General features: G+C 38.4%; 1 protein-coding gene across 1 annotated transcript; it reads right to left on the reverse strand.

Annotated features, from left to right (window-relative positions):
* Nucleotides 1-10,154: 10,154 nt before the first annotated feature.
* Nucleotides 10,155-41,031, reverse strand: CDC7 (cell division cycle 7). The gene is made up of 12 exons (XM_044672527.1): nt 40,982-41,031; nt 40,005-40,185; nt 29,013-29,096; nt 27,710-27,845; nt 23,211-23,304; nt 22,975-23,117; nt 21,833-22,079; nt 21,074-21,169; nt 20,127-20,305; nt 15,767-15,849; nt 13,369-13,518; nt 10,155-11,788 (listed from the first exon to the last, which is right to left on the reverse strand). Exons 2-12 carry the CDS (start codon nt 40,120-40,122, stop codon nt 11,415-11,417), a joined length of 1,704 nt encoding a protein of 567 aa, XP_044528462.1. The 5' UTR covers nt 40,123-40,185; nt 40,982-41,031; the 3' UTR covers nt 10,155-11,414.
* Nucleotides 41,032-72,089: the final 31,058 nt, after the last annotated feature.

Raw genomic sequence — 72,089 nt, forward strand, 5'->3', positions numbered from 1 at the left:
TTTCTCAGCCTATCAGTCAGCTCATTTTCTATTTCTGTTTTAGCTCTTTTCATGTCATATCCCATACTTTAGAAGATATGAGCTCTAGAGTTCCCTGTTGAAAACCGTTCTGTAATTTGACACAGTCATAACCATTTGGGATGATTTAGCCGATAAATACGTGGGTGAAAATGTCCACTTTCCAGAAAAGGATGACAGTTCCAATATGCCATCTATCATCATTAAAAAGAAGCAATATGCCATATGAGGAGTGCAGGGGAGGGAAGTGAGAGTTGGCATTTTTGCCTGGTGTCTGATAGTATTCTTTTAAGACCTCAGACAGCAAGGAAAGGAACAGAGGAGGAAAAGCTGCCTCTGCAGACATCGGGGGACAGTCCTGCCTGCCAAGCTGGGAGAGTTGTTTTTGTTTTTTGTTTTTAAGATAACCTTTCAGTGACATTTGGGGCCAAAATGACATAAACAGCAGAAATGACTAAAACAGAGACCCCAGAATTTTGTGGGTCTCAAGACTTTATGCAATCGATATTCTGACATCTGCAGACTTTTATTTTTCCCTTAAATGGCTGATGCCAAAAACTGTATCGTGTTGTCACTGGTGACTTTTGCTCTGATTTTGAAATAAATTTGAATCTTTGGAAAGACTGTTTTCAAGATGTGTTTCCATTTGGGTCTTTAACATGACTGGAATCAATACCTTATAAGGAAAAGTGTCATTAAAATGGCTCTGTCCAAAACAGATCACTTGTAGATGTTTCTATCAACAACTCTAAATGTCGAAGCTTAATAAATCTCAACAGAAACTCTCTCAAACTAAGCAATTTAATCTCCAGATAAATAACAAGCATAAAAATCTTGACAATGAAAAGCCATTGAAGTGGCATAATAAATGATGTCAGGACTAATCTTGCTGTTCACCTCTTCCTATAAATGGGTTTTGTGCTTCCCAGTTGTGAATAATTTTAAGGCATTATTTGCCATGATAGAGAAACAACAAGAAACATTAACTGCTTTGGGGAGTCCAAGCTCAGCCCACTTTCCACCCTGGCTACACAGCTTCCTTCTCCCCCAATTCTTTTGCTTTGTACATACCCATTGGTTGACAATAAATTATTATTTTTATGGGGAAAAACATTAAGTTGGATGATGGATAAAAGAACAGATACCATTTTAAGCAGGTGTTTGGGATGGAGAAGAGAGGTGACGTTGCTGGTAGGGAAAAGGGGTTCAGTCTTTGGAAGAGTCGTATCTAGAAGCTCGTTTCATGATCCACGTTGAAGGCTGTATAATTTCTGATGTCCTTGGTCAGATGATGAGATAGTCTAAAAGCAATGATTGTGGAGTCATAGGTGTTGGGTGTGAAACCTGGCTTTGGCCTTGCTCCCTAGGATCTCCTTTCATCTTCCCTAGGGTTCAATTTCCTCATTTATAAAATGAAGGGACCATATTAGATGTTTTCTAAGAAAGAGATAAGAAAGGAGTGGAGAAGGGGAAAGGTCCCAATGTTCAACCAAAAGGGGTAGAACTGAGTCTCTGAACTCAAGATCAGGAAGTTTGAGTCCTGTGAAAATTCTAAAAGACATGATTAAAAGTAATTTAGTTAATATCTAGTCAAAAAAGTAGTGATTACTGGGAATCTGCATGACTTTGTCAAGAACAGGTCCTTTTGGAGTTGGAATGCAGATCAAAGCATGCAAGTTTTCACTTTAGTTTATTTGGGTCTTCATTTGGGGGGTTTCGTTTTATAGGATTATTCTCTTAAAAATGATCAATATGGAAATATGTTTTGCATGATAATACATGTGTAACCCAGATCGAATTGCTTGCCAGCTCCAGGAGAAGGGAAGAAAGGGAAGGAGGGCGATACTTTGGATCATATATTTGGAAAACTTATGTGGAAAATGTATTATTACATGAAATTGGAAAAATAAAATATTTTTATCATAAAATAAATTTTAAAAGAGAACAGGTCCTGCTAAACTAATTTTATTCCCCCTTTTTTTTTAAAGGGTTACTAAACTGGTAGAATCATTATGATATAATGAATAGAAAGCTGACCTGGAAGACCTGTGTTCAAATCTTATCTCTGACACATGCTAGCTGTATGACCTATTCTTCCTTTCTTATGGAGCAAAAGTATTCCATTCCATAAAACATTCCATATGTCACAACTTTTTGGCCATTTCCCAAGTGATGGACATCCCCTCAAATTCCAGTTCTTTGCCACCACAAAAAGTTTCCATAAACATTTTTGTAGAAGTAGGTCTTTTCCCCCTATCTTTGATTTCTTTGGGATTCAAACTTAATAGTGGTATTTTTGGCTCAAAGGGCATGCAAAGTTTTATGGCTTTTGGGGCATGGTTCCAAATGACCTTCCAGATGGCTGTATCATTTCACAGTTCTATCAACATTGTATTAGTGTCCCAATTTTCCCACATCCCCTCCAACATTCGTCATTATCCTGTTTTGTCATATTAATCTGATAGGTGTGAGGTGGTGCTTCAGAGTTGTCTTAATTTGCATTTCTCTAGTTTTTCCATATGACTAAAAAATAGTTTTAATTTCTTCATCTGAGAATCGCCTGTTCATATCCTTTGACTATTTACCAATTAGGGGATGTTTCGTATTCTTAGAAATTTGAATCAGTTCTTTAGAGTTGACTTTTGTCAGAGATATTTACTATAAAATATAAAAGTATGTTTCCTTTCTAATCTCGGTTGCATTGGTTTTTTTTGTGCAATCCCTTTTTAATTTAATGTAGCCAGTTATCCATTTTACATCTCATCATGTTCACTTTGTCTTGCTAGAACATAAATTCTTCCCTTATCCATAGATCTGTAAGGACCTGGATTTCAAAGCTGGCCTCAGACACTTAGTAGCTGTATGATCCTGGGAAAGTCACTTAACTCCTGTTTTTCTTAATCCATTGGAGAAGGAAATAGCAAACTTCTCCAGTATCTTTGCCAAGAAAGTCTCATGGCCAGTACTGGTATGTCATGGTCCATGGAGTCATGAAGAGTGAGAGATGACTGAACAACTGAGCAACCACCACAATTATTAGTAAAACCTTTCAATCAATCAATTAGTATTTATTAAGCACCTAATATTTGCTAAGCACTTATGTTACAAAGAATGAAATAATCCAAACTCACAAAGACCTTCTGGGAGAGTCAAAAAGCAGAAATATAAAATTACAAACATATACAAAGTAGTTAATTTTATGAACCACCTTACACCGTTCTTGAGGAAAATATGGAGATGTAGGCTACATGATAACGCAGTTATTTTAGATTCAGAACTGGTAAACTGGCCAGAGTCAAAGAGGAGTCATTAATGGCTCCGTATGAACTTAACAGCTCCCCAGTGGGATGCCCTGTAGTTCTGAGTTTGACCTTCTGCTCTTTAGCGTTCTAATCAATGACTTGGACAAAGCCATAGATGCATATTTGTGGAAACTACAGAGGACACAAAGCTGGGAGGAAGGAAAGAAACAAGCATCTTTTAAAAAAAAACTCTTTTCTCCCTATTATATGTAAAACCAAGATTTTTTAACATTAATTTTAAAAAAAGTTTTGAGTTCCAAATTTTCTCCCTTTTCCTGATCTTTCCTCCATCCCTTGTTATTCTCTAGCCTACCCCCTTCCCTGAGATGGTAAACAATCTGATATAGATTTTACATGTGTAAAACATTTCTCTATATTAGTCATTTTGTGGAAGAAATCTCAAATGGAAAAAAAAAAGAAGAAAGAAAATGAAATATAGTATTGTCAGTCTGCATTCAGACTCTATCAGTTCTTTCTCTGGAAGTAAATGGCATTTTTCATCATGAATTTCTGGGCTTGTCTTGAATAACTGAATCGCTGAGAATAACTAGGTCTTTCACAATTGTTCATCAAGAAATATTGCTGTCACTGTATACAATTTGTTCTTCTGGTTCTGCTCATATCATTTTGTGTCAGTTCAAGTTAAATCCAGATTTTTCTGAAATCATCCTGCTTGTCATTTTTCGTAGCACAATGGTATTCCACCACCATCATATACCACAACTTGTTCATCCATTTCCCAAGTGATGGACAACCCCTCAATTTCCCAGTCTTTGCTACCACATAAAGAGTTGCAATAAGTATTTTTGTACAAACAGATCCTTCCCTCCCCCACTTATTTATCTCTTTGGGATACAGAATAGTAATGGTATTGATGGACCAAAGTGTATGCACAGTTTTAGAATCCTTTGAGCATAGTTCCAAATTGCTCCTCAGATTGGTTGGATCAGATCACAACTCCATCAGCAATGTATTAATGTCCCAGTTTTCCCTTATTCCCTACAAATTTATCATTTTCCTTTTCTGTCATATTAGCAATCTGATAGTTGGATGGTGGTACCTCAGAGTTGCTTTAATTTGCATTTATCTAATCAAGAGTGATTTAGAATATTTTTATATGACTATAGATGACTTTGATTTCTTCATCTGAAAAATGCCTATTCATACACTTTGACTATTTATCAATAGGAAAATGACTTTTATTTTCATAAATTTGACTTACTTCTCTATGTATTTAAGAAATTAGTCCTTTATCAGAGATACTTGCTGCAAAATTTTATCCCCAGTTTTCTGCTTTCCTTCTAATCTTGGTTGCATTTGTTTTGTTAGTGCAAAACCTTTTTTATATAATCAAATTATCCATTTTGCATTTTATAATGCTCTCTATTTCTTGTTTGGTCCTAAATTCTTCCCTTATCCATAGATCTGACAGGTAGACTATTTTTATGCTCCTCTAATTTGTTATATTGTTACTCTTTATATTTAAATCATATACCCTTGTTGACTTTATTTTGGTATATGGTGTGAAATATTAAGTCCTTCCCAGTCTCTGCTATACCATTTTTCCAGTTTTCCTGATAGTTTTTGTCAAACAGTGAATTCTTGTCTTAAAAGGTTGGATCTTTTGATTTATCAAACACTAAATTACTATGTTCATTTATTACAAGGTTTTGTATACTTAATATATTCCACTCGTCCACTACTCTATTTCTCAGACAGTATCAGATTGTTTTGATGATTACTGCTTTGTAATATGATTGAGACCTGGTACTCCTAGGCAATCTTCTTTCACATTTTCTCCTCCACTGATTCCCTTCATATTCTGGACCTTTTGTTCTTCCAGATGAATTTTGTTATTATTTTTTCTAGCTCTATAAAATAATTTTTGGGCAGTTTGATTGGTATGGCGCTGAAGATGTAAATTAGTTGAGATAAAATTGTCATTTTTTACTATATTTTCTCTGCCAATCCATAAGTAATTAATATTTTCCCAATTATTCAGATCTGACTTTATTTGTAGGGAAAGTGTTTTATAATTAAGTTCCTACAGTTCCTGGGTTTGTTTTGGCAGGTAGACTTCCAAGCATTTCATATATCTGTTTTAATTTAAATGGAATTTCCTTTTTCTATCTCTTGTTGCTGGACTTTGTTGATAATACATAGAAATGCTGATTACTTATGTAGTTTTATTTTATATCGTAAAACTTTGCTAAAGTTGTTCACTAATTCAACTAATTTTTTAGTTGATTCTCTAGGATTCTCTAAGTATACCATCACGTCATCTGCAAAGGATAATTTTGTTTCTTCACTGTTCATTCAGTTTCTTTGTCTTATCACATTTCTAGTACAGTATTGAATAATAGTAGTGAAAATGCACATCATTGCTTCACTCCTGATCTTATTGGGAGGGTATCTAGCTTATCCCCACTACAGGTAATCCTTGCTAATGGTTTTAGATAGATACTACTTATCATTTTAAGGAAAGTTCCATGTATTCCTTTTCTCTCTAGTGTTTTTAATAGGGATGGGTATTGTATTTTGTCAACTGCCTTTTCTGCATCTATTGAGAAAATCATATGATTTCTGTTGGTTTTGTTAATGATATGGTTAATTATGCTGATAGCTTTCCTAATGTTGAACCATCCCTGCTATAAAATCCACCTGGTCATATAGTGAATGACCCTTTAGACATATTGTCATAATCTCCGTGCTGGTATTTTATTTAAAATGTTTGTAACAATATTCATTAGCGAGACAGATCTGTAATTTTCTTTCACTGTTTTTGCTCTTGCTGGTTTAAATATCAATGCCATATTTGTGTCATAAGGGGAATTGGGTAGGACTCCTTCTTTTACCTATTTTCCCAAATAATTTATATGGTATTGGGATTAATTGTTCTTTAAATGTTTGGTAGAATTCACTTGTGAATCCAGATAGCCCTAGAGATTTTTTCTTGGGAGTTCATTAATAGCTTATTCAATTTCCTTTCCTAAAATGGGATTGTTTAAATATCTTATTTCCTCTTCTGTTAATCTGGGCAGTTTACATTTTTTAAAATAGTCACCCATTTCACTTAGATTATCCAATTTATTGGCATGTAATTGGGCGAAATAATTTCTAATAATTACTTTAATTTCCTCTTCATTGATGAATTCCTTTTTTGTTTTTGGTTCTAGTAATTTCATTCTTTTCCTTTTTATCAAATTGACCAATGGCTTATCTATTTTATTGATTTTCCCCCTCCCCATAAAATCTGCTTCCAGCTTTATTAGTTCAATGGTTTTACTTTTAGTTTTCTTGATCTCACCTTTTTCAAGATTTCCAATTCTGTGTTTAAATTGGGGTTTTTAATTTGTTCTTTTTCTAACCTTTTTCATGCCCAATTCATTGATCTGTTTCTTCTCTAATTTTTTGATGTAAGCAATTAGAGATATAAATTTCCCCCTAAGTATTGTTTTGGCTGTATCCCATGAATTTTGGTATATTGTCTCATTTTTGTCATTCTCTTCAATGAAATTAATCATTGTTTCTATGATTTGTTCTTTGACCCACTTACTCTTTAGAATTAGTTCCCAACTAATTTTTAATTTGTCTTTCTATGGCCTTATGTTGAATGTATTTTTAATTGCATTATGATCTGAAGAGGATGCACTTAATATTTCTGCTTTTCTGTATTTGTTTGTGAAGTTCAAGCATTGTCCACCATCCACTCCCAGAACTTCTTTTTGGGCCTGACTCCAATTCACATTTTTTCCCCCTGAGGTTTCACTTGTAGCTTTTTTTATTTTGTCCTTTTCTAGGCTTATGCCATGATCCTCTCTGTCATTACAATAACTTTCTATAGTTAGGCTCTTTTTCAGTTTTTTGTTCAGTTTTTTCCAGTTCATTATATAACTTTTAAGTGTGTTACTAAATTTGGACATTGCTCCTGTTTGGAGAGGTCACTGTCCCAAGCTTCTTCTTGTGGGGCTCAGGGTTTTGCTTCTAGCATGTGGCAGTCTCAGAACCTAGCTTTTAGCTTGAGTTGGTGGGTGGCCTCGCCATAGGCTTGTAATGGTGGGGGGGCCTCACTCCTGGCTTACACAGTGGACAGTCTAGCGGTTTGCTTGCACAGTTGTGGGCCTCACTGTCGGCTTGTACCAGATGGAGGCCCTTGCTGCCTGGTGGGGAGCTCGGTTGCTGGTTTGCCCAAAGGGGACATCATTTGCTTGCACAGTTGCAGGGGGGTTCTTGTTCCTAGCTTGGCCTAGAAGTGGGGTCTCACTGGTAGATTGTTTAGGGTTGATATTCTGCTGCTGTGGGCATGGGGCCTCACTGCTAGCTTGCCCTAGGGGTGAGGCCCCACATAGTGGGGAGCCTCACCCCTCCCCAACTTGGGAGCTGCCTGCTCTGGCTGCCGGCTCAGGAGGGAGCTTCCCTCCCACCCCAGGGAAACAGAACTTCTGCTGATTCTGGGTGGAACTATTTCATTGCTGAAAACTTTAGGAAGAGGCTTTATCATAAAGGGGCTTGGAAGGGACTTTGGAAGAGATCAGGCTGGTTCTCTCCTCCCTCCACCATCTTGGCACCAGAAGTCAGAAATAAGCATTTATTAGGACCTACTATGTGCCAGACACTGTGCTAAAAGCACTTTACAAAAATCGCATTTGATCCTCACTAACACCTTGGGAAATGGGTGCTATTATCATCCTCATCTTACAGTGGGAGAAATAGAGGCAGACAGAAGTTATGTGGCTTGTCAAGGAGGTATCTAGGGCCATATTTGAACTCAGGCCACCCCAACTCCAGGATAATTCCAGATTTAGCACTCTATCCCCTGCCCAGCCTGGCAGCCTTTAAAAGGGAGGAGGGATAGTGAGCGCACTAGATGGATCAAGATACAAAGAGATGGCGGATGGCAGACAGAACCCTGGGCTGAATCTTGGAAGAAGAAACTTGGGAGGAATTGAGGGGACATCTTGGCCTTGGGCTTAAGAAGCTCATCTCCAAAGATGAAGAAGGCCGTTTGAGATAGTATCTGAAATCTGGGGATTCAGCAGGGTGATGAGGCACCCCCAAAGAGCGAGTGCATTCTCCATTGGCATCGAGAGGCAAGGCCTACTTCCAGGAATCAGGAGGGAAGAGGCCTGTGTTCTGCCCAGGTCAGGCCGCACCTGGAATCCTGGGCTCTGTCCAGAGGACTAAATTTTAAGTGGGTGGGGGAGGGAAACAGCCCGAGAGGAGCAGATATTGCAGGTCTTAGGGTATGGGCCTTGTTCTCCAAACCTACTCCCACTCCCCACTTTCTTATTTCCTCAGAGCCTTTCCACTATTCCCAGGTCACAATCTTCTTTATTCTTAACCCAACATTTAGCTAAAATTGCTCCCTTTGGAGCTGTCAACCTTCTAATGGCCAAATCGGATGACTTTTCCTCAAGCCTCACCCTTCTCAACCTCTCTGCTGCCTTTGATACTATTGACCTCCTTTCCTCTCATCCAGGATTCTTAACTCTCCTCTCCAGATTGCTGGAGAGGCAATCATGTGCCGTTTATTAAAAAGAACAAAAAACCAGAAATCTCACATCCACACACTTGCCCAGAAACAGGATTTTGTTTAAACACCTTCCAACTTAAGTTCTAAAATATTTCACCTTTATCTTACTTTTTTAAAATTTGTTTTCTATACATATATCAGCCACATTGAATTGCTTGTCAGCTCCAGAAGGGAAGGAGACCTCTGGACCATATAACTTCAGAAAACTTATGTAGAAATTTATCACATATTGATAAACAAACTTAAAAATTGTTTTAGAATATATATATAAGTATTAGCATGTAGTATGTGAATATTATATATGTATGGCAGGAAGGGAAAGCATTTAAGCACTTACTATGTGCCAGTCATGCTGAAATACTATCACAATTGATTCTCTCTGGAATGTAAGTGCTATTATGAGTCCCATTTTACAACTGAGCAAACTGAGGCAGACAGTTAAATGAATGTATCCCATAGCTATTAAATAGCTCAGGCTGGATTTGGATTTGGGTCTTTCTGACCAGGCCCAGCGTCATCTAGCCAGGGTTCGGGCTCAAACATTTTTTGAGGGTGTGATCAAAAATATTTGGGGACCATTCGCTTAGGGTTGTCATTTTCTTTATTGTTCCTTACTTTCTTCTGCAGTCAACGTCCCTAAGTTCTGACACATCTTTCCTACTCTGTGCTTTGGAAAACCATGATTTCCTTTGTATTTCACAAACACGCTCAAAAGTTTATTTTGGCCAGTTTTACTTTCTATTCTCTGCCCCGCTGTTCCCATCAAATCAGTCCCAGGTATTTTTAAAGTACTCAAAATAACAAAAAGCTTCATTTAACCAATGTGTACATTTTGCATTCGTTCAACAACTACTTACTGAGCCTATGGGCTATATTTTAGCAGCAGGCCACACTCCCAAGTCCAAACCTTTCATACCCTTGAAAGATATCAACTTCCTCCTTCTCAAAAGCGTTTTGTAGAAAATTGAATTAAAAAAGGACAAAATACTCATTACTACAATCTGTAGCTGATGAAAGAGGCATTCATAAGAAAAAATACTAGCACTGACAAATAACTTTAAAAAAACCTTATCTTCTGTCTTGGAGCAGTAAGCGCTGGGCAATGGGGGTTACATGACCTGTCCAGGTCACATAGCTAGGAAGTGTCTGAGGTCATATTTGAACCCAGGACCTCCTATCTCTTAGGTCTGGCTCTCAGTCTCACTGTGCTTCCTCTAGATGCTCTACTGTCATATACCTTCTACCTTTACTTCAAATAAATAGTCAAGCAACATTATGAAAATACCAAAAGTAACTTTTTATTAAATAGACATACAAATATATAATTTCACATTCAAAAGGCTTTTTTTTTTTTTTAAGAATTACTGCATGAGAAGAAACTAAGACTGATGAGGTGGTGATTCACGTAAACAATCCCTGGAGCTCAGTCGTTTCCTTGGGACCACGACACATCACATGGCTTGTTAGTTAGACACTAATTGCCTTGCTCCCTTCTTCCTTGTAGAGGTCTCATAATTAAACAAATACAATTCACCTCCCAGGCTGGTACATTCTGCCCAGCTTCACAGCCTCTATCTAGCAGCACACTTGCCAATCTAGCCAATGAGTGAATATGAAATATTCACTCGAAAGAGGCCTGGAATGTAAATCCAACCACGCACACGTGTCTTGGTGTGGCTCATCTCTCCCTCTTGTCCTTTCTCCCTGGGGCACAGTTTTTCTTCATAGTCATCCCATGGGTTAGTCCAGTGTTTTCCAAAGCAGGACAATAAAGATGTAGATGGCCTGATGGCTTTGGCTTTCATTAGAAGAAAAAATGAATTATGAAACCCAAAAGGTTTTCATTACGGTCCTCCAACCTGCCATTTGCATTCACTCACATAATTTCTTCATCTATTACCATCAGTTTTGGACATCTACTTCCATCTGTTATTGGACCAAACACCCTGAAATCCTGGGGATAAGTACCATAGAAACACCAAAAAGAATGTGGAATTGTGGGCACAGAGGAAGAAAAAACATCTTTAAGAAAAAAATGGCATGGACACGAAATACTTGCAAAAACTAGGTGTTTCCAAAACAGAATAAAAATTAAGACAATTTAAAATTCATATTGTATCAAGTTCAGATTTTCTTTTGTTAACAATTTTAATTTTCAGGAAAGGCATCCCAGAATAAAGAGGCTTCAGGCCAATTTCACCTTGGTCTTTTGACTGGAAGGGAACTCACAAACCACCTCAATGCTTAAACCCTCGTGTCCTGTGTGTTAGGCAGGAATCCCTTCCACGTTCCACTCTGCCCTCAGTGGGTCTGACTAGATGAGGCCCGTTACCCGTCCATGGAACGACCCATCCACCATCTCTTCAGGGATATCTAAGTTCCAGCAGTTTTCTGATAAACTACATAAACACAATACAGAAAACATCATACTTGTCATGAAACCAAATACTTTTTCTTTCATGACCTCTCAGGGTCTGGTGTCTAATCAAAACTTAGGAAATTACAATGAACTTATTTCCCATTAGACAATAACCAAATAAATGCCAAACGGAATGTTGTCATCACAAACTCATGTCTCTGAAGAAGGGGTGCGTCAGAGCTTGCTGGGCGGTTATTCTGGTGGCTGGGTTGAGATCTAAGAGTTTATCGAGGAGGTCATAAGCTTCATCAGGGACTTGATCCCAGCCTCTCGGGCTGGCTCGACGGTCACTCGTGTGTGTTTCGGAGCCGCCCCGGCCATCTTCCTGAAATGACCTCCCTGTGGGCTCCATCTGCAGAGGGAGCTTCAGTTTCTGATCAGTTCTCAGCGACAAAATTGATTCATGAACATAATCCTCTTGCTTTTCCACAGCCAGATCAGGAGGGCCCCGAAGCCTCTCACAGAGGGTTCTGAGGTTTTGTGCCGGGACTTCTTTGCTGCACAATACCGATTTACCTAAAAGAGAAGATTGTCTCTAATTATCTGGATGGGCCAGGACCATTTCCCCCAAGGAAAAACAACGCACGTGGCATACTTAGGATGCCTTGGAAAGTAAATGAATATTTAAGTAAGCTGAAAGAAGTCCATGGTAACAGGATTGGGGTGTCTTTTTCAGAGCATTAGGAGGTTGTTAGATGTGGCCTTCCATCATGCCTGAGACTTACTCACTGGGTAACCACGGACAAGTCTTTATTGTCAGGGACTTTGCTGCTTCATCTACAAAAGTGACCCTTGTAGTAAATACTTCACAGGGCTGTTGTGTTGTGGGAATCAAATGAGATAATGTACATAAACCTTAAAGAACTATAGAAATGTCTATTAGTATCATTTGGAACTGGAAGACAAGATCCCAGAATTAAGAGATTTAGAGCTGGACAGGAACTCAGAGGACATCTCATAGGACCCCCCTCATTTTACAGAGGAAGAGACCGAGGCCCAGAAAAGCAGCCATTTATCTATATGACCCAGGGCCTCTGACTGAAGCGCCAGGACTCCTTGGCCATGTTAGTGAGAAGGCTGGGCTCACGGGAATTGTTTTTGAGTCTCTTTGCTTTAAATCCAGCAGGGCAGACTAAAAGGGCTACATGCCCCCCGACTAAGGTGGCACCAGAAGGTTGTCTTAACTACAGGAACTTTGGTTTTGGAATAATTTCATTCTACTCTCGTTAGCCAGGACAAAGAATGAGGCTTCTGCTCTTATCCCCAAGTAAATATGAAGTCTGATGGATATAGTAATTTCACCACACTATGCCAATAGTAGGTCAAGCACTGTCATTCTTACATTACAAAGGGCAATATTGCCATTTTATAGATCGAGTAAAAAGAATGCTACTAATGAATACTCCCTGCTTTATACATGCCATCTCACACCCTAGTCATTCTGTGACTGGTGGGCTTCCATTTGTTGGAATGCAATGGAATTTCAAATACGGACATGGGAGAACCAAGGGCTAGTTGATCCTTGACTAAAGAGAATAGGCGGAGGCTTATTTGGTGAAATTTCTGACCGTGCTTCTACAAAAATTTACTGAACCCAAACGAAATAACAAGATAGACTTTATCATAAATAGTTATTGAAAGGCTTGTTAAGTTCCATTTGCACCAGAATACCAAGAATTTTAAGTTTTCAATTTTGATTACCACAATTCAAATAAGCCATGCTTAAATATAGACTACTATTTATAAGTTACCTTATACTGTATGGGTTATTTCATAAAAAATATTTCTGTTGCATTAAAAATTAAGTTCATAACTATAGTCTTAAGATTCCATACTTTAGGTCTGTTGAACAAAAAAAAATATATCCTACATTTAGTTCATAAATGATTGGCCTTAGAAAAACAGTAAAAGTGTCCATTTTAAAAGATAATTATAATATTGGTGGTTGCATTTTATAACTCTTCATTTTATTTTCAACTACTAGAAATTAAGATTTTACCAAAATTTGGGCAACACAAAACATTTTAAAGAACATGGCATATGCTAGATTTTTAAGAATTATGTACTAATTTATTAGATAACTTAAATCTGCTCACCAAAAGTTTTAGCAGCCTGGATAGTTTCCCTGGATCCACGAATTGTCATAATCTGAGCCAAAGCAGTCAAATCATCACTTGCTTTATAAAATGGATATCGTCCACTAAGCAAAGAGAGGAATATAACACCTGCAGACCACATGTCAATTGCTGCAAACCCAAAGGAAACTGTTAAAATCATACCCATAATTATGTCATCTGTATCTTAGACTTAACGTACAAAGGTTTCTTTTAACACTAATAATCTGATATAAACAATTAGATCAAATGCATATTTCATTCAAAAATGATTAGTAAGTATGTAGATCTAGGAGGGCTTAAAGATCAAAGTTTATATCTAAGGCCAAGAGAACACCTAAATCACATAAAATGAATGGCCACACGAGCAGAGAATCACTCCAGAGAAATGCCATCACTATTCTGCTTTCACAATGGCACCCACGATTTAGATGCTCAGCAGACTGGTAATCCACAATTCATAACCAGAGTTATCACAAGGGCACACTATTGTTAACAAGGTGGGGTTTTGTGTCTTTTTTAATAGCAGAAGAAATGTTGTTTGTTATAAGAAATCTAGTGTATTTTCAATATGGACAAAGCAAGCCATAAAAAGAGTAACAGTGTTCAATCTTAATCCTTCTAGTTTCTGTTTTATAAACTTCTTACCCATTTCTAGTGTATCCTGTGCTACATTAAACTATCATGACCCAAACGACCCTGAGGTTTATCGGCAATAGCTTCTGCCCTCCTAATTCACAGACCCAGGTCAGAAAGAGCTTTAGAAGCCATCGAGGCCAACCCGAGAGACTGACCCTCTTGAATAACCCAAAACCATGCAGAAAAGAATGAGGCAAAACTGGAATTTGGATCCTCGGACGTGCACGTCAGAGACCTTTTCCCGGGAAGGCTCTGCCCCTCCAAGTCAATGCAATGAGACACAGATCTGCTGTCTGTTCTACGAGTGACCTTCTTGGGTCCTGTGCTACAAAGGAACACAAATCGGCTCACATATGTCCGAGTATTTGGCTTTCTGTAGGACTCACAATTAGCAATTCCTTCAAGAATGCTTTCCGAGCTTATCCAGTCAGGTCATTTTGTCTTTAAAATAGTGTATCTTTGGAACAGTTAAGTGGCTCAGTAGGTAGAACAGTGGGCCTAGAGCAAGGAAGACCCAAGTTCAAATCCAGCCTCAGACATTTACTAAATGTCACTTAACCCTGTTTGCTTCAGTTTCTTCAACTCTAAAACAGTACCTAACTCTCAGGATTGCTGTGAGAATCAAATGATGAAATATTTGTAAAGAGCTTGGCACAGTGCCTGGCACATAGTAAGCACCTTATAAACGTTTAAAAAAACAAAACCAAGCCTGAAATATGGGAAACACCACTGGCCATCACAGCAGTCTTCAAAATGGACCTGACACATTTCTTTTGAGTAAGTAGGGTGGGTCGTGAGTCAGCAAGATCAAAGATCAAAAGTAACACAGTACTTGGCAAACCGTAACCTTCTAGATTAGTTGTTCAGAGGCTTTGGAGTCAGAAAGACTCAGGTTCAAATCCTGCCTCAGATACTTCCCAGCCGTTGTGGCATCGGGGCAAGTTTCCAACCTCTGTGTCTGTCTGGGCTGGGCTCCAGGCGCCCTCCAAAGTCCCTTGTAGCTGAGTCTCATCTGATGCCGCCAGTGCAAGGAAGCCTCTTGGGGTGGCAGAAGATGGCAGAAGGGGCACCGAATCACTAGTCCCAGGGAAGCCCCTTATTCCTCAGGGGCTTGGGCTCTCTCATCAATAAAATGGGGCTTATACTTGAACAACCTGACTTACAAAATCAATGTTCAGAAAGTGTTTGGTAAACCCTAAGGCGATTTGTGAACGCAAACCCTTCATTATTTAGAACCATTTTTCAAAAAGGTGGAGAAAACACCCCTATTTCTTCTAAATCCCAAATGGAACCCTCTATAACAAGCTTCTTTTTTATACTTATAACAAAGTTTACAACAAAACAAAACCATGAAACAGGGTCAGACTTGTTATACGTTTTCCCAAACTACTAATCGGAGGAAAATCTGAATGTTAAATCAGTCCCGAACCAACATTTCACTGGATTTGAATTCTGGCTACAAATGTGGCCAAATCACTTTGCAATGAGAAGGCCAACGTCCCTCTAAGTGCAATCAGTTTGTCAACAATATATTGGTGAATTCTAATAGGATGATAAAGAAAATTGTTATATTAAAGTGTGCGATATTTTTTCTTCAAAAGGAATTTATGTTAACAGAACTACTTATATAACTAACTGAAAAGCAAAAGGGCTCAAATCTTAGACCCCAAAGTGGTTCTGTATCAATGGAAAAAGAGCCTAAGTAGACAGTAATGAATGTTTGATTTACAATGTTACCCACCCGTAGTTTGATTGGGACATTTGGTCAAGACCTCTGGTGCTCTGAATCCTGGGGTCCCAGCGCGGGGGGCAACTTGCTGTCGTCTGGTAATAGAGAAAAACACACCTTTTCAAATTCAGATTTCTGCAGTCTCAAATCCCACCCTTCAAGATGTATCTTTGCTTTTTAAGGCACAATTTGTTTCCAAAGATTTGGTTCTCTTTTTGGAAGTATCTCAAATCCTCAAGTGGGCAGAAAACACTTAATCTTTAGTTTGGAAGAAAAAACTAACTGGTTATGAAATGCTGAAAAAGTTCAATAATGAATGTGGGAACACCAGAAATTTATAATTTTTGATGATTTGTCCTAATTTAAATCAATCTGATTAGTGCAATACGGTAAGATAGCTGGAGGAAGACTTGAGTCTACTTGAGAAAACAACTTGTAGGAATTCCAGCCCAAGCCCCAAGTAATCCATAAAGAATTAGCCGACCAAAGTAACCCCCAGTGATTTGCTCTAAAATTTTGCAGTGTTTCTAATCTATAATATAGAATATGATTGGTCTTAGATTATACCTTAATCACCAAAGGATCTATTCCTTGTGCCTAGGACAGAGTGGGAAATTAATAAATATTTGCCAAATATCTAATAGTGTTTACTAAAAACTGTAAAATTAAATACTTGCTGATTTTTGTGGTATAGTTTGTACTGATTTTTACCTAAGTCAAAGCGGTCAACTCCTTGTCATCCAATCTATAGACTATTCAAGCTCACTACTTCCCTTTCTCTGCTGCTAACTCCTACTTTCTGGACTATTTATTATTTTTTTTCCTAGAAAACAGATAGGAAAAAAAGAAACGAAGCTCAAATCAATTCATTTTGTTTTCTATAAAATTCAAATGAGATTATTTGTAGATTTAAATTATCCATTCTTGCTCTAGTCTTCATTTCAAGAAAAGTAGAGAGCTTTGCTATTTGCTGTGAAAACAAAACAGTGAAAATATATAAAACAAATCAAAATATGTTTCCAATAAAAAGTTGAGGAAAAATGGAAATAGATTGCTTTCATATTACCCAAAAAAAGTAAAAGATCTCATCTCAGTTCACTTTAATAAATATTTATATTTACTCTAAGCACTTTCCTTGATGCTAGGGGCCCAAAGCCAACAATAAAAGTAAGGATGAGGAGACAAGACATCCCAAGTATGGTGGTCAGAAAGTTCAGAGGAGAGCTAGCAATGTAAATTTTATAAAAGAGGGTAGCCAAGCTAGAACATTAGGATAACTAATGACTAGTCCACATGTTTCCCTTACCACATAAGAAAGAATAAAGGCCTACACTAGGGTCATGGCAGGAAAAGAGACAAAGGAAAGAACTGAGAGGCCTCCAAGTGTGAGAAGAGAGGAGAAAAACACAAATAAGATAACAGCTTCATCAATATATTCGGTTCCAATCTACCAGGGCACTGTGGATAGAGTAGGGGACGTAGAGCCAGGAAGATCCGAATTCAAATCTGACCTTGGACACTAGATATGTGACCGTGGGCAAGTCACTTCACCCTGTTTGCCTCTGTTTCCTTATCTGTAAAATGAGCTGGAGAAGGAAATGGCAAACTACTCCAGGATCTTTGCTAAGAAAACTCCAATTGGGGTCATGAAGGGTTAGACCCAACAATCTAGCCCTACATTTTGAGTTCCTTGCTGTCCATCCCTACCCAGATATTCCTTTACTATTCTGATCATCACATATCCCACCACAGCCTCACCACCCTGCTTGCCAATGCCATTCCAAAGCAGCTGCAAACTGTGGGGCCCATTCCCAGGCCTCCTTCCCCATAGCCTCTACAGGCTGTACCATGCTGACCAGTCCCTTCTGGGAAACTTTCTACTGGCCTATGATAGCACTTTCTTGCAGCTCTCCTCTCGGCCATCTGAATGTGCATTTTTAGCTATCCCTCTCTCCTTCCCCGCTCCATGAGGCCCACTTTCAGCCACTTCTTCATTAATCTCTACCCCGAAGTGTGGGTTCAAAGCACTGTCCTAATTCCTGCTCTCTGAATGCTTGGGACATGTGTAAATGGAATTAGCTCAATCCCATTCATAGTCAAAAATCTACCCATCCTAGGTGTAGAAATGATGTAATTCCTCACCTTCCTTAGTGGGGAGGGGAGACGAGTTACCCACACGTGACAATAAGTAACAAATCAAGAACAGGGGACTGCCCTTTGGGCAGTCCAAAACCGCGTAGAGGCTGTCATTTGTCCATTTGAATTAGAGGTGGACCCACGGGAAGTGACAAAGGACACTATCCCTTAAGTATGTTACAGACTTCCTGTTGAGGCAGTTGCCATCTCGAACTCCATGCTGAAGGATCTCCCGAGACCACAGAACGCTTACACTCTGTATTGTCACGTGGGTAAGTTAGGCTGACTTCCTTGGCCTAACTGGGCCACTTCCAAACTCTGCCTATCTGGCTGTTGGGCCTTGTGGCTTACAGCTTCATTTATTTAGTCTTTAACCCTCTCTTTCCGTTCAGGCCTTTGGCCTGGACTAGCCTCTCCCTTTCTCTTTATTCCTATACTTTACCTTCCTGATTGTAAATAAACTCCTCAATCCGATGCTGACTTGGGTCTGATTTAATTACGGAATCAACCTGAATTGTTGATTCCTGGTGGCCACACTTTAAATATATATCTATAAATACCTAAATTTTCCCTCTTACAGACAACAGAATTGTTCCTTACATGAAGACTGAAGGAAATCAAGTCCCCATGCCCAACACTTTCTTTCACCATCTCTGGCTGCTCTAATTCTTTTCCTTTTCCCCCAAACTCAGCCCATGAAACTTTCCTTGGTTCTCCCTGCTGTTACACAGGTGGCATGGTGCTGGAGTAAGATGGGCCTGATGAAGCTGGCCCAAGATCCTTAGATGGTAATTGGATCCAAGCTGAGTGAGGAGAGGGATGCCACCAGGGCTTATAAATGCTCAGCTCAGCTAAGCACTTGGCCCACGAACAGTGCCCAAGCCAAAGTGGATAAGTGAGAAGCTGTATATTGATCCACACAGCTCCTCTGGTTACTTGGCTTGGGGTTGGGTTGATGGATAAGGTTTATGTTAAGGATAATAAATGATACGGTTGGATTAACACGGTTGACTGCAATTTACTCAACTATTTCCTTCCCCTTAGAGGTATCTGCTAGGTTGTCCTTCAGAATGACACCAGTCTTCGCTTAACTTTGTTTAACGCTTTAATACCACTAACTCAAAGGGGTAGGACTCAGGATAAGAAAAGTGGTGTTGGCGATGGCTATGCTAATCTAATGGCAGCTGGAGTAAGCTAAGCAATCACTAGCAGGTGAACAGCTGGCTGGAGAGGTTCTTCTCCCTCACAGACCCTGGTCAGGCCCGCCATGGCCTAGACCAGATGAAAGGAGGGCTTATGATTTTCTTCTTTTTGGTGGATGTCTGGTGTGTATCTCTCAGCTCTAATCAGCAATAGGTGAATTGATTGCTTGAGGCAATGTACAGATGCCGGAGGGCAGGTCTATAGGCCTACCCACACCACCTGGGACCCTTCTCAAAAATGAGACCCTGAAGTCTTCTGCCCCTGGGCTTTTATAGTGGTGGTGGCAACTGTCTTTTGCCCTTGGCTCATGCCATCAGGGTAAATTCTAAATTCTATAACTGATGACCTGTCACTCAAGTTGGTCTCCATCTTCTTCCCAGAAGTTGCTTATTACACTAACTAAAGGGCTCTCGTTCTCCTTCAATTTTCTTAAGGATCTAGCTATCATTTTGGTCTTTAATCATACGATGTTCCTTGGAAATCTTACCCCTCCTGCTTTTTCTCCCAGGAATTTTAGTTTTTAAAAGATTCAATGAGAATTTAAAGGAGCTTATTTCCAAATCATTCAGACAATTATCCTGAAAATGACTTTTTCCTCCTTCCAGGTTCACAGAAGACTCAGCTTTTCAGAGCTGCACCACCTGGTTCTAGTTATTCTATATGAAGGCAAGGGACAGAAATGAAAGAGGAAGACAGAAAATCATTATGTCAGCAAGTCAACTGTGAATTTCTCTGGTTCCAAAAAAGTCATATTCTCCCTCCAAACTATTTGCATATAACAGCAAAAAAATGTTTTTCTAATAGCATACGCATGTGAAATGAACACCATATGAAACCAGTCGTCATGCGTTTGTCTTGCAAGGGAGAGCTAAGTTCCTGGGGAGTCCTGGGGCACCCCGAGACCTCAGAGCTGCTTTGTGCCCCTCGCTTGGCTGACCCCCACCTGGCTGACCCCTGCCCCAGCTGTTTCAGATTATTTCTAACCTGTTTGACGGCCAACCAAGGATTTTACAACCCTCTCCAAGCAAGTTACCTTGAAAGGCAAACACTGCAAACTTGATCTGTTGCGTAACAGTCACAGGTCAGGTTGGCTGGGCAAGTGCTGGCAGTTTTCCTCACTATATTGCTGGTCACAGTTTTTGTAGAAATAACCTTCTTTTTCGCTGCTAACTTTCTAGATGTGATATCCATCGGTTTGGGTTGCTTTATGAGCTGTAAAGAAAAGTTAAATTATTTTCTGGTTTGGAGTTTTTTAAGTGTTGTCAAAAGCACTAGAGTTCCTGAAGTTACAGTGTTATTACCAGGTTACAAAAAAAAAGGCTATGATGCCCACTCTAGCCTGATAAAAGATTTCAGGGCTTTCAAAAATCCATTTCTGTTAACATATTACTTAACTCAGACCTTAAACTACCACATTAGGTTCCATGAGCAAAGTGCCACACGTAGTTTCTTAGAGGCCTCTATAACACTGGTAGAAGAGAATAGGAAAGCAAATATTCTCGTGTCTAACTCCATTTCAGAACCACAGACTGCACAAAGAGAATAGTTTACTAACTTACAAATGTTACTGATGTTATTATGTCAAAATAGGAATTTGGGCCAACTTTCAAAAATGTAACACTTACAACTTAGAATCTTTTATAGTTTTAAAATGCTACTTTTCCTGCTGTTACCAACTTTCAAGTAGGCCCCTTAAAAATATAACCAGAAAAAAATGTACTGTCAATCAATCAACAAGTATTTATTTAGTGCCGAATGTAAATATAGCCTATTAAGAAAACACTTTTAAATGTAGCAACAGTTAATCACCAAACCATTTGAAACACCTCTGGAGTGAAATGCAAGAGAATTTAGGGAAACAGCAAAGCAGCCATCTCTGGGGCACAAAAGAATTCTAACTTTTTTCACAATTACTGATACCAAGTTCTAAGTCTCTAAACTGTTTTGTGTGAGAGAGACTCATCATTCAGCATTACTTACTTTCGCGGCAGGGCTCTCATGTGAAATGGAGCTTTGAATATTGAAATTTCTTTCTCCCAAAACAGAGCGCTGGACAGAAAGGCCTACAGATCCCTCCTACAATACCAACAAAAAAAGGACAATAAGGATTATATCTGTAATACTTTCTGCCAGCTTTCCTCTGCTATAGTTTTGAAAGAGTTAAGGGACAAACAAAAACAGCTGCAAGCAAGTCATTTTTAGGCACCAAAATACTTCCGTGAAAGAAGAGAATAATCTGGACAGCGCCATTAACCCCTTAAAAAGAACACCCCAGCCCCAACATGGATCCAAAGGAGGCCTAAAATCTCCTACATGGGTGTGAGTGACACTTTGCTGGGCTACTAAAATGGAGATAGACAGAGGAGAAACGTTCTTTTCTGTGTTAGCTACATGTACTGTTTCCTCTTTAAAAGAATCCTTACTTGATGTTTTTTATAGCAAGTAAGAAAAATCAAGCATGTTCTGTTATACAAAAAACACGTGACTTTGCATTATAACACATATGACCAGTATGTGGCTTATAAACCTGGGAGCTAAATTTCAAATGTCATAAAATAACAAAAATAATTCACTACAAAACTTATCAAAATGCTGTCAGTTGAAGACACATACCAAATGTAAAATAAAGAATCAGCAAGTATTGTTTCAGTGTTATATCCCCCCCTGTTGGATGAAAAAAAAATACACTTTAAGAACAGTACAGTATCATCAAAAACAAACAAAAAAAAGTGGTAAAACCTTTCCATCTTTTCCTTGTTTAGTCTGAAATTGTGCATGTGAGTAGGGCCTTTTAACAGCTGTTTTAGTGGATGACTGAGAAAGCTCTTTTGGTGCTGGGGCATTCAATGAAACCTTGTTTGCCATGACTATGTGAGTTTTATTTTGTGAGCAACTTTCCTGCTGGACTTCAGACTGGACCAATTTGAGAAGCTCTACTTTTGTGTCACGGGTTCCTTGTGCCAAGCCAAAGTCTACCAAGGCATACCTGAGAAACAGAATTGGGCAAACAGGTTAATTTTGCTAAAGCTAAACAATGGAAGCGTCAGTCACAATATAACCTCACCTATGTTCAAACCATATTCATAAAGAATCAGTCTGCTAACAAGCAATCGATACCCATTCGTATTTCTTTTCCTGAAAAAAAGGGGGAAAGTTTTCCATAACGATATCATTAAAGAATTCTACTGTAAACCAGGATGGAAATCTGGGCTAAAATGGGCTCCAGTAGAGCACTCTTTATCTGCCCTTCTCAACTGCAAAGCCCAGTGAATTCTAGCCACGTGAGCCTCTGTTTTCTGATGCTAGTAGCGGGCCCATAAGGTTCCTAAACGTATTAGCAAACCAGAGGCTTTCCATATTAATAAGTTTAAAAAATATGCAGTCTAAAATTACACAAAAAGCTAAATCTGATTTTGATTAAAGAAATGGCAAAAAATAAGTCAGATGTGTGCAAAAAGCACAAATAAGAAATGTTCCAGCCTTGCTGTCATAAACAATGTGTTATGATAATCACATCATTTATCAGCACACAAAACATGTGCAGATTGTAACATACCCATATACTTGGCCAAAGTCAGTATCAATAAAATAAACAAAAAATAAGCCTCAAGTTGAAACTCCCTCCAATCTAATAATGCATTATTTACCATTAAATCCAGTTTTGAATTCTGTTGTTTCTTCTTAAATTGTTTTTTATTGCTTTGAAGATGACTGATATGACACAAACTGTTTCTCTGTGACTACTTTGCTTTCTCATTAAGTTTTCAACAAGCATTTTCAAAAGCAATGTGACTTTAAGACCTAATTCTTTACCGAGGTTCAGAGCACCCGTGGGACGTTTGGACAAACACTTGCATTATCTATTCACTTTACACACTCACTTTTTAAGGCGCCTATTGTATAAGAAGTTGCTGGGCTTGACATCTCGATGGACAATCCCAAACTGATGAATGCGTCTCAAAGCTTTAAAAAGATTAAACATATATTCTCGAACTTCTTGGAAGGAAAGAGAATTCAAAATGTCCTGAAACACATGTTTTAAGGAATATAATTAAGCAAGCAATTACACTTCATTTAAAAACCAAGTTGTTTAAATATAAGGAACCTTAAGACTCACCAAAAAGGATTCATGCTCCAGATATGGCATTGCAATAACCACATGATCATTTTTTCTAAAGCAATACTTAACCCCCATGACATTATCTTGCCCCCTAGAGGAAAAAATACATGAAGAAGAATCAGATTGCTTTATAACCTTGTTCACTGTTTAGAAATGGAATTTTTTAAAGCATAAATTATGTTTAAAGACTAAGTAGAAATAAAACACACAGTGCATTAGGCATGCAGTATTAGCTGACATTCAACTTTTATCAATAAAGATATTGCCAAGGTTGGAGTCTAATGCAATCACGGGTCTCTCAAAACCAAGGAGAAATATTCACATCATTCTTTTTAAACCCTTACCTTGTCTTAATACCAATTCTAAGATAGAAGGGTGGCAAGGGTTAGATAAACAAGGTTAAGTGACTTGCTAGGGTCACAGTGCTAAGTATCTGAGGTCAGATCTGAACCTCCCAGTTCCAGGCCTGGCTATGCCCACTCTGCTACCTAGTTGCCCCCTATCCATGTCATTCTTAACAAGTCATTTATTATTTATTTAAGTCTCCACAATGCTTTCTTCTTTGTTTCTCCTCTTCAAATTCCCATTCTGAATTAGCAGTTAATCATCAACCACAGGGTCAAGGCCCGTATTTTCCTTGTGTAGATTCTCTGAAGGAGGAAATGCCCTCTATTTTTTTTAAGCCCTCACTTTCCGTCTTGGAGTTAATACTGTGTATTGGCTCCAAAGCAGAAGAGTGGTAAGGGTAGGCAATGGGGATCAAGTGACTTGCCCAGGGTCACACAGCTGGGAGGTGTCTGAGGCCAGATTTGAACCTAGGACCTCCCTTCTCTAGGCCTGGCTCTCAATCCACTGAGCCATCCAGCTGCCCCCAGAAATGCCCTTTATTGAAGAAGGGAAGGGCCTTATTTGCTATGAGCTTCAAGGTTCAAGGTACTAGAGGGCCCAGAGGGTTATGTGACATTCCAGAGTCCAGAGAAAGTACAAGTGAGAGCTAGGACTCATTGAACTCAGATCTACCTCACCCAAGGCCAGTTTTCTGTACCACAAAGCTTCTCATTGTAAACCATAACAAGTAAAATTTATTTTTCTTTTTGGAAAAAATTTTATGAAAGCCCCAAGCTAACATGGCTATTGACAATAAATTGTAAAATCTAAATACATTTGCTTAAGAAACTATCAGCATCTAAATTCTCAAAGTTCATTTGTTCACCACATACACAGCACTGTGACAGATACATTGGGGACTGGGAAAGAGGCAAAAAGCTATGCAGAGAAGACAAACCAAAGGCTGACAGAGAGACACAAGTGAGCTAGGCTGTACCTGAGGTTAAGGAGGGAAAAGATAGAGAGGAAAAAGAGGCAGCCCCAGCCAGAGAAAGGCCCTAAGAGGCAGGGTCAGATACATCTGGAGTGCTGCTTATATCTGGAGGCACATTTTAGATCTAAAGCACTGCTTTGAGCTCTCATTTTCACATGAAGCTCCCACCAGGGGCACAAGAGCTCTGAGAAAAGGCTGTGAGTCTGGGCCCAGGGATAGACGTATGCCTGTTGTCAAGGTCTATAGGGAGTGAGCCTCGGAGGCATGATAAATTCCTGGTAGCTCCCAAAGGCTGCTGAAGAGGGTCACAGAGGGGTGGCCATCTCTGCTGGTGAAGTCAGGGGTCCCATCTGTCCTAGCAAGTTGAAGTGCCACCCAGAAGAGGCCACTAAGATGTTGTAAGGACTGGCAGCCACACCATATAAATGTCAGTTAGAGAACTGGAAGAGATAATTAAAGCAGAAGACATGAGTTCAAGTCAGGATGTGTTTATTAAGTGCCTGCTGTGGGCCAGGCACTTGCTAAGGACATGGGAAAGAGAAAATAGTCCCTGTCCTCAAGGAGCTCACAGGAGAGAGAGAGAGAGCAATAAGCGAATAATGGAACCCTAAGAGATGTACACATGATGGAAGGGAAACCTCAGAGGCAGGTACAAGCAGCTGACAGCTGTCTTCCAGGAATTAAAGAAGCACGCTGGGGGCAGCTGGGGGCTCACTGGATAGAGAGCCAGGCCTAGAGATGGGAGGTCCTGGGGTCAAATCTGTCCTCAGCCATTTCCTAACTGAGTAACCCTGGGCAAGTCACTTAACCCCCATGGCCTAGCCCATACAGCTCTTCTGTCTTAGAACCAAAACACAGGATTGATTCCAAGACAGAAGGTTATGGGTTAAAAAAAAATGTTATGGAGGAGGAGTTAGATATATTCTATCTGACCCCAAAGGATATAAATAGGAGCAACAAGTACAAGCTACAGAATCAGATTTAGGCTCAGTAAGAGGAAACACTTGCTATTAATTAAAATGATGCAAAATGGCATAAGGCTGCCACTGGTCTCTACCTTTTATTTTTAAACCCTGACCTTCCATCTATGTATTGGTTCCAGGGCAGAAGAGCTAAAGGCTGGGCAATGCAGGCTAAGTGACTCGCCCAGGGTCACATAGTGAGCAAGTGTTAGGGTCAAATTTGAATCCAGGACCTCCCATCCCATGGCCTGGCCCCCCATCCTCTGAGCCACCCAGCTGCCCCTGGTCTCTACATTAACAATGATTTTCCTAGAGAGGTCAGCTGACAATCTGTCAAGGATGCTATGGAAAAGAATCCTATTCAAGGCCCTTTCCAGCTCTGAGGTAGAAGGAAAGGTTCCAGAGAGGACAGAGAATCTGAATCAGGCTACAAAAGGTGAGCTGGAGAAATGGGAGAGGAAGAAGCATTTTTTTTTAACGGGAAGAAGCTTACGAGGAAAAGATGGTGAAGATACTGAACAAAATGTTCCCTACAGAGGAACAGTAGGACTTAAAAGTTAGAAAGATGGACTGGGATCAGAATACAGATGGATTTGAATGCCAAAACAAAGAATTTAGACTTTTATCCTATTGATCATGGAGAATCAATGAGTGTTTTTCAGCCTGGGAACACCACAATGAAAGCAGTACTGGAGCAAGGTTAATCTGGAGATAGTATGTGCAATGAAGAGGAGGGCAAAAATACTGGAGGCAGCAAGGCCAATTAGAAAGAAATTTGGATACAAAGTGAAAAGGCTCAGGGAAAAGGTAGAAATGAAAAGAAAGCCGTGTTTAGGAAGGACGAATAGCCGGGCCCTCATTCCTGGATCGAACACAAAAAGTAAAGAGGAGACTGTAAGATGATTCCACTGTTTTAGCCTCAGCAACTTGGAGAACAAATAAGAGTCAGGAAAAAAAAAACTAGTTTGTAGGGGAAAAGATTTTGAATTCAGTGTCAGATCAGTGAGTTTACAGTTTTAGGCATCCTAAGAAATGTCCACTGGACAGCTGGGAGATATTGGCTGAAAGGTAGGTGCTGAAGACACAGATTTACATAATTTCAATACTTAAAGAGGTACTCTATGGGAGAGAGCAAAAAGAGAGACTGTGCCTTGAGGGATCTTTTATGAGGCAGGAAAAAGAAGAGCAATCAAAAGAGGAGTGTTAGGAGAAATCAGAAAGCCAAAATACTGCACCATCTAAGCCTTACGAAGAATTGGCAGAAAGACCAGGTGATTAACAGTGTCAGATGAAGTTGAGGAACCAAGGAAAATGGCTAAAAAAAGATACTTAGATTTGGCTAGAAAGCTGCCCTGGCTGACTTTTTTTCAACCCTTTCCTTTTGTCTTAGAATCGTTATTAAGAGTTTCAAGGCAGACGACTGGTGAGGGCTAGGCAATTTGGGTTAAGCAACTTGCCTGAGGTCACATAGCTGGGAAGTGTCTCCTGAGGATAGATTTAAACTCAAGACCTCCTGTCTCCAGGCCTGGCTTTCTATCCAGTGAGCCACCTGGCCGCTCCTCTCAATGACTTTTGAGAAAAAGGCCAGTTCAGTGGTAAGAATAAAAGCTAAGACATGAGAGGAAGACACAGAAGGAGAAGTGTGGTAAAGAAAGAAATGCAAGGACTTAAGTCACTAATTTGTGTGCTAAGAAGGTGGGCATCAGGATTAAATAAAAACTGCTTCAAGATGAGAAGATTTGTATATGCTTGAAAGGGTGAAGGGAGAGACTAAAAGATACTAGGAAAGGAAGAAGACTTGGAGCACAGGCATAGACAACTATGGCGTCAGGTAAAAAGGTCATATCAAACAGCCCACTTGCTATGGCAAAGGTGGAGCCAAGATGATCTTCTAGAAGTAAATAAGACATTGAGAGCTAAGATTTCATCATTTTTAAATACATATTTATCTATTAACTCTAGCATTTGGAAAACAAGGTTAGTGGCCATTAAAGACAGATTTGACATGCCTTGAATGGCCTAGAACTGGGATGTACTAGGAAATCTGCAAAAATAAGTGATGTCTATGTGCAAAGAGACAATCTTGACACTAACAGATCAGTTCCAAGGAACAGAGGGTCAGGACCAAATTCTTGGTCTTCCTTGATGGAGTCTACTCAGAGATCTTCATATATTGCCGTTAATCTAACCCAAAGGTATTCTAAATTACCAACCCAGCCACAGTAAGGCACTGGAGTTCAGCAGCAATTCTTATAGGATGACTTGTAGGAATTAAGTGTTTCAAAGCAATTTTCTCTTCAGGTCCCATTTTTAACTGTGCAGTGGCCAAGTAAACAGAGCTGAAAGTACCTGTGAAAGATATTGAAAGTCCTCAGTATCTGATTTCTGCAAGCATAACAAAACCCTATTAAAATATTAATTGCAAAAAATGCTCTAAATATATAAAATTATCACAAACCATTTGTTTTTAAAGCTTATCAATAATGAGTCTGGTATTAATAATAATATGAAAAGGAAAATATGGCATATTTATATTTTCAATAAATTCTTCCTGCTTTCAGACTGTTTTTGAGTATGATACAAATTCCCATAAGCCTATGCAAATCTGTGTGACTAGGCTTATATTACTATTTCCAAGAGTAACAATATTTCATCCTAATTATTTGATTTTGTTTAATAAACTGAGTCATTTAAGGCTTTTTCCCAAAACCCTATAGGTTTGATGGAAAAACTAAGAATGAAATCTTTAAAAAGCTAATCCTTTAAATGGACTTCTCTACCCGTACAGTTAGAAACTAATTACAGATATCATACTGTCTTATAATCCAGCGGTCCACCAGTTATATCCTATCACTTATGGGACAAGCTTGTTATGAGCCTGTTTCAAGTTTTAATTTCTCATCTATTCATTAACACACCCTTTATTTTCTTATTCTTTTTTAAATTTGCTCTTCAGACTGATTCACAGTCCCTCTCTCTGTAAATATATTTCCTATTTCAACCAGCATCTTTTTTTAAAATTATTAACATTATCTTATTACTACTATACAAATTTGACTTATTTTGTTATATCATTTTAGGTATCTTATTTGCTTATTTATATACTATCCTGCCTTTTACCATTCAGGATATGATTTAATATAATTATATTTTTAAAAATTCTAGAACATGTACCCATTCTAATATTAAATAATATTTTTTATTTTAAATTAATAGAGTACTCATTATTAACACCAAAAAGATACATATAATTCAGTTTCATATATTTAATGTGCTTTATTCTGACTTAAACATCAGTTAGTAAAAATACTCTTTAAGTAAAAATTCAAATGACAATAAAATAAAAGCATGTTATGATGTCAAAGTTAGTAACATAACTTAAATTTTCTTGACATTTCAAAAAAAAAAAAGGAATATTAATGGAAATTTCTTCAGCAAGAAATAACGAGTACCTGTAACATACATGTCATATAGGAAATAGCATTTTTAAAAAATCAGAATTAGTTTCAGATCTACCTTCTCCAATTTTGTCCTTAATCTTAAACACACTACCAAGCTGTGGTACTGCTTCATAGAGTTTCTCAATATCCTTTTCAACCCCTGTTGAGGAAATAAACATTGGAAAGCATTTATAGTCACACTCAATTAGCCAAAGTAGATTTACTACATATTTCCTGAAGTTAAAGAAGCAAGTGAAATGAATCATAAATCCCAAGCACTTAAATATATACATACAACAAAAAACAGTTTACAAAACCGACAGGAAGTTGTATAAATTTATGTTTACCAAAATGTAACTTATATACACAGTCTGTAGGACTTTTTACAAGTCTTAGAATTACACAACTTTCATTTCAACTACTTTTTTTCTTTTTAAACCTTTACCTTTCATCTTTGAATCAATACTGTGTATTGGCTCCAAGGTAGAAGAGTGGTAAGGGCTAGACCAGTGATTCCCAAAGTGGGCACTACCGCCCCCTGGTGGATGCTGCAGCAATCCAGGGAGGTGGTGATGGCCACAGGTGCATTTATCTTTCCTATTAATTGCTATTAAAACTTAAAAAAAAAAAAAAAAAAAAAAAAAAAAAGAATTTCCAGGGGGCTAAGTAATATTTTTTCTGGAAAAGGAGCAGTAGGCCAAAAGTTTGGGAACCACTGGGCTAGACAAGGGGGGGTCAAGTGACTTGCCAGGGTCACCCAGCTGGGTCAACTACTTTTTGATCATATCCACATAACAACATCATCACTACTTTGGATCCAGCACAAAGGAATAACTAAGGACCATTTTGTATTCTTATCACTAGATGGCATGACAAGGACATAGCATAACACGTTCTTGGAAAACTGAACTTCTTTTCCCTCAAATGTATGAGTTCTTTCAAAATTAGAAAACAATTCACATTAAGGGTATTCTCAGTTCTCAAGAACTGAATACTCAGAAGAAGCTTTAAAAAATTCCCCAAACTCATATTCTAATTGCTTCTGTGATTATTCTAATTTAATGTCATTTCCTTGTCTGAAAATCTTCTGTGAATACTTATTGTTCAGAGAATAAAATGCAACTTCTCTAAAAAAAATTACCAAGAAATTTAAGTTCTTTAATTACAAAATAATGAAAAACTATAGCAGGGGTAAATAAAAGTTGTCATTAAAAAAAAAAACATTTTTAGACTTCTTGTATAATAGTTGGAAGCTTTTAAAGCTGTCATGACAGGTTAGGAGTTTGGGAAAATGGTATCAAGGCGGGGCATCATTCGTTTACGATACTCCCATCAGTCTCCAGGCACAATTTTAGAGCTTTCTAGTATGTCAGTCGAATGGCCAAAGGTGGATGCGAGGACAAGTAGCATGGAAATGGGGCAGAAGCCCAGGCAATACTACCAACCCCCTGGCCGTTATGGATCACAAAGGCAAAGAGACTTACATGCCAGCCTCTGCTACAGGCACACTCCCTGTGTTACTAACATTCACACCCAGAACTGAAAGGTGTGCTCTGCCATTTTAAGAGGTTCTAGAAACCATAAGCCCAGGTCCTAAATAGGAAATAACTGAAGGAAAAATGTTCCACAAGCACTAACATGTCAGCATTACAACTGGTAAGAATTCAGTCCAATGGAATATATCAAGTACTTATTATGTTCAAGGCACTGTGCCCAGAAAAAGAAAAAAACACAGTCCTTCAACTAGAGGAATTTTTTTTAATCTAACAGGGAGAAAACAAGAATTAAACAAATAAAAAGGACCCAAAGGAGAATGGGATAAGGGTGAAGAAGAGATTCAGACAGGGCACCCTACTAAAATATCACTTTATTTAATTAATTTATTTAAAAACCCTTACCGTCTATCTTAGAATTGATACTAAGTTTTGGTTCCAAGGCAGGAGAGTGGTATGGGTTGGGTCATGGAGGTTAAGTGACTTTTCCAGGGTCACACAGCTGGGAAGTGTCTGAGGTCATATTTGAACCCAGGACCTCCATCTCTAGGCCTGGTTCTCCATCCAATGAGCCAGCTATCAGCTGCTTGTACCTTCCCCGAAGAGTCCCCTTCCATCAACTGAGTATGTCTTGTAGGGGCCTGTTATTTGCTTATTGCTCTCTCCCATGAGACTGAGCTCCTTGAGGACAGGGACTGTTTCCTCAAACGCCATGTGCTTAGCACAGTACCTAGCACACAGCAGGCACTTAATAAATGCTTCTTCCTAACCTGATCTCATGTCTTCTGCTCCCCAGCTCTCCAAATATCACTTTAACAAGCAAAGTTATTCAAACTCCTAATACAAGGCAGCAAGTTCATCACAGAGGTATCCTAAGACTCGATGGGATGGGCCCCAGATGGCTCTATGGTTCCAAAAGGTTATTTTTTATACAAAAAAGAGATAAGAAAGAGAAGGTAAGGAAGGAATCAAGTGGGACTGCATGTTAAAAAGATATACTTAATAGGAGAAAATCTAGGAATTCAAGAAGAAAGCACAAGAGGGCAGCTGGGTAGCTCAGTGGATTGAGAGCCAGGCCTAGAGATGGGAGGTCCTGGGTTCAAATCTGACCGCAGACACTTCCCAGCTGTGTGACCCTGGGCAAGTCACTTGACCCCCATTGCCCACCCTTACCACTCTTCTGCCTTGGAGCCAATACACAGTATTGAATCTAAGATGGAAGGTAAGGGTTAAAAAAAAAGAAAGCACAGTGGAAATGTACTAAATAAAAGCAGAAATAAGTGTGATCTTGTCATCAAATAATTACCACAGACTACCTGAACAGAAAGGACAAATAGATAGGAAGTTTAGACAATGTGGCACAAAGCCATGACAGGCACAGGAGGGACTTCAGTAGTCTGGACATTTGGGAGAGCTTTGTCTAGGCAGCTGGTGCCACCACAGTGGGAGAAAGTGCTGCATCTGGAGGCAGTTCTACCTCAAACACTTACTAGCTGAGTGACCCTGGACAATCATTTAACCTGACTGCCTCAATTTCTTCATCTGTAAAATGGGGAAAACAATAGCACTTTCCTCCTAGGGTTTTCATGAGGATCACGTGAGATAACATCTGTACTCTGCTCAAGTATGCTAAAGCACTATTATAAATAAACGTGAGCAACTTTTGTCCAGTGTTTAGCACAGCACCTGGCATATAATGAATCCTTTAATTAATGCTAGTTGATTATGACAAAAACAGAGAAGCTAAATATTTTCTGGGTTTGCCTGAATGATGATTTCATCTATTAAAAGGCAGAGAAACAACCAGGGGTATTGGTTCTAGATCTGATTCTGAGCAATAAGGGAAGAAGCCCCAGGCTGATGTAAAGATAATCGTCATCTTGGAAAGAAACGACTTCTCTTACCTTAGGATTTGATAAAAGGAAAACTAGGAAAAGTCTGACATGCACTTTATGGAAAGAGAAAAGCACTTTTTAAAGGGTTCAGAGAAAAGATAATTAGGATGCTAAGGCCCAAAATTCCATAGGGGAGGCCAGTCTAAGAGGGGCTAGAGAGGGTCAAGAATGAAATTCTGAAGTCATATAATCACAGTGAAGAGTAAAAGGTGGATTTATCTAAAAAGGATCAATAGGGATAGTCAGGAAACTCAAGATAACTAAGGATGAATACAAAAAGCTTTGAAACTTCCTATAAGATTGTTATCAAAAGTACTTAAGGTTCAGAAAGAATTGAGTTTAGCAAAGAATACTAAAGATGACAACAATATAATTTTTTGGGGGATAAGAAGTTATAATAAGGGACAGAGCTACTATTTATAGAGTGGAAAGAATAAAGCTAAAGATGAGACAGAAAGTAAGGTTGTTTAGCTCTCACTTTGGCTTTTTCTCTATGAACAATGAACCTGGGACCACAAAGAACAAAATAAATATGAATAAGAAGAAACTGAGAGCCCTAGTTGTCCTTGAGTTTAAAATCATCACACCCAGATAAACTATATCCAAGGGTACTAAAAAAAATGGCAGATGTGAGTCAAGCAATAAAAATTTAGAAAGCACCTACTATGTGCCAGGTACTATGCTAAACACTAGAGATACAAAGTCCCTGCTCTCAAGGAGCTTACAATCTAATAGGGGAGACACCAATCAAACATATTTGTAAAAAGCTAAAAATACAAGAAAAATAGGAAATAATTAAGGAGGATTGGAAATGCTTTCTGCGGAAGCTTGGATTTTAGTGAGGACCTGAAGGAAACCTGTGAAACCTGGAAGTAGAGAATAGGAAGTCAAGAGATGTCTGGTCTGAGGACCAGCTACAAGGCCAGGGTCACTGGATCAAGGAGTAGTTGGTGAGAAGGGAGGTATAAAAAGACTAGAAAGGGAGAGGTTATGAACTAGATTATATTCTGAGCTACATTATATCCTGAACTCGGTTTAATGCCAAAAAGGATTTTGTATTCGAGTCTAGAGGTGATAGGGAGCCACTGAAGTTTACTGAGAGGTGACATGATCACAACTGCACTTTGGGAAAATCACTTTAGTGGCTGAATAAAGGATGGATTGGAGAGGATGAAGCCTTGAGGCAGGCCACCCCATCCCTGCACCAGGTGGTCTCAGTGTCAGAGCAGAGAGGGGGCAGCTGGAAAGGTGAAATTGACAAGCCTTGGCAATAGCTTGGAATTGGGGGTGGAGGGTGGAGGTGGCAATGAATCCAAACATTTAAATTTCAAATCTGGGAGCCTGGGAGAATGATGTTGCCCTCCACAGTAAAAGGGAAGGTAGGGGGGAGGGAGGGTTTAGGCGGAAAGATAGTAGTTCAGTTCAGGACAGGTCATGTATTTAGGATGTCTGTAGAATATCCAGTTCAAGATGACTGAAAGGCAGTTGGAGATGTGAGCCTGGTGGTCAGCAGACAGGCTAAGGCAGGGCAGGTAGACAGGATTATCACCATGAGAGCTGATGAGGTCCTCTAGAGAAGTAATACAGAGGGAGAAGAGAACTGATGCGAAGTGAAATGAGCAGAACCAGGAGCCTTTTACACACAATAACAGCAATATTGCATGAACCGTGAAAGACTTGATTAAGACAACAATCCAAAAAAGTTCAAAAGGACTCATGCTGAAAAAAATGCCATCCACCTCTAGAGAGAAAACCAATGAATTGTGTGTGCAGAACAAAACATACCTTTTCATTCTATTTTTCTAGGAGTTTTTTGTGTGTTTTCTTTTGCAATGTGGCCAATATGGAAATGTTTGTATGACCCTACAGGTATAATCAATATTATATTGGTTGCCCTTTCAAGAGGTGAGAGACTTTGGAACTCAAAATTTTTTTTAATTAATATTGAAATTTTTTAAAATTTAAATTGGGAAATATTTAACAAAATTTAAAAATATATTTCTAAAAATTCTTTCAATTGATCATCACAACTCTGAGAAATAGGTGCTGTTATTATCTCCCATTTGAGCTCGGGTTTTCCTGACTCCAGACCCAGGATTCTCTCCATCATACCATATAACTGTTTCTAAAACATGAGAAAAAAATATAATAAAAGTCTCTTACATCTTTTCTGTAGAAAAGATAGTCCTGGGATATAGATTCAGAACTGGCTGAATGGATCAATGTCAGCATGGAAGGAGGGCCTCAGGGGAGTGTTCTAGGATCCAAGGCCCCATGCTGTTAAGGCACTTTTTTGGAAAAAGGGATACGTTGGCAAATTTAGAATCAGATGACAAGATCTGGGAGAAATCATGAACTCTAAATGAAAGCTGAGACTAAGAAATCTCAATAGGTTTGAATCTTGGGCAAATTTAACAAAATTACATTTACTAGACAAAAACTGAAGGGAAGAGCTCCAGACCTACACTTTCCTTCATCTTCCCCATGAAGAAATCCCTTCTCCCAATGCAGATGTGCACCTGCTCAGCCACCCTGAGTCATAGAAAGTGGCTGGGGGCAGAGAAGGGAAGCCACCTGCCCAGGGTCACCCAGCCAGGAGGGCTCAGAAAGGGAGGAAGCATGGTTAGAAGCCCTGCATCTGAGAAGGCTATGACAAGCCCCGTGTCACCGGAGGATCCAGTAGATAAAGGCAGAAAAGCTATCCAGCGTCTGCACTGGGTCCTGGGAAGGTTCACTCGACAGACTGGACTCAGTGCTGCCACCACATTTTGGAGACAGTTGTCTGTGGATCTGGTCGGACTGCTGGCCCCGAAAGGCAGGGGTGGCACATTGCTTGGGGCTGTGCCTCACTGAGGTTCAGAGCTTGATGATGGGCCATCCTTAGGGCTGGGGCAGAAAGCCAGGAGAAGGGCCTCTGCTTTGGGGGCCCAATGAGGGGAGCCCACCCATTCCAGAGCAGTCATTCCTCTTCTGGGAGGCTTAAAGCACCAGGAAGCAAGTCCTTCCAAGCTCTGCCCCTCGGAGGGCCACAGAGCCTCATCCCCTTTCGCAGGAGAGGCTGTCACATTTGCACTAAGCCTTTTCTTCTCTCCAGGAAGCATTGCTATTGTAATTTCTGCCTCAAAAAGGCAGCATAATGTACAGACTGCTTGACACAAAGACAGGCAGATCTGTGTTCAAATCCTGACACTTAATCTGTAAGATTCTGAGCCCTTAACTCTGCCTGCCTCTGTTTCCTTTTCTATAAAAAGGAGATAATCCTCCCAGGGTTGTGAGGCTCAAATGAGACCCAAAAAAAGGCTAAAATGAGCTGTGCAAACATTAAAACATTAGATAATGTTAGTTATTATTGATCTCCAATAGTCTGCAGTCTGCAGACTATTGGAGATCAATAAAAATCTTTAAAAAAGAGAATGTTGTTTATTTTTTACCCATCACTGAGTAGATCTAACTGGTCTAAAACACTTAAAACCTAAACAATATCCAATTCTGCAAACAGGTATTCAGTAAAATTTATCCAAATATTCTCTAACAGATGACTTTCAAAAAATAAAAATTTCTAAAAAATAAGATTTAAGTTGAGCCAATTCATTCACTCAATGAATACTGATCATATGCCATATCTATAGCACTATTGAAGGGCCGAGGGGTCAAATACACATCACCTACCACCTACTGATAGTTAAAATAGCTTCAAATCTAGCTGATGAGGCAGGTATAAAAAAGCCAAACAATAAGACAACACAAGAGAAACCACAAGGCAGCATGTTACTATACATGAGAGATAATATTTCAAAACAACGATAAGCCCTGACAAAGCTCTTGCTATATATATGTCAGGCACTGAGGATACCAAGAAAGACAAATGACTGCCCTCAGCGCCTACCTCCAAGAGGCATCCAGAGCCCATTGGGGGGAGCCTTAGTGGGGCTAACCTGGGCTTCTGGCCAAGAGGGCTACCTGACCAACACAACTGCCCCAGTCTCTCACACATTCTAGTAAAAACCTGAAATTCATGCCAGGCAGAAAAATGGTCATGAAGTCCATCAAGACACTAGAGTAAATGATTTTTTCCACCCCAGAGCTGCATGGAAAGTCAGGCAGAAAAGCAACACTTGAGCAAGCAAATCAGGCCAGCCTCCTGACATGATCGGCAACAAGCCAGAAACTCATATCTTCGGTGTCTGGGACAAGAGGAGAAGAGCCTTCCCCACCACCACCACCACCACCCCCAGAAGCCCCAGAGAGGTCTGAAAGGCTTGGGTGAGAGCTCTGAAAGCTAAGGGAGCAGCAGCAATCAGGCTCCCAGGATTCTAAGATGTTCTGAGACACCTTAAAAGTCCCTAAAGATCCAAAGCTCGGAACTTCAAAGAGCAGGGGAATAGGGAGGGATAGAAGTACAAGAAATGGAGCTTGGTGTAAGAACCTAGGTGAGATCCAACATGGCCAACCATATAATCCAAAAGCTCAGTCGGCTGGAGCTTGGACCTGGCAAAAGCTAGAGAGGTGAGTAAATTTTAAAAAACACCAAGCAATATAAGTAATTATTATAAATCTGGAGATCTCCAAAAAGAATAAACAAGTATTTCCAATACAACTATAAGTAGTGACTCAAAGGAAAAATAGATTGTCCCCAAGGATTACAAGTATGCCAACAAGAAATAAAGAAAGGATTTAAAAAATGAAGTAAAAGTCTAGGAGGAAAGATTTAGAAGTAGAATAAATACCTTAAAAGAGAAAATGGTCAACCTTATCCAAATAATATTCTCTGATAACTAGACTAGAACTTACAAATCACTGACTCCATGAGACAGAACAAAATTGAAAAAATATTAAAACAAAAAGAAAATAGAAGAAAATGTCAGAGAGCTGATGTTAATAACAACTGGAAAACCGGTCAAGGAGAGATAATTTAAGAATCATTGAATGCAGGTGCAGATAGGTGGTTCCGTGGATTGAGGGCCAAGCCCAGCCTCAGACATATCCTAGCTCTGTGATCCTGGGAAAGTCACTTCACCTTTATTGCCTAGCTCTTGCTGCTCTTCTGCCTTGGAACCAATACATAGTATAGATTCTAAGGTGGAAGGTAAAAGTTTAAAAAAAATCATTGAATTCCTTAAAAAATATGGCTAAAAAAGGGCCATTATATCTCCAGAAATCAGAATGAAAACTGCCCAGATCTATTAGAACCAGAGGACAAAGTGAAAATAGAGTCCACCAATCACCTCATAAAAGAAGTACCAAAAGAAAAGTCTCAGGAATATCATAAATATTCAGATTTCCCAATCAAAATCCAGAATTTCCAAATAAAAAGAAAAAATTACTAAAAGCATCTGGAAAGAAGCAATTCAAGTACCAAAGAACCACAGTCAGGATCATCCAAGACTGGCAGCTGTTACTATACATGAGAGATAATATTTCATAACAACAATAGCTAACATTTAAATAGCACTCACTATGTGCCAGGCACTGTGCTAAATGCTTTATAATTATTACCTCATTTGATTTTTACAACCCTGGAAGGGTAGGTACTGTTATTATCACCTTCTTACAGATGAGGGAACTGAAGCAAACAGAGGGTTAAGTAATTTGTCCAGGTCACCCAGTTAGTAGTGTCTGAGGCTGGATTTGAACTCAGGTCTCCCTGACTCCAGGCCAAGCACTCTATCCACTGCACCACCTAACACAAGGAAGTTCAGAAAGAAGTACAAACAAGTTTGGAAATAATGTATGGAATTATCATGCACTTTAAAAAAAAGTGGTATGAAATGGAAATTCCATGTCCTGTGTAATCCTTTTTCTGTTTTGCTGTTTATAGAGCAATCCCTTTTTGGGGGGCATTTGGGCATTAAATTCATAATAAAAAGTTAAAAGAAGGATAAAACTACTATGGATAGACTAGAATGATTAAGTAAGATTCATAGTCTTAAAACTGAGTTTAGATGGAAGGATTAGAGTAATACAAACTGAGAACAGATTAGGTTTTCTAGGTAGGAATAAGAGATAACCATTTTTGACTGAGGGGAGTAACAACCTAAAAGTGGTGTTTTAGGAACATTAAATTGTGCAAATAAATGCAAGGGCAATAACTAGGCTAGAGAACACAATGACATAAGACTATGTAATTAAGAAATAATGCAAAAGAAATGTTATAACCCGTTAACTAGGTAATAGTGATGGAGAAGGAAGTGGGAAAGGTAACCCAAAGATTCTGAGCCTAGCGAGAAGTCAGTAAGGATAACTGATTTGGAGAATAAGGTAGGAAGAATCTAAGTAAATTAGAATAGGTTTGATGCCCCTTTCATATAACTGCAACATGACAGACCATCTGATATAAAAAGAGATTTGTCTCCAGGTTCTTTTTAAAAACATTAATTGACTTTAAAATAAACAGAAAGTATGTGACTGCCTTTTTAAAAGCAATATTTGTCAATAGGAAATCATGTAAATTCTGAAATGGCTTTTTCAGTTATGCTAACAAAGATCTTGGTAGCTTTGTGAAAATCAGAATCAATTACTACGGAACTAAAGATACCCTACTAGCATTTCATTTATAAATCCAAGTTTTATGTAGCATTGATTAGTACACTGGAAAGAACACAAGCCTTGTAGTAAGGAAGCCTAAATTCTAAGGCCCTGATAGGTCTTGCTCTAGAATAAGGGTTAGCAAACTATAGCCTAAGGATCAAATTCAGTCTCACCTAATTTAGTAAGGCACATGAACATTCCATTCTTAGCTTACAGGCCATATAATAATTATCAGGAGGGGCAACTTTAGTAGATAGAGCACCAGGCCTGGAGTCAGGAGGACCTAGGTTCAAATCTGGCTTTGACACTTTCTAGTTGTGTGACACTAGGCACTTAACCCATTGGCCTAGCTCTTACACTTCTGCCTTTAGAGTTGTTACTAAAAACATAAGAGTTTTAAGAAAGCTTATCAGTAGGTTGGATTTGGCCTTCTGGCCATAGTCTACCAATCCCCACTCTAGAACATTCCTCAGGCAAAGAAGTCTAAATTCTAGGATCCCCTAATATTGGTCTGGTACCAGAATTCTCAGAATCTTATCTCCATATGTAAAATAAGAAATCAGGGCCAGATAACCTCTTAGATCTCTTTTCAGTGGAGCCATTTTGACTACATAAGAATTTCCTGATTTTTATGCAATTGTATAAACAGGAAAGCTCAAAAACTTCAGTCATAAACCAAAGAACATTTCATTAGCATTAAACACTTAGGGAAGGGGCAGGGCAGCTGGGTGGTTCAGTAGAGTAAGAGCCAGGGCCTGAAGACAAGAGGTCCTGGATTCAAATGACCTCAGATACTTCCTAGCTGTGTGACCCTGGGCAAGTCACTTATCTCCAACTGCCTAGCCCTTACCTCTCTCCTGCCTTGGAACCAATATATAGTATTGATTCTAAGAAGGAAGGTATGAGTCTAAGGGGAAAAAACAAAACAAAACAGTGGGGGCAGCTAAGTGGCTCAGTGAATAGAGAACCAGGTCTAGAGATGGGAGGTCCTGGATTCAAATGTGTTCTCAGACTCCTACCTATGTAACTCTGAGCAAGTCATTTAACCCCCATTGACTAGTTCTTACCACTCTTCTGCCTTGAAACCAATACCCAATATTGATTCTAGAATGGAAGGTAAGGGTTTAAAAAATTTTTTTTTAAATCACTAACCTGTAAGTTTGTAATTCTGCTCATATTTCTTAAATGAGTCATCAGTCTGTAACTGATCATGCATGGGGGACAAAGGCTGCTGCTCATCCTGAATTCCCAAAGATGCCTCCATCACCATCCACCAGGATCCCAAGAATAGCTAGAGGCCCATGTCCACAGGAACTGCTCAAACCGGTGTAACCTAGACCAGACAAGAGAAAGTTCAAACTTTTCCAGGGAGTTTCCCCTCCCCCTCCCCCAGGCTTAGCAGGGGATGCCCTAGGGGTCTGTGACATCCTTAATCGGGAGAGGCTCAGGGCTATTTCTGGGCTAGCTTTTACAGCGACAGAATCAGAAACGGGAGGGGCCCAAGAGGTTCCTTTATTCCTAATAAGGGGGTGAAACTGGGAGTTTTCGGCTATGGATCAGGGCTGTAGGAACTCCGGTCCAGAGAACTCCCTTCAAGTGTCTATTTCTGTGTGCTCGCGCTGGAGACTGCTCCTGCCAGAGGCGGGAAGGGAAGGAGGGTCAGCTGTCACTCAGTCCTCTAGCCCACTGTCTTCAATTTTACAGGGAAGGAAACTGAGGCCTGAGACGACGAAGTAACTGTACCAAGGTTACGCGAGTAATCAGTGGCGGGGTCCTGGGTTCTGTCACTTCGGAAAGCCCTGGGGTCAGGGGACTTCCGAGGGACAGGATAGGCGAAGAACAGGAAGGATAATAGGGATGAATGAGCCGCCGGCCCAAGATCCCCCGCGCGCACGCATGCGCATACCCTCACGGCGCCTGTCGCCCCCGGGAGGGTTGCCTTCCAGGGCGCAGGCGCTCCGCTTTCCCGCCCGAGGACCGAGGATGGCGGATGGAGAGGGGAGGACAAGAGGAAAAATGTTAAGTGATCACACTCTCCGGCACGGGCGCCCCCAATTGAATTCCTCCTTCTCCGAAGTCCCCTCCGCGCCTTCTGTCATAGGCTATCCCCCGACCCCGCTAAAACTCACAATTAGAGGGCGTGCAGCTTCCTCCGCTGGGCCCCGGGATTCCCGACCACCCGGTTCCAAGTTTCCTCCGCAAGCCGGTGGGCGAAATGCGCGTGCGCGGCCTCTTCCCGCCTCGCTGCTGGCCTCACCGCGCCTGCGCGTTGGCCCGTTTTCAATCACTCCCTGCTGGGAAGTCAGGGAAGGTACTTTTTTTCTGAGGACTGAGAAGAGAACTAGGGAGCTCTGCAGGGATGAAGAGAAAGAGTAGTGGGAGGTTGAACGGGAAGAACTCGTGATAGCAAAGGAGCCTACTCTTTCAGAAATGAATGATCAGGGAAAATAGGGATGATTATCAAGCAAAATTATCACAAAAAAAAATGGAAGTGGCAAAAAAAATATAACATCTCAGGGAGGGAGAGAATCTAGAACTCAAAATTTTAGAAAATGAATGTTATAAATTATTACATATGATTGAAAAATAAAATATTAAAAATATTTTTAGTTTATCTGGTTGAGGAGAGCTGGGTGGCTCACACTGGATTGAGAGCGGGCAAGATGGTCCTGAGTTCAAATGTGCTTTTCAAGACACTTCCTTAGCTTGTGACTCTGGGCAAGTCACATAACCTCCATTTCAGCTCTTCTATCATACAATTCATACTAAGACAGAAAGTAGGGAGTTAAAAATAGAAAAAAAAAATGTTTTTTTCCAAGCTATCTCAGAAATAGGAAAGGGAGGGAGAAAATGTGGAACTCAAAATTTGTAGAAAATGTTAAATATATTTATTACATATAATTGGGAAAAACTAAAATATATTTGCATTTTTTTAAGTTTATTTAGCTAGATAACAATGGGCAAGTCATTTAACCTTAGTTAAGTCTCAATTTCTTCATAGGTAAAATGGGATGATAATGGCAATACCTTACAGCGGGGGTTGGCAACGTATGGCTCTCGAGCCAGGCCAGATATGGCTGTTTCTACAGGAGCCATAAAGTCAATTTTTTTTCAGGCACTGTTACAGGAGCGGCGCTGTGAGCACTGTATGGCTCTCACGAAATTACATTTTAAAAAATGTGGCATTTATGGCTCTCACAGCCAAAAAGGTTGCCGACCCCTGCCTTACAGGGTGGTTGTGAGGTTAAAATAAGATAATATTTGTAGTGTACTTTTCAAACCTTGAAGTGCTATATAAATGCTAACTACTATTATTATTAGATGCCAGCCAATTAGAGTTAGGAACTAATCAACTTAGCATTCTAGGCATCTCTAGAAGACTATAAACTGGGGAGCATGTTAATAGAGGGGGTTTCCTCTTCTGGGAGAAATATCAATAAAATCACAGGACTATTTCCTATCCCAATAAGCCAGGCCCAAAAATCCCTGGCTTCAAGTCCCAATTCTGACTGGGACAAGTCACTTAAATTCTCAGAGTTCCAGTCAATTGTCTAAAACCAGAATTTATTGAGGAATTGTCTATGTGCATTTGTGGAAATTTTCACTAAAGTTCCCTACACTAATAAAAATCAGACCTGGAGAAAAATAGTTTTAAACTTGGCTTACTTTTAGCTGTCATTTTCCTTTGGTGAGAAAAAAGAAAATGTCCCTAATCTTTTCTGTGCTCTTTGGGCAGTCTGATAAAGCCCATGGAACCCTTCTCAGGGTTTTAAATGCATAAAATCCAATGTATAGGATTACAAAGGAAACCAATATATTAAAATACATACATATATACACACATATGTGTATATATGTTTATATATACACATATGTGTGTATATATATATATATATATATCTTTTTTAAGTTCACCATCCTCAGATTAAGAATCCTGGTTTTAATGCAAGGTTTTCAAAAGTAAAAGATGTTAACAGTTACCTACTCCTGAATTTAGCAAATACTTTTTATCCAGGTTTCTTTTCTTTAAACCCTTCTCTTAAAACCAATGGATAAATTATGCCTGACTTATCTTCTCCAAATACCACTTTCTTTTTGTCATTTCTTTACAAAAAACCTCATGATGACACCCTATTAATGATAAAGTCCAAATCTAGTTTTAAGGTCCTTTATAATCTTCCCCTATTTCATCCTAATCCAAACAGGATAAAGTACAAACTCAAGTAGGATTGAAGATCCTTCACAATGTGGCCCTAATTTATATTACCAGTATTCTTGGGTATCAACCCTCTACTGCTTCCTGCTTCTTTTTTTTTTCTTTTTTCCTTTCCTGACTTACTATGGGAAAAAGCATTCATGTTATTAAGCACTTGCTATATATGCCAAACTTTATGCTAAGGGCTGAGGATACAAACATAAAAGCAAAGAGTTCCTCTTCTCAAAGTGCTGATGTTCTAAAGAGGAAAACAACACCGAGAAGAAAGTGATGGCCTGGGAAACAGATTGACAGCTTCCATTCATGATCAGGGGAATAATTGATTGAGTCTTGGTGATTGATTAATGGGAGGATTCATCTCTTGGCAGAGAGGGATTAAGGAAAGGAAAAAGGTCCTGCAGCAGTACTTGGTGAACAAGTTTTGAAAAGGATGGTTGGTCTTGATCAATGATACAAGTAAAACCCAGTGGAACTTTGAAAAGGATAATGAGATTTCTGTTTTCTCCAATTGATCCTCCACTATTGTGGGGTCAAACTCAAACAGAAATAAGTCCCTTTGGGCCACCTATTGACTTAGAAAACCACAAGTGAACATTATCTATGTTGTACTGTATTTTTATTTATTTTGTTAAACTATTTCCAATTACATTTAAATCTGGTTCAGGTTGCCCTGGAGAGTTTTTGAGGCTGCTTGCCACCCACAGACCTCAAGTTTGACACCTCTGCTCCCCACTACATAGTTGCCAAAATGATATTTTTCAAATACAAATCTGACTACATCATTCCCCTGCTCAAAAAGCCACAGTAGCTCCCTATTGTCTCTAGAATCAAATACAAATTTCTCTGCTTGGTATTTAAAGTCCTTCACAGTCTGACTCCAATGTATCTTTTGAGACTTCTTATACATTAATACCTATTATATACTCTACTGTCCAGCCAAACTCGCTGACTTTCTGTCCCTTCTTCCCTTGGTGTCCCATCTTCCTGCCTTTGCAAAGACTGTGTCCATTGCCTACTGTGACTCCCTCCTCTCCTTGGCCTCTTGTGATTTCTATCCTCCTTCAGACTGGATGTTCTGATGAGAAAACATCTGCTTGTCCTCTAAAGAACGATAAATTAGAACCATATCAGTGATCACAGAGGCCATCCTAGAAGAATCAAGAGAAATATTCAGGGAACAAAAATTGCTAGCCTTTATTTAAGCCCTCCAAGATTTGCATAGCACTTTGCAAATAAGATGTCTCTCTGTAATCCTGTGAGGTGGTTGCCATTATTATCCCCATTCAAACTGAAGCAGACAAGTAAGTAGATTGCCCATGATCACATGGCTAGAAAGTATCTGAGATCCACCTTGAACTCAGGTGTCCTCCATTTCAGACCTACTCCTCTAATAACTGCACTACCTAGCTGCCTAGAAAGAGGCCAATAGTAAAACCTATGGCATTAAATGTCTATATAGAATTCCTAAAGTTTAGACAAGTGAGAAATACTAGAGGTTCTAATACAAAAGAGGCAAATTTGATCCTGTAAATCTTACTGAAACCAGGTAGAACAAAGCCCATGCCTGGAATATGGCTCTAGATGGATATATATTATTCCAAAAATACAAGTTAAGTTAATAGATTGGGCAAGAAGAAAAGAAAGGAAAGGTAGGAGAATATCATATATTGAAAAAGTTTACTCGTGGGAGGAAATCCAAAAAAGGTGGGTCTTAGAGGGTAGAAAATATGAAGCAATCAAGTGACGATCAATAGAGGGAGAAAGAAAACATGAAAGATTCAGTAACAAGGGATAAATTTAAGAGCATGGAAAAGAGGGGCTGGTTGCATAGCTGAAGCTGATCTAGATGGATTGGGTAACTGAGGTACTCATCAATCCCAATCATGTCCCTGGGGCCCCAAAGTAGGAATTCTGGGGATGTAAGAGTTAAATTCTTCAAGGCATAGTTTTTGGTACTTGAGAAGCTGACTAAACTTGCTGTTTCCATTTCCTTAATACTTATTTATCTAAGCCCATGTAATCCGATATTTTATTCTGCCATTCTCTAAAACTGCTCTCTACTCTCTAATATAATGCCATTGACTTTAAAAATCTTTCTAAATGTTTTACTTAATGATTAATAAAGTGGAGCACTGAAGTGGCACAATGGATAGAGAGCCAGCCCTGGAATCAGGAGGACTTGGGTTGAAACCTGATGTCAGACACTTCCTAGCTGTGTGACTTTGGGCAAGTTAATTACTCTTTGCCTAGCCTTTGCACTTCTGACTTAGAGTTGTTACTAAGGCAGAAGGTAAGGGTTTTAAAAAATGGCTAATAAACTCCCACCTGATTATACCCTACACTTCCCAGTGTTTCTGAACCCTTGTAGGTCATCATCAAAACCATATTCCCCATTCCCTACTACTTTATTTCTTATTCCCATTATCCCTCATACACTTACCCCAAAGTATGAAGCAAACTCTAACCATCTCTTGAAGTGTATTCATTGGAATGTCTGCTCCATAGGTTACAAACTTGCTGTCATCTTAAATCTTTTTCTTTCCCATTCCTTTCATTTTCTGGCTATCACTGAAGTCTAGCTTCTTTCTGATGGTACAGCCTTCCTTTCCAGCACTGGCCACATTTTCATTCATTTCCTCCAGTTCTCCCCATTGCTACTTCTAGATTCTCCCTCTACCACCACCATCACTCAGGAACTAACTTCTCTTTTGAGGTCCAAAAATCCACTTCAAACAAACTATCCAATCAAAATCCTGGTAGTCGACTACAGCCCTCCAGATCACTCCTCTTCCTTTCTCAATTAGTTCAATGCCTGGATCCATAATCTTTCCTTCCTCTTCAATTCCTGCCCCATACCATATCCTCAAATATCTTAACTTTCTGGTCACTCATCCCACTCGTTTCCCATAATTTCCACTGCACCTTTTAATTTTGCCATTATTCACAAATGTACCACCTCCATGTTAAAACATGTTGAAATTTCCTTATCTGATGATTCTCAAATCTACCTTTCCTGCCCAGCTAGTCTCTCTTCTGATCTCTAATCTCAAATCTCAAACTGCCTTTCAGACATCTTGCAGGGATGGCCAATAGAAATCTTAAATAGTATGTTTAAAACTGAACTATCTTTTCTCCTAAACCCGCTCTTCTTCCTACCTTCTTTAAAGCTGTAGAAGCCAACACCATTCTCCCAGTCCATCAGCTCACAACCTATGTGATACCTTTGACTCCTTACTCTCACTAAGCACCTCATATCCAATCTGTTACCAAAGCCTTTCCATTTTACCTTTGCAGCATCTCTCAAATATTCCCCCTTCTCTTTTCTAATACTGCCACAACTCTGGTGAAGGTTCTTATTATCTCACATCTGGATTATTGCAATAGATTGCTGGTGGGTCTGCCTGCCTTAAGTCTCTCCTTACTGCAATTCATTCTCCATTTGGCCACCAAAGTGATTTTCTTAAAGCACAGGTTCAAACATGTCAACTAGCCAGTCAACAAACTCCAGTGGCTCCCAAGCTCCAAGTTCAACTTCAAAATTCTGTTTGGCCTTCAAAGCCATTCATAACCTAGCCCTCCTACTTTTCCAGTCTTCCTATATCTTATCTCCTATTGAATACTCTTCCATCCAGTGACACTGGTTTCCTTACTGTTCCTCAAGCAGGCTCCTCCATCTCTCAGCTATAGACATTTTCTCTGGCCCCCACTGTGTGGATTACTCTCCCTCCCCACATTCACCTCCTGGCTTCCTTTGCTTCCTTCAAGTCCCAGCTAAAATCCCATCTTCTATAGGAAGCCTTTCCTGATCCCTCTTAATTCTAGTACCTTTCCTCTGAAATTATGCCCTAGTTTATTTTATAGAATATATATGTAAGATAGATATTGTAATAATATATATGATATATGCTCTCAAAATCTTTAGTTGATGAACAAATTGCTCTATTGTTTAAAATTATTAAGAGAATACTTTGGTAAAATAACAAAAACAATGACAATGTTTATTTGACACTTTCTTCATGCAACTTCATTTGGTCTCACAAAAGATTCACAGTCATGGAATCTCAAAGTTAGAAGAAATTTAGTAATCAAGTTTAGATTACCAGAAGTAATCTCATAAGACTAACCTGAAAAGGAAAGCCCTCAACCTTTCTGATAAACTGACTATCCAGCCTCTGCTAAAATGCTTTCAGTAAGAGGAAAACTTCTCCCTTCCAAGACAGTTTATCCCACTTGGGACAGCTGTGATTGTTAGACATTTTTTCCTAATACAGTCAGTTTTGCCCCAAGTCTCTTCCCCTAGAGAAAGGCTTTTTCCCTTCTTTCAAAACACTTAATTTGGAGAGAAGCTACCTTTGACCCTTCTCCTCCAGGGAAATTTTAAAATATATATTTTTCCTAATTACATGCAAAAACAATTTTCAACAATCACCAAAATTTTGCATTCCAAATTCTCTCCCTCCCTATTCTCCCACTCCAGCAAGCAGTTTAATCCAGGCTCTATCCATGTGTAATCATATAAAATGTATTCCCATATTGGTCATGTTGTGGGGAAAAGATTCTTTAAAAAAACATGAAAATAAAGTGAAAAATAGTATGTTTTGATGTGGATTCAGATACCACCAGTTCTTTCTCTGGGGAAAGAGAGTATTTTTTGTTATAAGCCCTTTGAAATTGTCATGGGTCATTATATTTCTGAAAAGAGCTAAGTCATTCACAATTGATCATCATGCAATGTTGCTGTTACTGTGTACAATGTTTTCCTAATTCTGCCCAGTTTTCTTTGCATCACTTTATGTAAGTCTTTCCAGTTTTTTCTGTAATCAATCTGCCCATCATTTCTTATAGTATAATAATATCCCCTTTTAATCATATGCCACAACTTGTTCAGCCACCCCAGTTATTCAGATATTTCCACACCCCCAATCTCCAATTTTTTTGTCATTGCAAAAAGAACTGCTATAAACGTTTTTGTACAAATAGGTTCTCCCCCTTTATTTTAATCCCTCTGGGATAAAGACCTAGTAGTGATACTGCTAGATTGGAGGGTCTACAAAATTTTATAGCCCTTTGGGCAGAGTTCGGAGAAATTTTTGAAAGTCAATTGGGGGAGCCAAGATGGCAGATTACCCAATTAACTCTCCCAATATTTCCCTCCAAACAACTTTAAAATAATGCCTCAAAGAAAATTTTGGAGCAGCACAGCCAATAAAAGGCAAGGGTGAGATTTTTTTTTTTTTTTTTGCCCTAAGAAAGTTTAAGAAGTCAACAGGATGGAATACTATTGTGCTCAAAGGAATAATGAACTGAAGGAATTCCATGTGAACTAGAATGACCTCCAGGAATTGATGCAGAATGAAAGGAGCAGAACCAGGCAGGAGAACATTGTACACAGAGATGGATACACTGTGGTAAAATCTAATGTAATGGACTTCTGTATTAGCACCAATGCAGTGATCTAGGACAACTCTGAGGGACCTATGAGAAAGATTGCTATCCACATTCAGAGGAAGAGCTACAGGAGTAGAAACACAGAAGAAAAACAACTGCCTGATCTCATGGGAGGATGGGGATATAATTAAGGATACTGACTCAAAATGAGTACCCTAGTGCAAATATAAATAATATGGAAATAGGTCTTGATTGATGACACATGTAAAACCCAGTGGAATTGTGAATCGGCTATGGGAGGGAGTGGAAGGAGGAAGTTATAGGAAACTATGGGAAAATGTTCTAAATTAATTGATTAAATAAAAACTTTAAAATAAAAAAAAAAGTCAACAGGAAATGTCTTTGGCATCAGTGTCCACCCATATAAAGCTTACATACAAGAAGTGGCAGAGGATTCTTTGTGGCACTGGGTACAACTGGTACTAATTAACAACTCTATTGCCCATTGTTCTGGGTCACAGTTCCAAGGTGGAAAGGAGTGTTGGTGGTTGATCGCAGGGGAGCAGAAAACCTGTCACAGTTTAAAAACACTTTTGCTTGCTGCTGCAAGGGGCAAAGGGTCCTTTCTGGATAAGACCACAGCATATACCAGGAGAAAAGTGAGCCAAGATGATGGAGTAGAAGCAGGGAAGCTTGAAACTGCCATGAGTATCCTCTCGGACCAATCTTAAAATAACACTACAAAACAAATACAGGAATGAAAAAAAACAACAAGGTGACCAAGTAAAGCAATTTTCAAGAAAAAAAAACAACCTGAAAGGTAGGCAGAGAACATTTGGGGCACTGGGGTGAGAGGGAAGCATAGCCAGCAGAAGACTACAGCAAGGAGTGAGGAGCAAGCCAAGAGCAAGACCCCCTCTACCCCTCACCTACAGTTCCAGGTGCTGAACCTGGGTCCAAGTCAACATCCAGACTCTGAAAACCTGCCTGGGCCAATAGCGGCCCAAACTAGTGTGCACCCTTTAAAGTACCAAGTAAACCTGCAATGAGGTTCAGAATTCCAGCCTAGGGCAGTCTGTGCTGCATAACCTGATCTCTGTGGGCCCAGAGTGAGGCCAGGAGTCCTGGCTTGGGCTTGTGGTGAGAACACAGATCCGAGTTTGGGGCAATACATAGACCCAAAGCTGGGCCCCCTGATCCCTTTACCAAAAGTTCAAGGAGGACCCTCAGGGCAGGGAAGTCTGCTTGGTTCTAGATGCCTGACCTGATCAAGCCCAGAGAGAGACCAAAAGCCTACACCCAAACCTGATACTAGAATTTGAGCTATCAGCAGTCTTAGAGGATACTTGAATTAGCAGTGGGAGTTAGCTCTCAGAACTCCCAACCCACAGGCCATCATACCATCTTGAAAGAACTGAAAGTTGCAGAAATGCAGAAAGAAGACGAAGGATAGCATCAAGAAAGGATTGAAGTTTAAGAGGGTACTCTAACCTCCTTGAGAATAGAGTCTACCTTTAAAAAGGCTGGGAAAATGAGCAAACTAAACAAACCATAACTAGAGAATTTTTATGGAGACAAAGAGCAAGGCACAGACACAGAAGGAGACAGTGAAAGCAAAGCAAACACACACAAAGTCCAAAAGAAAATAGATCAAGGTGGGATAATTTAAGGATTATCAGACTATCTGAAAGTCATTTTGAAAGAAAGGATCTAGACACCATTTTTTTAAAGAAATTACCAAGGAAAATTACCCTGATTTCTTAGATCCTAGAAATGGAAAGAATCCATTAATCACTTCCTGAAAGAGATCCCCAAATGAAAACTCCCAGGAGCATTATAACCAAATTTCAGAGCTCCCAGGTCAAAGAGAAAATATTTAAAGCAGATTTAAAAAATCAAATATTATAGATCCACAGTCATGACCATACAAGACTTTGTAACTTCCACTTTAAAGGAGTAGAGGACTTGAAATATGATGTTCCAAAAAGGCAAAGGAGCTATGATTATAGTCAAGAATAATATATCCAGTAAAACTGAGTATAATCCTTTCAGGGGGAAATGGTTATTTAATGAAGTAGAAGAATTTTAAATATTTCTGATGAAAAGAGTAGAGATGAATAAAAAATTTGACTTTCAAATATAAGGCATAAGAGAAGCATAAAAACATAAACATGAGAGAGTAACCATAAGGAACTCAAAAAAATAAAACCTTACATTCCTATAGAGGAAGATAATATATGTAACTCCTAAGAATTTTGTCATTATTAGGGCAGATAAAATGAGTTTTACCTAGACATAGTATACAAGTAAATTATGTTGGAATGATGTCAAAAAAAGAAATGAGGTGATGAAAAAGAGAGTCATACTGAGAGAAGGGGGAAGGGAGAAGTAGAATAGAGGAAATTTTCTCACATAAAAAAGGCTTACAAAGAAGAACTTTTACAATGGAAGCTAAACTGGGAGAAGAAAGATAATGCTAGCAACTTACTCTCAACAAAATAACAACTCTTTGAATGAGGAATATACATATATATTCCTCACTCTTTGAATATATATGTATATACATATATGTATATATATATATATATATTCAGTGGTATATAAAATGTAACTTACCCTATAGGGAAATAGGAGGAGAAAGAACTTATAGAAAGAAGGGAGAATGACAAGAGGAAGGGAGGATTAAAGGAGGCAGTGATTAGAAGCAAAATTTATTCTTGAGGATTAAAAGAGGAGAAAAAGAAGATAATGAGAAGTAGGGAAAAACACAGTAATCATAACTGAATATGAAGAGGATGAATTCCCTTATAAAACAAAAGCAAATAAAATAATAGATGAGAAATGAACATTTAACAATATATTATTAATAAGAGATACACTTGAAGCAGAAAGACACACACAGAGTTAAAAATAAAGGGCTGGAATAGAATATAATAAGCTTTGGTTAAACTTTATAATGGCAGAGGTAGCAATTGTGATTTCAGAAAAAACAAAAACAAAAATTGATGTATTTAAAAGAGATAATTTGCTAAAATGTACCACAATGAAGATATGTTAAATTATTTTTCAGCAAAATTGTTAAACATATAATGAGTATAGAACTGAGTCAAATTTAGTAAAATAAGAGCCATTCAACAATTGATAAATGATCAAAGAATATAAATAGGCATTTATCAGAAGTAGAAATCAAAACTATTTATAGTTAAATGAAAAAATGCTTGAAATCACTCATGACTAGAGAAATGCAAATTACAACAATTCTGTGGTACCACCTATTAAAAATAACAAATGGTGGAGGGGATGAGAGAAAAATAGGTATAATAATGAACTTCTGGTGGAGTATTTATCTGGTCCAAACTTTTGGAGAATCATCTAGTTTCCCAAGAACTATTAAAGTGTGCATCCTCTTTGAGCTAGCAATATCATACTAAATCTGTATCTGAAAGGGATCAAAGAAAAAGGAAAAGGACTAAAATTACAAAAATATTTATAGCAGCTCTTTTTGTGGTGACAAAGAACCAGAAGTCCTGAGAGGATGCTCATCATTTGGGGAATGGTTGAATAACTTATGGTATATGGTTGTAATAGAGTACCACTATAGTGCTATTAGAAATTATGAGGGAAGGGGATTCAGAAAAACGTGACAAGATCTATATGAATTGATACAAATTGAAGTGAAAAGAACTAAGGGATCATTGTGCACAGTAGTAACCATGTTGTGATGATAATAAACTACAAAGGCTTGGCTACCCTGATTAATACAATGATCTAAGACAGTTCTAAGGGACTCATGATGAAAAATTGCTATCTACATCCAGAGAGAGAACTGATGAACTCATTGAAAATTGAAGTATCATTTTCTCACTTCATTCATTTTTTCTTCCTTTTGGGGGGAAATATGACTACTATGGAAATATGTTTTGCATGATTTTACAGGTATAATTGAAATCAAATTGCTTGCCTTCTCTGTGGGCAAGGAAGAGGTGGGATGCAGGGAAAGACTTTGGAACCCAAATTTTTAAAAGAAAAGAATGTTAAAAATAATAAATTTTAAACAAGAAAGTCAATTAGAGGGGGGAAAGGACTAGAACTAGTGGTTTACCCTACCCCCACTCAAAAAAAAAAAAACAAACCAAACCCAAGGAGCAGGATTTGAGAAAGATGAAGTGTTTAATTCAATCACTGACTGTCTACTGGCCAATCAATCCATATAAGTACTAAGCAGAAATCATAACATATTGAAAAATCTTATTAAGTACCTATTGTGAGCCCAGTCTGCAAATACAAAGTAGACAGAAGGAGCAGGGAATGGGGAGGAAGGCTGGGGGGGTGGCAAATCAGGTGAAGGGCTTAAAATATTTGAGTTTATATTTTGTCTTAAAGATAATAGGAAGAGGTTGGTGTGATAATGAAATTAAATCTGTCCTGCCCATCCTTAATCTAATCACCAAAGGTGAGAACATCCCAACTTAATTGACAAGTTGGGAGGTCTATGACCCATGTGTGCTAGAGTGAATTGATAAATCAAAATTTACTGAATGCCTCCTGGACAGGCCTAAGAAAAGTGTCTATTGTGAATTGAACACGTAAACTAAGAGGCACAGGAAGTGATGCAAAAGAAGCCCCTTTTAAAGAGAGTTCAGTGAGTTTAGCTCTCTTCTTGTTCATGACTTGGACCTGGAAGAGCTCTGGCTGGGACCCTGAGACCTTGGTGAGACTGTTCTTAAATCTTTCCCTTAGAACTACATGTGGTGAGTGAAAAAGGATGTCTGACTACCTTAACTTCCCTGGAGGCACTAGTCTCAGAGAGGCTCCCTTGATTGGAAGAAGCCCTATTGACTAAGACCCCTTGTTAATTGACTTTTAGGCTCTCCAGCTGGGCCTCTGAAGCCCAGCTGGAGTAAAGCCCAGACTTGGATCATTAAATTAGATCTCTTACTCTACACTCTTCTCATTTCTCTACTTCCACTTTCTCCTATATTTTGTAAATAAATTACTAAAATCATCTTAGGAATTGGTATTTATTCAGTTCCTTGGTGACCATACCTTTAAATATTAATATATCCACTCAACCAAAAACCTCTTTTTCCCTTTTACATTGGAGATGTTCAGACAAAAGGACCTGAGTCAGATCTGTGCTTTAGGAATATCACTGTGGCCCCTGTATGGATAGACTATAAAGGAATGAAATTCAGGAATGATTAATAAAAATGAAGTGTCCTCAATGGGTGAATCTTGTTGGATAGTGTGAGGTTTCTAGATTAAATATCAAGGGTTTGTTTGGAAGGAGCATGACTTATAAAATGTGCATGATATAGGAATTGAAGTGGTTTTTAATTTAATTATGACCTTTGTTGGTAATAGAATGGAGACTCTGGATTCCCCAGGAAGTTGTAGGCAGCCTTTTCTAGAAACCACTTCAAATCTCTCACACCTCCCTGGGTAGCTATCTGTGACATTCTTACTGTTAACATAAATGAACAGGGTTTGAGGAAAGCAGCTATGGGTATAGGCTTACCCGCCAACTTAGCTAACTCCTGGTCATCAGATTTCTTTGCTATGACTCCTTCTCCCCCGCCCCAATTACCTGAAATTTTAATTTTAATATTAAATTATGCTTAAAATAAATATTATAATTCAAACAATTATTTATTAATATTATTTTTAATTAGCATGATTAATGAATGATATTATAAAATAATAGAAATAAAATAATATAATCTATTAATAATAAAAGGCTGCCCCCACTTCATTTTATGACTCCTTTTGAGATAGCAGAGATAATCTATTTGGGAGAGCCTGGAGTTGTTGAACTGAAGTATTCTAGCCTATATATGCCCCCAAGGCCACTTTCATACACTTGAGGTCATATGTTATATGTGTCATTAGAGCAAATCTGTAGATTCTCCCCCCAACTGCAAATTTTACTCTGGCCAGTAGGCATTCTACTTCTAGCTGGGGTGTGTGTGTGTGTGTGTGTGTGTGTGTGTGTGTGTGTGTGTGTGTGTGTGTGTGTGTGTGTGTGTTTTGAACTCTTTTGAGTGACTATAATATCATTTTGGTGGATCTCAATGTCTCAGGGTATGACACCATTTACAGCAGCAGGCAGGGGACTGTGCCACCTGCAAAATGGAACATCTGGGACATCTCAACATCTCTGGAACTTCCTCTTCCATTTGGGCTCTGTCTATACTGGGCATCCTCCATGGCACTGGCAAACACCTTCTGTGAGTATACACCGCTCCCCTTTTATAAGATTATTAATAATCAGAGAGTTATTAAACCAAGTTAGCACTGATATTATATATTCAAGAAATCTTATATGATTTGACATTCATGAGAGGCATCTTGTTGGAGGAAACATTTGCTTCTTTATTTGGTGATTCCATAAATATACGGAATTTATGAAATCATGTTGTTTCCTAATGATAAACAAATGGACTCTAAAAAAATTTTCCAGCAGTAGCAGTTGAAATCATATTTCCATGATCTTATGTTGGACAGAGGAAACACATCTGGAACTTGTCAAATCAGGTTAACTTTACAAGGTAATTCCTTATAGCAAGACCTCTGGTCAAATGCAAGCTTTCTCTTATAATTAAAGTGCTTTGGAAAATCATGAATATTAAAAGCCCAGCATAAGCTGTCTTAAACTTTGTCATTTAGAGAGCACCTTGCTCTCTCTCTCTCTCTCTTTTTTAAACCAGCCTAACAATCAGAACAGAAACTTTTCTTTTTAAAGCAGAAAACCCTGAGTAGGAACCACTAAGAAGATAATCTAGCACTGTAATTCTATGTGCCTGCTTCCCTCTTCCATGTCATTCTGTGAGCATGATTTTATAATTATCCTTTTTTTCAATTTTAAGTAAAAGGCAGTATAAAAGGAGTAACTGATCTGCTGGGGTAGGGAGTCCTCTGCTCCTGCCAACAGCTCCAATGAGGACTTGACCTTCTTCCCATTTGAGGTTGCCTGAAGGCAGCACATACAAAGAAGCAGGCAGAAGCCAGCTCTCTGGACCATTCTTTAGTCTGCCTATCATATTTTTACTATAAGGTTGGGGCTCTGTACATTTGCAGAGCTGTGAATTGGAAAGAAGGAATAAGAGCTTGTAAAGTCTCTTCTCTTACAGACCAGGATGGTTCTGGGAATCTGGCATTCCTACAGGACTTCCTATGCATTTCTGCATCCTTCTCGGTTGTGTCCCTGGGATAGCTTTGTCCATCTAGCTATGCCATGATCTCTCTAAGGTTTAGACCACAGAGAACACTAAAGGGCTGGGTCACGGGGACCACTACAAGCTTGATAGTATTTTCTGAGCCCTTTCTTATTCTCTTAGGCATATCTATATCAGAGATCACAGAACTCTACAGGAAAAGATTAGAGGATTTTGCAGACAGAAGGATATATTTAAGGAACCTGACATGGACCAGAAAGATACAGTAGAACTCAGAAGTTAGTCTGAACTGGGCACATCACTAGGTTGAGAGAATACCTTCTTAAGATTCAGAATATTAACTTATAAAAAAATAATAATTACAAAAAGCCAAAACATATAAAATAGTGCTACTAGGTTTAGTTTTCAGTACCTAAATGATGCTTGATACAGTTACATGGCACAATGGAGAGAGAATCAGGACTGAACCCAAGAAGATCCATGTTCCAATCTGGGCTCAGGCATTTGCTACCTGTTGTGTCCCTGGGCAAGTCACTTAACTCCTATTTGCCTCAGTTTCTTTTCTGTAAAATGGGGACACGTTGAAGAAGGAAATGGCAAACCACTCCAGTATCTTTGCCAGGAAAATTCCATGAGGTCACGTAGAATTGAAATCAATTGAATTATAGTAATGACATTTTCTTAATGATACATGTTCCCCAATGTCCCTTGCTCCATTCTTCAGAAATTCCCACAACAGCATTTGCTACTTTATGCTATGATAAGCTGTAGAAGCGATACTTGCAGGGGTAACTGAGTGGCTCAGTGTATTGGGAGCCAAGCCTAAAGTCCTGGATTCAAATCTAATATTTCCTAGCAGTGTAACTTTGGGCAAATTACTTGACCCCCATTGCCTGCCTTTACCACTCTTCTGCCTTAAAACCAATCCACAGTATTTATTCTAAGATGGAAGGTAATAATTTAAAAAAAAAAAGATTATCTTGTGTTCTTTTTTTTCTCCCCATAGAGCTGATGATTAGCCTTTTACCATCCTAGCTAGGTGATGCAATGGAGAGAGCCTTAAGTCAGAAGATCTGAATTCAAATGAGATTAAATTTATAAAGTTCTTAGCATGGTGACACTATAGTAGACACTATATAAATGTTCATTCCTTTCCCTTTCTCTTCCCCTTCCCTAGGCACCCCTAGTTGCTTCCTTGAAATTGACTGAAACTGTGGGGGCAACAGCCTAGAAGAAGAGCCAAATGCTCGGGGTATTGGTGTTCCCAGATCGTTTGCTGTGTGTACCATGATGGTTTAGGGGCCATCGCTTTCACTAAGGTTCTTGAACTTAACCTATGAGTCATCAGTATGGAAATGATAACTAAATGATGCAGTCAACAAGAGCAAGAAGAGTGTTGAGAAAAAAAGAAAAGAAAGAAAAGAAAACCTAGAACAGAGCGCTGAGAAATAACTTGAATTCCAGAATATGATATGGATCATTCACCAGCAAAGGAGAAAGAACCATGAGAGGTGGTCAGAGAAGGATGAGGGGCAGGAAAGAGGCATGCCATAAAAACCTGGAGTAGAGGGAACAGGACATCAATGGTGACTTTCAAGAGAGTGTAGCTTTGCGTTTGAGTGACGTAGTCGGAAATCAGATTGGAAAGACAGAAGAGTAAGTGAGAGAAGTGGAGACTGGGTGTAGATAGGTTTTTCTAGGAGATTGGCCAAGAAAGGGAGGATAAAGGATGATCATTTGAGGAAATGGTATTATCAGACCAAGTTAACAAGTATTTATTATGCATTTACTTCTTGTCAGGCACTGTGATAAGTGCTGGAAATACAAGTTGCAGTTCAAGCATTTCTGACTCTTCCTGACCCCATCTGGGGTGTTCTTGGCAAAGATAGTGGGGTGGTTTGCCATTTCCTTCTCCAGTTCATTTTATAGCTGAGGAAACTGAGGCAAAGTTAAGTGTCTTGCCCAAGATCGCAAAGATAGTATATGTCTAAGGCTGGATATGAGCTCATGAGTCTTGTGAACACTTTTTACAAATATCTCATTTGATTCAACAGTCTTGGGAAATAGGTGCTTTTTATTCCCATTTTACAGAAGGAAACAATGTTGAGATTTGTCTAGGGTTGCATGGCTAGGCCCTGGACTTTATCCATTGCCACCTAGGTGCCCCCAGAAATACAAATACAAGCAAGGGGGGAAAAAGTCCCTGCTCTCAAGAAGCTTACATTGTAATGGAGAAAGACAGCAAGTAAAAGGGAAAAGATCTGGGAAGTAGAGGGGAGGGAACAAATTGTGAGTGAGGGAACAGTAGAGAGAATCCAGAGAGTAAAAAGAGAAACCTGAAGAGAAATAAAGACCCTACTAGCCTGGTGTCCTCCTTAAAATGGAAGTTCTGGAAGGAACCAACCAGTGAAAGGATGAAGCCATAAGGGCAGAAGTTATTTCAAGTGTGAGGAGTCCAGAGATGTATGGTGAACTCATGCAGTGAAGAGTTTTCTGTGACATGAAAGAAAAAAAAGTCTGAAAAGTGGTTACTAGGAGAGAAATGAAGTGAAAGATTTTATTAAGATGGGGAAGATTTGGATGTGTTTGAAGACAGTAAGGAAGGAACTAGCAGATAAGGAAGCACTAATGATTGAAGAGGAGGAATGACTGAGAAGACAATCTGTTGGAGAAGAAGGGAAGGAATGGAATAAAAGACACATGTAGAGGGATTGGTTTGGGCAAAAAGAAGGGCCACCTAATTCTCAGAGACTGGGCCAAAGAAGAGTGAGTTGGGGATGTCAAGATGAAGAGGAAAGAAGAAATTGCCCATGTTAAATCTTCTCCATTTATACAATAAATAAGGAAAGGCCTTCAAAAATGAGAAATTAGGTGGTGGAGGTTTAAGGAGGGAAGAGATTTCAAAAGCTTTTTGGGGAGTATGATAGGGAAGAAATTAGTGGTTGTAGAAAGGGCCCCATTGAAGCTGATTAATATGAATTTATAACATACCCACTGCAATATTTTTGTGACTTCTTACAGCATAGTGAAAAGATTACACTATGACACCTAGGAGCTGTGCCTTTTAGTTTTAAAAAATGAGGATGAAGATTTTTTATTAATTAAAAAAAATAACAAAATGGAAAAGTATGTTCATCACGTTCACAGTTGGCCATACTTATGGGAAGTCTCGCCATTTGAATCATGAGACTATAGCCAAGACAGCGGTGTTCACCTGGTGGCAGCACACACTAATTACATGCAAAGCACTTAAGAGGAAATAAACAGCCCCTTGAGTGCTGGGTTTGTGAACCTCACCCTGTAAAATAACAGTAAATTTTAGATTTGGTTATAATTATTTGAGCTCATGTAAAATAAGATTTTTCTAGGGAAAGAAGTGCTGTACTTGGTCCTGGGTAATTTGAAATGAATTACTGTAATTTAAAGGAAATCATTTTAAAATAACTACATTGTGGTATGCCAAAGATATACCACACTACCTTAATTACAACAACAAAAAATTTACATTTATATAACCTCTTTTACCGAAAGAACTTCCCGCATTAACATGTTGGGGAAGTACATATTATGATTATCATATACTTGGGGAAATGACAGCCCTTAGGGGCTGAACAATTAAATTCAAATGAAAGAATGACTTTCTTACAGCTCATACTGAATGGAATGAACTTATTACTTCCAGAGAGAAACTTTCTAGAGCATACTTGTATAAATTACAGAATCTCCTGTAAATGATGAAGGGAATAGTAGTGCTAATTTCTTCATTCTGTGAATTCCAAGGTAAATGTATTTTTTTTTCAGCCAGTAATTTAACAGACTTGTATGTGCAGAGCACTCTGCTAGGCACTGGAGGAGTTATAAAGCTAGAAAGATATATGCTGACCGACTATAGTCTAATAAGAGGATAAGAGACAAATATAGACATTATATGATAAGCATATTAAAGTCATACAGCAAAGTGCTATAAAAGGTGCAGAGGAAAAGGTCATTGGTAGGGATCAAGGAAGGCTTTATAGAAAGGAAGGAAACCTAATTTAAGTTGAACTATAAAGGATGGATGGAATTTCAAGAAAGGGAAGCAGGACATCCCAAGCAAAAATGGTATAATTTGAATTATAGATTGCAAATATACGGAGTATTACCTGCAGAGTATGACATGTGAGTTTAACTGAGAGCTAAACATTATAAATTGGAGATGGATGAACAAAGGCTTCACTGCCATGCCACCTCTCCCCATCCCCAAAACCATAACGAGGACTTACTGGTTTAAATCCCTGGTATTCAGGTAAGTTACTTAACCTCTCTTGGTGTCTGTTTTCTCATTAAAATGAGATGGTGGGACTAGATGGCTTCTGAGGGCCCTTTCAGGTCTATGATCCAACAATTAGCATGTTTCCATGTCATAGTTCAAGTTTTAGTTGACTTTGAGATGAGGACCACATTCTGTTGAGGCTTAATCAGATTTAAAATGTTATTTCCACATTTTCTCAAAATAGCTGCATATATAATTTTAATATCTTTTGATTATTCTATATAATATTTGAAACTCCAGAGCCTTGTTTCTGTTTCTTATGTCCTTGGGTTACTCTTGACTTAAATGTGCAGTGTTTGTCCTCTGGGACAAAATATTCTGTTAGTTCCATTAATCAGAACTGCTGAAATCCGGTTTTATGGTTGGTAAAGGTCAGGTAGAGGACATTTCTGGAATCCATCATTTTTCCCCTAGGGAAAAACCCCACAACATTTAGAGTAGAAGTAAAGGTATCACTTAGACATGTAAAAATAATAATCATCATCAAATTATAGTGCAAATTGTATTGTAATGCATTTTAGATGAAAATCTATAATATATCCTACAAATATTTTTGGATGGAAATAATTTCCACTGCCTATTTGTGTGTGGGCCATGTGTGGGGGCAACAATTATGACTTCAAATGCTTCAAGAAAAGATATAGCTTGGTCTGTTTACTTTGAAGATGAAGTACAGTGACTGTATTTAAAATCAGGGTGCATCAGGGGTCATCCAAGGAATTCCTAATTTCCTCTTATATTCTGATAGAAGTCCATCTTCCTGACGCCCAGTTGCCAATACTATTCCCCAAAGCCCTAGAGACTGGAACCCCTCTCCCTGTGCCACCCCAGCAAAGCCCATATCCCTTAACAAAGGGCAAGAGCACATATTCTGCTCCATGGAAGGTACTTCAGTCCATTAAATCAGGGGTTCCCATGATCTCTCCTGCTACAAGGATGGAAAGGATTCTCTGAAATCAATGAACTGTTTCAGCAGTACTCATAGCATTCTAAATTGTTCCTTAAATTGTTGTTTTTTAGAACAAAAAATGCCAACACTTAGGAACCTAATTCTTCAACTTAGAGGATACCAAGTAGTTCTTGCAAATGTACAGAAAGAATCCTTCTATGGGTTGTCTCTGGAAGATCCCTTCCTTTCCAAAAGACAACATCCTTCCTGTACTACATTGTGGGGTTAGAATAAGGAAACACTGTAGTTTCTAATGCTTCCTTCTGGGGTTTGCCTCTAGATGTCTGCATTTTCTATGATTAAATAAGAAGTGTTCTGTTCTCTCTTTGGGGATAGCCCTTGCTGACCAAGCTTGACTCCTTGTTGGGTTATGCATCAAATCCTCCAGATTTTGCTACCATACTTCAGTATGGCTAACTTCTCTTCATCCGTCCTGTCTTCCCAAAGCTTTTCAACTCTCTTTTTATGAATTGTCTTCCCCCATTAGAATGTAAGCTCTTTGAGAGGAAGCCTTTTAAAAAATAAATAAATAAAAATTTAGTAATATTTTTTACATCACCATAATTTCCCCCAGAAGCACAAATAGATTTAGGGATCTTATGTTTTTTAGTATCATCAAATCTAGGCTCCCATTTCTGAATCTCTTGATCCTTTCTTGCTTATCTTATCCATTCTTTCCTCCTTTTTCTCTCCTTTCTGCTTTTCCCTTGCCTCTTTTTTGGCCCATGAAGCAAAAAGAAGGAGGAATGGATTTTAAAAAAAAAAGGCAGGCCAAGACTGAGACTTCATGTGCTCCAGTAGCATCTGAATACAGTATCCAGAGAACCAAAGAAAGTCTCCAGAAGAGGTGGACCAAAGGGAATTTATGGGATGACTTGGATGAAAATCAAAGAGAATAGTCTAGTACTGATGTACTATGACCTGCATCACCAGAGTGAATACTTACACTAAGGAGAGTATTGATCCACTTTGGTATCCCTTTTACTCCTTTCCACAAAAATTCAGGGTGGTAGATATATAGGTGGGGAGCAGAGATGTGTTACTAGATTCTACAGAACAGGGCTATCATTAGAGGGTATTTTCTCTCCATCTCGAGTCCAATTATCGGCCATTAAATGTTTATTTAGACTATTAGAATTAGGGTACATGAACATTTCCAGATGATAGTTGTGGGTTGCAGAAAGGTAAAATTAAAATTGGAGATTTTCTTCCAGTATGCTTTGTTCATCATTGTAGAGCCATCTGGTTCTTAAGTTAACCTCAACATCTGTGCCAGCTTGACCGTATTCATGGACAAACTGGATTTCATCAACCCTAAAAATGACAAGAAGTAGGCGATGTTCACATTACTTAAAGCCAGAACGGAAATTTTTCTTAAAGCTAACAATTTGGAAAAATGTATGGATCAGTGTTTCCTAAAATGAGATCAGGGAAGCTCTGGAGAGGAATAATTGCTCTCATTTTGAGGTGACCTTGAAAAGTCAGAAGAGGTTTCTGTCATGGTGGCCAAGTATCACCAAAGAATAGGACAAAAGAGAGAAAAAGAATTAGAATGAATAGAAGAGTAGAGGAAAAGAAAACCCATTGTTTATTTAAAGGATAAAAAATTTCAGAAGGAAAATATTGTGATGGTAAAGCTATTAGTTATTAGAAAGGGAATTTTGATATTAGAAGGATAGAAAGAGATGATCCCTTTAATTTAGTTATTTTAAAAGGTTTGTTTTTTGGGGAAAATATCATATGAAATACACACATAATGACTGCGGAACACAGAAGAAAATAGAAATCAGTTTTTCTTTTTTTTAAAAAGTGTTCATAATAGTATAACTTTGTAAAAGGTCATTTGAGACTCAAAGGAGAATGTAGATGGAAATAATCATGAAAAAAGACACAGAGAAATGGCAATGTTATGAATGTGGATTAGTATTAGGAAAAGAATTGGTAAAGTTTTTAGTATGTTTTGTTATATAATGAACACTTTTTAAGTATCTGCAGTGTACCAGATACTACATAAATAAAAAATGGAACCATTCCTTACCTTAAGGATCCCAGCATCACAAAAACCCAGAGAAGAGAAAGTGATTAAAGGCATCCCATGATGCAGAGGTCAAAAGAGGTTGAGAATTGAGAAATGACCATTTAGTCTTGGTAATTTGAAAGGTCACTGGTGCTTTTGGAGAGAGTAGTTTCAGTTGAGTAATAAGAACTGAAGCCAGATTGTAGAGGGTTTAAAAGGGAGCATTAGGGTGATCGTTTCGAGTCTACATCCCCAATCCTATCCCCATCCATGTGATTAAGCAGTTGTTTTTCTTCTGGATCACATATCTTTTAACCTCAGTTTTCTCATCTGTTTGTTATTGTTGTTGTACCTTGAAAACTTAAGTGTTATATAATATCATAATTATATTATATATTGTATAATATACATGTTATATTATATTATATATACTATTATTATATTATATATACTATTATTGTATTATTATTATTATTGTAGTAAGGGTCCAGAGGTTAAATAACAAAAAAAATTAGTGTACCTAGTCAGCATGGTTTTGTGACTTCTTCCAGGCTCTCTTCAGTAGCACTGGAACACAAGGATGGATGGTAAAAATAGCCAACATTGGGATTTGACAAAACATAAGTAACCATAAGACAAGAGAACAAGGGATTCAGGAATAAATGCTAATGTAGAATTGAACTGGTTACCAAAGACATGGAGAAGAGTGAATCCAGAACAGGGGTATGGCCAAGACAAATTCTAAGAAGTCGAGGGATCAGAGATCTTCATGAGAGCCAAGAATAATTTTAGGAGGAATTAGAATAATTCCTAAATTCCTAAAGAATTCCAAAAAGAATAAGGAAAGATGGAATGATAAGAAATTATGATCCTATAAAGGAATTTCAGAGTTCTTGGTGATAGAAGTAAAATACTTGTAGGTGATAGAAAGAGAAGTCAAGGGCACAACAGCTGAAAAGAGAAACAGCTGAAAAGGGAGTATATTCCAAGTGTGACAGGCAACCAGAAAACCTGAAGATTGGCATGAAGTCAGGAGGTGGATTTCCATGTATGTGGAATAACCAACTGGCCAGTTTGACTGGAATAGATTATAAAGGAAAGGGAGTCATATGAAATGAGACTGGAAAGATTGGAGACAGATTGTGGAAGGCATTAATTGTTGGGCTAAGAATATTGTATTTATTCCTAGAGCCAATAGGGAACCATTGAAATTTTTGACTGACTCAGTCGAGTCTATTTTAGGAATATGAGTTTGGCAAATGTGTGGAGAACCTAGATTTGGAAGTCCAATTAGAAGGCGATCTCGATATCCCAGCTGGAAAGTTATGGAGGCCTAAACTAGAGTAGAAACTATATGATTAGAGAGGAAAAGATGGATGGGATAAATATTGTGGAGGTAAGATTGGTAAAATTGGCAACCATTCATATATGAAGATTCAGGGAGAGGGAAAGGTCAAGGATAGTTCCAAAGTTAGGAACAGAATGACTAGAAGGATGATGGCTCTTCCAACCATGATACTGTAAATTGTAGATCCTATCCAAAAAGAGGCATATTCTTGAGTCTCAGAAATTAGAGTTCTTACCAAAATGTCCAAATAAGAGAAAATCCACTTTTTATGAATCCAATAATTTTTTACAAATTTCAGTCATCATGTAAAATCATTAATTCTATTCTGCACTATATATTGATTACTACACCTGACTATACTTCATACCCATCATCTTCCTGCCTTGTCCTCTACAGACTCAAACTCTAGAGAACATATCTTACAGGAATTAAGTCATTCAATTTTATTTGGTAGATCCTACTAATCAGAGCGGCTAGGTGGTTCCGTGGATAGAGCACTGTGCTAGGAATCAGAAAGACTCATCTTTATGGGTTCAAATCTAGTCTCAGATACTCACTCTCTGTGTGATCCTAGGCAAGTCATTTCACCCTTTTTGCCTCAGTTTCCTCATCTGTAAAATGAGCTGGAGAAGGAAAACCCCAAAAAGGGATCCCAAAGAGTCAGACATGACTAAATGACTATATGTAGCCAGCTCTATCCCAAGCCATTCTTCTTCCCATTTCTTCTTTCCATTCCTTTTGCTGCCCTACACCCTACTCCACCTCCACTCTCCTTTCACCCCACAACCCTGCCTACCTCTTGCTCTCAGAAAAGTGGTCACATCAATGCTACTGTTATTTCTGGAAGGAGAGTGTTCATCAACTGCTCTATTGTTCCATTCACCATCACTGCGAGTTCTTCAGACAAAAAACCCTCCCCTGATCCCCAGTCCCCTACAGGAGGTGTCTTCCCCATTATTTTAATTTTAAGTATTTCATATTTTATGAGCTCCTTGAGATCAATGATTGACTTGCTTCTGTATTTGTATGCCTAATGCTTAGCATACTGCCTGGGACAAAGTAATCAGTTATTTGTTTTTTAACCCTTATTTTCCATAGTAACAACTCCAAGTCAGAAGGGCATGGGCTAGGCAAATGGGGTTAAGTGACTTGCCCAGGGTCACACGGCTAGAAAGTGTCTGAGGTCAAATTTGAACCCAGGACCTCCTGTCTTTAAGCCCAGTGCTCTATCCACTGTGCCACTTTGCTGCTCCATAATCATTTAATAAATACTTTTTCATTTATTTGTTTCTTGAAATTCATATTAAAGGTACATACATTCTTAATGCTTAAGGTATATGTAAATGAAGCAAAGTTTGATGACTATAATCTGACTTTTAGTCATCCTTGTATAATGAAAGATAAAACAAAACATTAGGAACCTACAAGTTATGACCTGAATATTTATGATATTGGTTTGTATGGTAAAAAAAATTCACTTTATATAATTTTTTCCTTTGACACTAACACAATTATTTCATTTATATGCAAATAAGAATACACTCTGTAACCATTCTTCCTTGTAGGGTTGTTTTCATTATTCATACCTATTAGTGTAGTTTTATAAATAACTTTTTTCCATTGAAATTATATTGGAAAAGTGAATAAAAAAATCAAGTGTTACAAGATGGGTACTAAAATTCCTGGAATTCATTATTAATTATCAGGGCATAATTAATTATTCTAATTGAAATACAAGTCAGAAGAACTTGGTATGAATACTGGTTCTGTCTCTTACTAGCTATGTGACTTTGAGCATATCCCAGAGCCTCAGTTTCTTCATCTTTAAAATGGAAATAATAGAGGGTAGCTGGGAAGTTCGGTGGAGTGAGAGTCAGGCCTAAAGACGGGAGGTCCTAGGTTCAAATCTGGTCTCAGACACTTCCCCAGCTGTGTGACCCTGGGCAAGTCACTTGACCCCCATTGCCTAGCCCTTACCACTCTTCTGCCTTGGAACTAATACACAGTATTGACTCCAAGATGGAAGGTAAGGGTTTTTAAAAAACAAACAAACAAACAAACAAAATAAATAAATAAATAAATGAAATGGAAATAATATTTATACAACTTATCTCACCAAGTGGTAGTAATGAGAAAAGCACTTTGTAAAATTTTTTTGCTTCTTTTTGTAACTCCAGCACTGCAATTGGTGCTTAAATGTTTATAGATTGATTGATTAAAATACAAAGTATTTTATACACCCAAGCTATAATTTTTTAAATAGTTGATGAAGTTAAATTTAAGGAATTATGAACCACCTTTCCTAAAAACAAAACAAAACACATTTTCTAGGACTGGGGTAGGGGTGAGGGGAAACCCTTGCATTTTCTAGATTATTTCCCTAACGTTTTTTAGATTTTCTAGAGAAGCAGCTAGTTGGTACAGTGTATAAAGCAATGGACCTGGAGTCTGACCCGTGAGTTCAAATCTGGCATCCGACATTTAACAGTTATGTGACCTTGAGCAAGTCACTTAACCATTGCTTTCTCAGTTTCCTCATTTACGGAGCTAATGATAGCACTTGTCTCCCAGGGTTATTGTGAGGAGAAAATGACATAATATTTGTAAAGTGCTTTGCAACTTAAAGTTTTATGTAAATGCTAACCATGGATTTATTATTTCCTTTTCTAAAAAAAATTGGGGTTTAATTATTAAATTAGTAGAGTTTTGACCAACACTTGTGATAGTTTGTACATCTTAGCTTATTAAATAAACTTTTGCTTTACATGAGAACTTTTAAAAATGTGAAAATCTACATCTTTTTAATGTCTTAACAACTTCCCAACTATTCTTTTTATCAAAATGAAGTATACTGTGTACAATTTTAAGAGCTTATATATGCATTATGTAATAACCTCGTATTTGTAATTTATTTCAAAAATGAAATAAAATGATTATTCTCTAGTTTGATAAACTTGTAGAGCATACCAATGAGTTCAACATTTTATTATCATGAACACTGCAGAGAAATGAAATGATGTGGGATAATGTAATTTTTAATGAGAACAGTTTTATCAAGACAAGCATATAAAAATGATCAAAGAGCAAAATATTTGGGGTGGAGAGAATTCAAATTCTTCAGTATGGTGTTAGCTCTTGCTCATCAAGTATTATGTCATTTAAAACCGTAATAAACCATGAGGGATGCTTAATTATTCCAATAGGTCATACATGGAATGGATGAAATGTTCACAGTTCTTACAGAAAACACATGAAATCTGAAGGTTATTGTGACATCTCAGAAAATGTCTAATAACATTTTTCAAAAAAAATTAAGAAATTCTCAGGAAAAAATAGATCTTGCTTCAGGGAAACTTGAAGAGAGTGCTTAGCATGTAGTAAATATAAGAGAAAGCCGTGTGTTTTATTTGCCAAATGAAGAAAAATTATCTACTGAACTTTATAACAAAACAACCCTTCTAGGTACTACCCCAACTTGCATTCATATTTGAGGACTGGGTTCCTAGAGAGTACCTACTACTCTCATAGATTCTAGGGTATCCCATGATGTCCACTCCTACTACTTTGTCTCATGAGCCCCCACTGTTGTGATTTCCATTAATATTCATCTAGTAGATACAATTAGTTCTTAGCAAAAATATTTACTAGGATGGCATATATCTGTAAAAAAATTTTAAGGTATTTATTTTTGCTACCAGACCCGCCCCCCAACCAAACAAAAAGAAAGTCTTCATAACAAATAGGCAAAGCAAATTTCCAGATTGGCCATGTCTACAGACTTATTCTTCATTATGAATCTATCATCTCCTTGTTGAGAGGTAAATAGCATGTTTCTTCTTTGATCCTTTCAAATAATGATTTGTCATTACTTTGAAAAGAGGTTTCAAATCTTTCCAAGTTGTTTTTCTTTATTATAATCTTATGATATAAAATTGTCCTCCTAATTCTGCTCACTTCAGTCTTCATTAATTGATAGGGGTCTTCCTAATTTTCTCTGAAAACATCTATCTCATTATTTTTGTAGTTTAACAATTATATACATATTCCATATTTTGTTTAGCCATTCCCGCAAAGATGGGAACCCCTTAGTTTTCAATATTTTCTTACTACAAAAAGAGATGCTATAAATATCTTTTGCACATATGGTTACTGTATGCCTAATTGTGGTTTTGTTGGATCAAAGAGTATGCACAGTTTAGTAAATTGGAGAGCTTAGTTCCAAATTACTTTCAAAAATGGCTGGACCAATTTTCAGCTTCACCAATAGAGCATTAGTGACTCTGCTTTCTATAGCCTTTCTAACAACTAAAGATAAGTAAGAAAGTGGAGATGATAGAGAGGTAATCTTCCAGAGAGGATGGGACAGAATAAGATCAATTATGTATATAGAAGGGTTTACTTTGTCAAGAAATAAGTCCATCACTTCTCAAGAGAAATGGGTAAAGGAAGACAGAGTGGTGGAAAGCATCGGCGTGACATGTCATGAAGATGAGATAAGAAGAGAGGGCTTTCAAGGAATAGCTTCAGTTTTTTCAGTGAAATAGGAGAGGTTTTCAGCTGAGATAATGGAGAGGAAGGGAAGGCATGGGAGATTTGAGGAGAGATGAAAGGGTTTGGAAGAATTGTTATGATGAGTGGGATACTGAGTCAGAAAACTCTAAAAGAATTGCTTTGCCAATGAGTGGGCACCCAGTTGAAGTTATGTAACATAAATTTATAGAGGATCCAGTCAGCACAGAATTATTTTTTTTCTCCATTTTGGTAGCACATAAGGAGTAAAGGCAGTGGGTGGCAAAAGTAATCATCCAAAGCTTGGCCTCAGACACTTCATACCTATATGGGCTTGGGCAAGTCATTTAATCCCCCTTTATTAGTCATTACCTCTCATTATTGATTCTAAGACAGAAGGTGAAAGTTTAAACACATTTAAACACATTATTGATTCTAAGACAAAAGATAAAAGTTGAAAAAAAAAGGCGTAATCCAAGGCTGAGGTTTGGTGTGATCTTGGATGAGATAAGTGAAAGAAGAAAGGAAGGCAAAGGAGGGAGAGGAAGAGGAAGAAGGAAAGGAAAGAAGGAACAAAAAGACAGAAAAAGGAAAGAAAACAGTATCAATAAACATTAAAAAACAGATTTGGCCTATTTCTCATTGTCACACGCACACACAGAAATTCAGGAGACATAAACAGGGCAATTTTTCTACTTTATGTTAAATTTAATATGAACTTTCTTTTTTTTTTTTTGCTTTTTTTTTCTTAAAAAAACTATGTAACAGAAGTTTATGGTGTCATGTAAAATCTCCTTTTTCATTCTCTGTATATGGAAATGTTCACATTTATTGGTGATTGTTAAGTTCATAATAAAAAAGAAAATTCAAAAAGACAAATAAAGCATTGGAGCAGACAGCCAGAGAGCCTCTAGCAATTTAGCATCAGCATCTCATTCAGCCTTGAGCTGAGCATAAATTCAAGTCCAAGTGACAATGTAGGAGTTGAGTCTGTTAAGTATATTTGTAGGGAAAATACATATTACTTACCCTAGTAGTAAAAAAGAAAGTGTTCTATTTGAAAAAAAAATTAAGAATAAATTCAGCCTTAAAATTCCTTTCTTCCTATTACCCTCTGATCTCACTTTCTACTAGATTTATCACATGTAGTTTTTAAAAAATAAAATCTGGAAATGCTCTACTGTTTCTGGGAATATCTTTTGCTTGAAGAGCATTACTTGAAGCCCTCTGACACTGGTGGAATGCTGGTGTCATTATTTTGAAAGAGAGTAGCTGCACATGGTCTGTCCAGATTAAACTGAGGTCAAAGCACCAAATAGAACAATATTAAACAGGCGTTTGGGAGGACTTCTGAAAGCAGCATTCTGTAGAACAGAGCTCCATTAAGGACCCAGGGCCATGTGCTACACTCGATCCACATATTCCACTCACATTTCCCCATAGAGGCATTGTTCTTGGCTCAAACAAGCAAACAGAGAAGTAAAAGCATGTCACTTCTGCCCTCCCTTTGGGAACCAATCGACTTTGAACAGTTCTCAGAAAAGCTCCAAGAATGTGGAATCAGGTAAATGGGAAACTTTAGCTACTCCCTTGAACAAAGTAGGGTGATAGATATTCTTTTCTCTCTTTTTTTGCTTTATATAAACAGATATGTACACACAGGGCACTTAGGGTTCAAAGACAGATAGGTAAGTAGGTAGAATGGATGGATGGATGGATGGATGGATGGATGGATGGATGGATGGATGGATGGATGGATGGATGGATGGATGGATGGATGGTAGACAGAGCACTGGGTATGGAATCAGGAAGACTCATCTTCACGATTTCAAATCCAGCCTTAGATATTTACTAGGTGTGTAACTCTGGACAACTCATTTAATCCTGTTTGCCTCAGTTCCTCACCTGTAAAATGATCTGGAGAAGGAAATGGTGAAGCACTCAAGTATTTCTGCCAAGAAAATCCCAAAATGGGGTCACAAAGAGTATGACATGACTGAAATCCAAGCCAACTAAACAATAACAAACTATATATGTATATGTATTTATACATATATATGTCCCTATGTATACCTATGTGTATATAATTACAATGATGATATAATAATAGACATATATATATGGACACGCATATATATTCATGATTTATAATCTACAATTATCCAGACTTTACTTTCTGGCAGGAGGGAGACTATAGGCAGAAATTCCTAACCTTTTTTGTGTCATGGATCCTTTGGATGATCTGGTAAATCCTATAGATTCCCTTCTTGGAATAATATTTTAAAATGCATTAAAAATACAAAGGAAACCAATTATACTGGAATTCAGGTATAAAAAATTTTTTAAACAAGTTCACAAACCCCAGGTTTAGAACTCCTATTTTAAAGGATAATTGAGTACACCAATTTTCACTTATGCTGCAAAGGCCAAGGGGGCCACGAGGGGTCTCATCCGTGTAATAAATGTCATTAGGTTTGGCAACTGCAATAGCTCTCAGCTTACTTGCTTGGCATCCAATTTTTCATTTGTTATTGGAAAGTGAACACTAATCTAATCTGCAGGATAAGCCAGCAGGCACCCCAAGGAAGGCATGCGAAGGCTGCCTTAATGCCCACATTGCTGAAATATCCCAGAGAGAAAAGAAAGATAACTGTAATATTTGTTATTTCACAAGAATTAGGGTATTTTTATCCTAAGTTTATAAAAGAAACATTCCTTTTTTTCCTCACTGAAACCTCATTAGAGCCTTCACTTTATTCAAAGAAAGGACTTCAACTTTAATAGAAAAATTCTGGCCAAATGTAGAACCCTCTAAAAGAGAAAAATATCAATGAAAGAGATCAAAGAATCAAGAATGCAATTTTATGACAGCATTTTAAAAAATTCCTCATAAAAGTGAACTTCAGTAGTTCTTCAGTTTTGGGGGGGGTTGTGGGTTTTTTTGTGTCAAAGACCTATTTGCCAGTCTAGGGAAGCCTAGAACCCTCTCAGAATGATGCTGGTTGCCCACATTCATAATTGGAGGAAATGCTAAATTTGAATTACAGGTTAGTAAAAATAAAGATGTAATTTTCTTACTTATCCAAGTCCATGGATTTCTCTCCATGCCCCATCCCTACCCCCTGTTAAGAACTTTTGCTATATTTCGGCAAATGCTTATGTTTTCTTTCTCTACAAATTATATTGAATTTAAATTTTCATTTGAATATCATACCTCCCCACTCACTCCATTAGAGAGCCTGCATAGCATAACAGAGAAAGAGAGCCAGCCTTGGGTTTAATTACTCCTTCTGATCTGTACTAGCTGGGCAAAAGACAGTCTC

Source organism: Gracilinanus agilis, chromosome 4, assembly GCF_016433145.1.
Source record: "Gracilinanus agilis isolate LMUSP501 chromosome 4, AgileGrace, whole genome shotgun sequence".
NCBI lineage: Eukaryota > Metazoa > Chordata > Mammalia > Didelphimorphia > Didelphidae > Gracilinanus > Gracilinanus agilis.

Excerpts from the sequence above, each read along its gene's own strand:
- CDC7 (XM_044672527.1), bottom strand. The coding sequence starts at position 40,122 with ATGGTGATGGAGGCATCTTTGGGAATTCAGGATGAGCAGCAGCCTTTG. Across the intron at positions 29,097-40,004 it reads GCAGAATTACAAACTTACAG|GGGTTGAAAAGGATATTGAG; the intron begins GTTAGTGATTTA and ends TTTCCTCAACAG. Across the intron at positions 11,789-13,368 it reads CCAGGCTGCTAAAACTTTTG|GTAAATCGGTATTGTGCAGC; the intron begins GTGAGCAGATTT and ends CTTCTCTTTTAG.